We start from the raw sequence: 72,089 nt of genomic DNA, 5'->3' as shown, positions 1-72,089 counted from the left end.
TTCTTGAGCTTTATTTTCTGATTGTGTTGCCCCATCACCTATATGTGGTAGGCTGATGTCCTCCCGTATGTGAGAGGATATTGTCTTTTCACTAGTGCAAAATACTGTAACATTCAACTTCCTGTCAGGTGACAGGGATGTCTTCTTTTTCTCTACTAGTGAGATGACTTGGGCAAGTCCAAATAGAGTAGCCCTTACAGCTCAACCTGGGTTTTACGAAGGAGGTATTCTTCCTTGTAGCATTCCCCCCTCCGGCCATAGGTCTTACTGGACCAAGAATACTACACCAGTATATTGATGAACTTTGTTGTCATAAAAAGAGATGATGGTCACTGTTTTAGATGGCTTTAAAATGGGATTAGACCATTAGCTATGCTGGCTGGAGGATTTTGTGAGTTGGAATTCACAAGTCTTAAAGTCTTAGACAAATTCACAGAAATCTGTTAATAGTTGGAAAGCCAACAACCAATAGCGGCCTTGAGTTTTCTTCATTTTTTAAAAAAATTAATTTGCTTTTCTGGGGAACACAGGTCTCCAAGATCATATTACCAGATGGAAGAAAAATACTGTATGATCAGCGGTTTAGGCCTTACAGAAGCCACAAGTCCATACAAGGGATTCTGTAGTTATTTGCTCTCACATAACAGACAATGAAATATCACATCAGCTGCTCTTGTGCTTATCTTATCATTTTGCATTTTGAAAAGATAATGATGGTAAACACAGCAGTATTACAGGGCAGAATATAGTCACCAATTCCAACTGGGCTTTCTTTGTTTTTCCTTGAAGATGTTTCACTTCTCCTCCAAGAACAGTTCAGAATTGAAGAAGCTTCTTGGAGGAGAAGCGAAACATCTTCCAGGAACAACAAAGAAAGCCCACTTGCCTTTTGAAGAAGCACATTTGGGACAACCATGACCTGGGTGGCTGAGAATCTCCATAGACAAAAAGCAAATTATGTCTGCAGTGCCGCTAAGAAAAGCTACGGAAATCTCAACTCAAGGGAAACTTTTAGCTTCATTTGAAAACCAGGGCTGACAAATGGATCTCTGTTCTACCTTTGATTTGATTTGGGAAAAGCCAGTTTTAACTCTTGATGAAACGCCCCATCAGGAGACCAAACATCTCTTCCAAATGCTAATTCATCTTAATCACTACCAACTGGGAAAGCATTGAACAGTACAAAAATAGACGGGAATTGAAAAAACATAGTAGGCTTCATTCAACTCAAATGAAAGGAATTCTAATTTGAGAAATAAATGCATTTTCATATGTGCAAATCATGCACAAAACAAGTGGTTCAAATGTGCAAATCATGAATTGCAAAGACCATTAAAAAGATAAAGAAATATTGACCAAGAGACGGCTGGTGAGATACCCCCTGGCTATCTGCACTAACGTGCCAATTTTCCAGTCTACTAAACCTTCTTACTATTACTATTAAAGACACCCCTGTTCTAAATTGGTGGTATCATCCATATTTCTACAGAAGAACCTGTTGACCACAAATCCTGGAGTTTATTCAGCTGCAAGAGACTTTGTGGTACTTTTATTCTGATACATTGTAAGCTATCTTGAATTGTGTTCCTGCCTTTTACTTTTTTCCTTTTTGTCCTAAAGCCAGAGACTTTATAGTCTCTATAGAGCTATTTTTATAGAGCTATATAGAGCTATTTTTATAAATATGTCCTCATATTTTCTCCACAACAAGAACGCTGTGAGGTGGGTTGGGCTGAGAGCGACTGGCCCAAAGGCACCCATCCGGTTTTCATAGATAAGGCAAGACTAGAACTCACAGTCTCCTGAAAAATGGCCCAAAATCACCCAGTCAGCTTACATGCATAAAGTGGGGCTAGAACTTTCAATCTCCTGGTGATTCACTCAAAATCACCTGGCCAGCATTCGTGCCTACGTCGAATCTAAAATTTGTGTATTTAGATGCTCATACGTGAAAATGAAGGCAAGTGTCAGGTATATTCTGAACAGCAGTTCCAGTCTTAACCTCTTTTTCAAAAGGAAAAAACATCATTTGGTTGCTTATATCTATGTAGATAAATTAACTTAACTGCCGAATGTAAAGTACAAGTAGTCATTGACATACAACAGTTCATTTAGTGACTATTCAAAGTTACTATGGCACTGAAAAAACTGACTTATGACTCTTTTTCATACTTAACAATCTTTGTAGCATCCCTAGGACCATGTGATTTAAATTCAGGTGCTTGGTAATTGGTTCATATTTATGACGGTTGTGGTGTCCCACAGCCTTGTGATCACCTTTGGTGACCTTCTGACAAGCAAAGTCAATGGGGGAAACCAGATTCACTTAACAACCGTGTTACTAAATTATTAAAATACAGTGGTTCACTTACAGCTGTGGCATGAAAAGTCGTAAAATGGGGCAAAGCTCATTTAACAAATGTCTTACTTAACAAGAGAAATTTGGGGCTCAGTTGGTCATAAGTTGAGGACTACCTGTATAAATAGTGTGGGAAATAAGGGAGGTCAGGAGATTATCCTTGAATAAACGTCATAGGTGAGGATGCCTGAAGCATTTTCTTATTTCCCTTATTTCTTGGTTAAGCACAGCCTTCTGGGTTGAGGTGGAGATGTTCTGCTCCCATTTCTCTGATTGGAGGCCAATACACACAACATAGAAGAATTGCTTAGCTAAGAATTGCTTAGCAGGTGGCTCATTGCACATCAGCTGCTTGGCAAGGGGCTGTGGACTTGATAAGGATCAGAGGTTGGAAATCTAGGACTGGCACAAGAACAGAAGTCAAAGGTGCCAATTGTGAGACTCCCAATGATTCTAAAGCAAATTAATCCCCTCTTAAGAACGTTAGGTGAGTTTTTTTAAAAAGCTTTTATTGTTATGACAGACAAGAAAAGAAATAAAAAAAAGAAGTAAAAGAGAGCAACACACACACACACAGGTGTGTGTGTGTGTGTGTGTGTGTGTGTGTGTGTGTGTGTGTGTGTGTGTGAAGAATTGCCCAGATATAAAGATTAGATGTAAATTTACCAGATACTGAAAGAAAGAAAAAATCACCATTATTCTTTCAAGGAAAATTGAACCAAATGAAATATTAGTTTAGTGCTCTAAGGGCTAAGATGAAAATCAGAAAAAACAGTCATGATCCTCAGAATTAACAGACAAATGAATAAGAATATGATATACTTGTCTTGAGCAAGAAATTCTAACTAATCTGAAACTGTACCTCTATGGCCAAACACAATGTAATATTTTAAAAACTTATGTCAAAAGAAATTGTGACAGAAATCTTTGAAATTATAGTCCATATATGGTTTCCAGATTGCATTAAAGTTAGCATCAAACCTATTTTTAGATAAGAATTTACTTTTGACATGGATTCGTACTCCCAAAAATTAATGTGCCATCTTTTAATTATTCCTCATTAAAAAGTGGCACATTAATTTTGGGGAAATTATTTCACAAGAAGAGTTCTCCACTCCTCTACTCGTGTAGAATACTTTATGCCACCAGACTTGAAATTCTAGAACTAGAAAACCTTGAATTACGCCGTCTTCGGTCTGACCTAAGCATGGTATATAAAATCATACATTGCAATGTCCTACCTGTCAGTGAATACTTCAGCTTCAACCATAACAACACAAGAGCACACAATAGATACAAACTCAAAGTAAACCGCACCAAACTTGATTGCAGGAAATACGACTTCAGCAATAGAGTGGTCAATGTCTGGAATACTCTACCTGACTCTGTAGTTTCTTCCCCAAACCCCAAAAACTTTAACCTTAGACTGTCTACTATTGACCTCACCCCTTTCCTAAGAGGTCTGTAGGGGGCGTGCATAAGCGCACCAACGTGCCTACCGTCCCTGTCCTATTGTTTCTCCTATTCTTTTTATTTTTCATATATGTACCCATTTCATGTATTCACAACTATGTATTACTCTTATACTTATTATCTTGTAAACAATTGGCAAATCAAATAAATAAATAAATAAATAAATATGAATCAGTACTGATCAGCATGAGGTGTAGAATATCCTAAATCTATTATATATAAAAACAAGTCAGAATATTTAGTAGGAATGAAACAAGGCTTATTGTATTTAAATACTATAATATAGCATTTATTTAACCAAAAAATAGCCACCTATCAAGAATGAGAAGTAAATATTTAAATTTTGTTTGTTGCTCTGATGAATCATATTTCATACATATTTTGGCACTCAACACTGCAAGTATATTCCAACAAAAAATATTTTATCCATTTTTAATGTAATATTTATATTGAGTTTTATTTGTCTTCAGTGATATTCCTGTTGTTGTATATCAGTTGTATTGTTGATTTTTTTCTGCATCCATTCAAACATGCAGTCTTTCAGTTATTCAGCTTCTGAATCAAATTTAATCACCAATGTATATAGAAGCCCTAACATACGTTCTACGTTTTGTGTCATACACATTTCAAATTCAAATTCATAGCCAAACCTCTAAGTATACCACTTATTTCAAGATACTGAAACCAATTAGTTGTTTCTAACCATTTCAAGAAAAGAATCTAAAATATTTCATCTTTGTTTTATTAAAGGATAAATTTACACGAACCATTGTTTCTCCGCTGATTAAATTGTGTATATGTTAGTGGTGGGATTCAGTTTTTTAATACTGGTTCTGTGGGCGTGGCTTGGTGGCTGTGGCTTGGTGGGCATGGCAGAGGAAGGATACTGTAAAATCTCCATTCCCACCCCACCCCACTAACCTGCTTTCCAGCTCCTTTCTTCTGTGCAGGACAACAAAAGAAGACCCAGCTGATCAGCTGGGACTTGGGAGGCAGATGGGGGCGGGGCCAGTCAGAGGTGGTATTTTCCGGTTCTCCAAACTACTCAAAATTTCTGCTACCAGTTCTCCAGAACTGGTCACAACCTGCTGAATACCACCTCATATATGTTCACTTTCATGAAATGAAATATTTATATTGAAGCAAGAGGCAAGACACTAATTCTTTTTTTATATTTAGTCCATTGTTTATATATGTGATTTGTTTTTGAATGTATTTTTATGCCCCTAAAGTCTTCTATAAGAATCACAATAGAAATATTTATAAAATTCTTCTGGGAATCCTGCTCCTTCCATAGAAGTAAACCAACCAGAGGTGGTATTCAGCAGGTTCTGACCAGTTCTGGAGAACCGGTAGTGGACATTTTGAGTAGTTCTGAGAATACCAAATACCACCCCTGACTGGAGATTTTACAGTATCCTTCCCCTGCCACACCCACCAAGCCACCTCACAGAACCGGTAGTAAGAAAATTTGAATCCCACCACTGAAACCAACCATGCTGTGATTTTATCTAACTGGTGATCCATATCAAAGAAACCAGTTTAATAGTATGCAGCATCATATAATTTGGTACAGGCAAACCAATTTTAAATTTCGCCCTCAATCATTTGTTAGACTACATTATTTGCCTTTGCCATTCATCATCATTTTTTTCTTCATTTCTTTTTACAATTGTTTGGAATTATTTTTTTAAAAAAATGATTCCTTTGGAATTATTTAAAGAATTGATTCTGCCAATATTCTTCCCAGCCAAGATAGCTTTTTCTATTTTAAAATATCAGGCTTTATATTTTGCCATATCTGTGAATAATAATTTTGGAATAAGTTTTCAATGTGGATTCTATAATCTAATAAAATATTATAAAATTTGAGGGGGAAAAGTCTTCAGTGTTTGTTACCAGGCTAGGTAACATCTTCAGCGAAGTTTGGGAGATGTCAGTATCAGTGTTCTTCTGTTTATCGTGTGATTGGTAGCCAGAAGCCCTTATAAACAGAAGAACACCAACACTGACATCCCTTAAACTCCGCTGAAGATGTTACCTAGCTTGGTAACGAAACATTCAGAAACCAACCCACAAGCTTGAAGAACGAACCTTCACCCTCATCCTACACCCGAGCTACAGATATTTGCCACTATTGCTAAGTCTTCAATGTTTCAATTTCTCCAAGCACATGATTGATATTAACACAAATATTAAATCTTCTTGTTGTTTCAAATTCTGTTTGTCCCCTATCGATTAGATTCCATGTAAACAAGACCAATTGAGTCTTCTTCAACTGGTATCCTGTTACTACTACATACCCTATGCTGTTCTATAAGTTCCACTGTCAATTCTAATAAATTCTTCAGTTGAGTGCCCATGGGTTCATAATCAGCATATTAATTTTGATTTAGCCTCTTCATTTGCTGAAATTTTACTCTCTTGCCACATCTTTGTTAGTGGTCTTACTTCTAATCAAAACAGAGAAGGAAAGAATAATCTTATCTTATCCCTTCCAAAATGGCACTTTTTTGGGCAAAACCCCATTTTCTTCTTCTTTTTTGTTTACAAATACTCTTTTTCTCTGGAGAAAAATTTCAGCTTCAGTAAACTGCTTCAAGGTCATGAATATGAATATCAAAAGCTTTTTCCATATCAAGAAAAATTATAACCCCTTTCTTATTTATTTTTCTGATTAATGTTGTCTGAGACATTCAAAATAGATTTGTTATTGTCTTTCCTATGTTAGACAAATCCAGTTGGATCAGGGTGAAGAGATTAGTTAACCTCTTTGCAAGAATAGCCTTAAAAAGCTCCTAGCCTACATTCAAAATGCCTAGGAGACTCTTGATGAGTTGGGCCACTCCTCTCCTTATAAATCAAAGAAATGAATGTTTCTTGTCATGAAGAAAGAAATACTTGATTTCATTGTATAGTATCTCATTCATTACCTGACTTAATGGTTTTGTCAGCATTCCTTTGAAATTCTGCCTCTGGAGATTTATTCAGTCTAAACTTCTGCCTTCCTTTCTTTATTTCATCTTCTGTAAAGGTCTTGTTATTCATTTGTTATCTAGAAGACTTATTTGATTACCCATCTTTAGAAACACAACTCCAGGCACTTCACAACACTGATAAAAACAATAAAGTGAAAAATGTGGTGCCTCAACCATTCTTCTCCCAATATTCAACACCACCATCCCTGGGCTCCAACCTCACCTCTTCCTTTTTAAAAATCTAATTGTAGAAGCAGGATCATAAGAGCAAGTCTATATAGAGAAGATCAGAACTTACAGTATTATTTATATTTAGCTAGCAGGAGAGATACTTTGATCATGAAAGACATTTTTACCAGATGAAATTTTTCACAATGTAAGGCTCATCCACTGCATTCCGGTTGTACTTATCCCTCTGGGTTCCCCAGATGTAGGAAACTCAACTGCATAATTTATGGTAGTATAGCTTTGCTTTTAATTATGGCTTATTAAATGTTTGATTGCGAGCCGACCAGAGTCATTTAAGGGTGATGGGTGTTGTAGACATTTGATAAATAAATACACTTCAGCAGAATGAACAGAAGTGGATGGTCAATGACATTTTGAAGGAAGACCCTTCCTCACTTAGGGAACTTCCATCTATCAGAATGTGTACCATATCTTATCTGACCTGGTGGAATACACTCATTCTGGTACCACATTCGGGTGAGAAAATAATTCCCTGAGGATGGGCTCCAGCACGAGTCCGAAAACTCAGAAGACTAAATGTCTGGTCCCAATGACCGACCCAGATTGGATCCTGCAACATTATCCTGGGGCATGTATGTTTGCCTTCATTCATGAAAACCCTTTGCCCCATTAATGGTAATCACTGAAGAATTGACATAGCTGCATCTTGATTTGAGGAAGTGGGCACTGCTGTATATTCAGAATTTTCTCTATGAGTTCTCAAAAATAGCTGCTTGTGGTTTTCTTTCTGGTCTTTGTTGGAGATTGATGAACCACAACAGTTATGATATTTGTCACATAGTATGGAATGGAGTCAAGAATGAAGGGGAAGCCACTCAGCTTGCTGGCATCATATTCTGTATCACTGTTGTGTAGATAAATCATGAAAATTGTACCATCATCCCTAATGGATGATAATGCCAGTGTTGACGCAGTGGGATCAAAGAGGGTTCCAAAATCAGCTGCTATTCAGTCTTGTCTCTTAAAACAAGCAAAAAACAAAATTGTTGGCAGGGTAAATAACACCTGGCTTCAAATAAGAGGTTACAAAAGAGTAAATACATGTGTAAGACTCTTAATCAGGTGTATGTTAGGGCAAATTAAAATAAAAGAGCAGGGGAGGATGCCAAGGAAAAAAAAAACAAGAACGGGGTCATGATGCACATAATAATTTTAGAAATGTAAAAAAAAATCATTTCACAATTCATACCAAATGCAGGTTGTATAAATAGCATGAAAATGCTGGCCAGAAAACAAAAGCTCCATAGGCTCTGTCTTTTCTCAACTGCTTCACCTTCTGTAAACTCTATTGTCTTGTGGCTTCTTTTTCTTTTTTTCTTTTGATCTGCCCAAAGGCCATCTCTCAAAAGCAGCAATTTGTTTCTGAAAAGAGATCTCGGGATTCAAGCCTCACCTGTTAATCTGGTAATCAAGCACTGAAGTTTTGCTGCCTCCTGATTAGAAAACTGTGCATCAGCCATTGTTCCTTGGCTACCTGAACATACTAACCTGCTTCCAGTTACTGTTGAACATTTTCCTTGACTCTGTCCTATTTTCCAAGATTTGAGGTCCAATCTGCACATTGCATTTTCTGAGATGAGATTTTGGAAAAGCCTTTAAAAAAAAAAAAAAAGTTGCTTTTAGAAAGAAAGGTACAAACATTCTTAACACTTTTCAGACAACCGTAAGCTTAAAGCTACAATACATAATGGAGGCTCTAAATATGATAAGTGAATTCCTTTGAGTCAGGCTTAACTTCTGGTGACTACAGGACTACAATCTTACAGGATTTCTGATAGGTCGTTTTGTTCTGAGGTGTTTGTTTCAATTTCTAGCCTATTCTACAAATCTAATATTTTTTGAGAAATCTCAGCCAAGTACTGGCATGGCTTGACTCAGTATAGCTTCTGGGCCTATCTTAAGGACTGGAAGAGGCTACTATCAAATATGATGTTTTCTTTTAAATCTGATATTGACCACTACAATACTGTAAGCATTTTTCTGTAGTCTTCAAAATTTTGAAAATAATGTTTGATTGGCAATCTATTTCCCTGGGGATCCTGGTTGTATATTCCTGAAAGAATGATAATTCAATCCCCAGATCCTGATCCACTAGTATATGTAAGGTATACTAATATATCTGTCAACCTGGAAAATAATCTCAGCTGAAGCTTTTCGCTCTCTCATGCTTACTCCTCTTTCGTTTCTTCGTTGCCATTCGGGGGGAGGGATGGGGAAACTTAGGGATGTGGTGCCTCAGCTGCAGTCAAAACATCTAACAGCCAGTGTGTGAACCAAGGCCATGCTATCAGACACCTGTCGGAGCTGAGTGGGAAGTTGCAGATGGCATGGTTGGCCCATGTAATCTAATAAACACATAGAGGTGGGAAAATCCTATTCTTTTGACTATCTGTGAGCACGGGGACTATTTAGAGCTAGCTTCACCTTTCTAGGTGCTGAGATGATGTATTCAGTAAAGGGTTTTTTGAACCAGTGCACTGTGTCAGAGTCCCGACTTCCCTGGATTAATTACTCAGAACGATGACAATATCTGAGTATATCCTACAAAAGAGAAGCTATTTCAGATTCTGAATCATCTCCAGTTTCGGAGAGATGGATGCTCTACCAGATTCTGACCTTGAAAAGAATACTTTTCCTAAGCTTAAATAATGCATTCAGAGGCAATTTAAAACTTCCAACAGTGATTTGCTTTCTACTTCTGTGGATTAATTACAGATTAAAATATGGATTTAAAGATCAACTAGGGGTTTACCTGCATAGGGAAGTGAGCTTACTCTATTAATTTGGCAGGGGATTTGCTATAGGCGCTCAACTCTCTACTTAAAGCAAAATCGTAAAACAATGTGTGTTTCCAAATGTAGAGAGGAGGGAAAGAGAAAGGTCACAGCCAGATGGTCAGATTGAAATGCTTTCATCCACCCTGGGAGCCAGCTAAAAAGTACACTAGCATCTTAGTGCTGTTCTCATTGCCAAACTCTATTTTGCCAAGAAATTGTGCTACCGTGGTGCTTTAAGGAAAGACAAGTTAATGAAAGCGATTGACAGATTCCTTTGGCTTTCTTTCCCTCTTATCACTCCTGACAGGAAAACCAACCATCAATTGGCCTTTATAATGTGTGGCTTGGTTAGATGAGACGGCTTGTCCACTTATTAGAGGTTCAAGTGTCCAGAAACTTCCACAGAATCCAGCAGCTTGATAAAAAAACAGCATTGTGCTGTGCTGATACAAATTCCACTCCTTTGGTAAATCCATGCAACATCACGACACATTATTATGGAAACAGACATCCTTGGCATTCTGTGTCCGAAGACAAAATGGATGGGCAGGGCAGTGTGTTGAGGTATTCCCCTTTAGGAGAATGAGTGTATTTAGGCAAACGTAGTGAGAGTGGTATTGAATAACACACGACCAGCATACAGATAGTATGAATAGTAAAATGTAGGTTTTCCTTCCAGTAAACGGGTAAACAATGTCCAACAAACAGTCCAAATCATACACAGTTAAAGCAGTTAGTATCAGTCCAGGGATAATCCAAAAACAAAGTCCAGTATCATAAGTTCAGTAAACAGAGTTTGCTAACAGTTGCAAGACTCACAGCAATCCAAGCAGAACGAGGATCAGGCAAAACGGCAAAACAGGAAATGCAAGAAGAGTGAAACCAGGTTTCCGCAAACCTCAGACAATCACAATTACAGCATTCTCTTAAAGATACAACAGTCTTAAATGACTATCCTGGTTTATATATTTCCAACCCAACTGTTAGGTGACTATCATTCCTAACACAGTGATTGATAGCCAGAGGGTCATGCCTTGTGACAGCCTAAAATGGGCAGTAGAAGCTGCTGTGCAAATTCCAACCCTTGACCACCTCATCCATGAAGTGTGCTAGATTGGCCCAAAAAAACTGTTGAGAGAAGAGGGCAAATTCTATTTTCAAATTGGGACAGCTAAAGTCAATCTGTAGGTTGGGGCTGAGATGAAAGGAACTTCAGGAGGGCATGACATAAGAATGACCACTATAGCATATGTCAAATTTATGTTCATGCTACACTTAGGAGAGGAAGAGTTGAGTGTAGTGTCTTCAATGTTATGACACTATTTGAGAAAGAAAGAAATATTTAAAAGACACTCCATCAATTAAATGTTTAATCTGTTACACATCCACTTACCGTATTCACACAAGGTGAGTATGTATATGGGTATGTGCTTGTGATGGAATGTAGTCTGGATTCCCAGGAGGGAGAGGCTGGCAGAGGAGAAAGTGAAATTTAGATGATTAATTGAGAGGAAGAGGATCCAGATAGATTCTCTCTAGACATACTTAAACTGCAAGTAGTCCTCAACTTACAACCATTTGTTTAGTGAACATTCGAAGTTACAGTGGCACTGAAAAAAGTGACTTAGGATTTTCACACTTACAACTGTTGCAATATCCCTGTGCTCACATGATCAAAATTCAGACACTTGGCAATTGGTTTATATTTATGACAGTTGCATTGTCCCAGGCTTATATGATCACCTTTTGTGACCTTCTAACAAGCAAAGTCAATGGGGAAGACAGATTCACATAACAATTGTGTTACTAACTGAACAACAATGATTCACCTAATGTGACAAAAAAGACCCTTAAAGTGGGCAAAACTCATTTAACAACTGTCTTGCTAAACAACAAAAATTTTGGGCTCAGTTGTGGTCGTAAGTCAAAGACTATATTTAATGTTGCAAATAATTTGTTTTAGTTTGGCTAAAGGTGAGGAACAATAAAGGAAACTGCTTAAATGCAACCTTTATGTATTTGATTTGGAGCCTGATATTGTCTGTCTGTGTATGTGAGTGTGTGTGTGTGTGTGTGTGTGTAAGTGTGCATCACTCACACACACACTCTCACACACACAAAGAAATGCCTGAGTAAGACTAAAAGCTTTAAAGAGTCACAACTGAAAATGTAAATCAACTCCACTGGGGGAAAAAACCCACAGGGACAGATGATATAAAAGCCTTTCTTGCAAAGTCAACAAGACTGCAGTGTCTATCCAAAAGATCAATTACAATGGGAAATATTTTTACTGACCCAAGTAGGTTCCCCTGATTAATCAGTGAGCAATTTATATATTTATATGCAGTCACATCTAAGCTTGTGGGTACATAATCTATAATGAAAGTTGGCTGAATGTAGTCCCTGACTTAAGACCACAAGTGAGCCCAAAATTTCAATGGCTAAGCAAGGCAGTTGTTAACTGAGCGGTGCCCCCATTTTTTTGCCATAGTTATTAAGTGAGTCACTACAGTTGTTAAGCGAATCAGGTGGTTGTTAAGTGAATCGGGCTTCCCCCATTGTCTTTGCTTGTCAGACACTTCCTGGGAAGGTTGCAAATGAAAATCCCAGAAGCCCCGGATGCTACAACCGTCAGAAATGCTGCTTGCCAAGCACCTGTAGTTTGATCACATGACTGTGGGGATGATAAGACAGTCCTTAGGGACTAGTCATAAGTCACTTTTTTTCCAGTGCCATTATAACTTTGAACAGTTATTAAATGAATGGTTGTAAGGCAAGGACTGCCTGTAATTGCTCCAGTCCTGGGAATAAAGGTTCTGTCTAACTACAGCATAATCATATCTAGTGGTTTTCATATCTTACTGGCCCTCATTAGTTTAACAATCAGCTACCTCAGGGAGGGGGGTTTGAGGGAAAATATGCCCTTCACCAGTGGTGGGATTCAAATTTTTTTACTATTGGTTCTGTGGGCATGGCTTGGTGGGCGTAGCTTGGTAGGCATGGCAGGGGAAGGACACTGCAAAATCTCCATTCCTTCCTCACTCCACTAACCTGCTTTCCAGCTCCGTTCTCCTGTGCAGGGCAACAAAAGAAAAGCCAGCCGATCAGCTGGGACTCGGGAGGCAGAGAATAGATGAGGGCAGAGTCAGTCAGAGGTGGTATTTGTGGGTTCTCTGAACTACTCAAAATTTCCTTTACCAGTTTCTCCAGAACTGGTCAGAACCTGCTGAAGACCACCTCTGCCCTTCACATCTTGAGATGTGGCTGCTGAATTTCACCGCAGATCTCTGCATGCTGCATTCAGCCCAATCCTCACCCTTCCTATACACTGTAGCTCTAAATTTTTGATCCACCACAGATCAGAACAGTGCCCTTTGCGCAACTGATCAAGGGCAGCTGGTCTCTGGCACCAGCAACAAGGTTTTACTTCAGCTTTCTGGCCCCAGTTATTAATCAGACCAGGAGCTTGTCATTAGGAAATAGACAGATGGTTCTCCCTCTCTTTCACACAGATACACAATGCAGAGGCACCAAGCAGATGAAATGCAATTCAATTAGCTTGAATGATAGAGTGGGAGAAATCCATAAAATCCTATATTTTAGGATAACTCTCTTGCTTCTAGATTTTATATCTGGAATACAAAAAGATTAGATACACGTGCACAGTCAGAAAGATTGCATGTACTATGCATCAGATTGCTTGTTTACCAGTAATTTATTAAATCATTTCCTTGGGTGGGGGGGGGGAAACTTTCTGAAATAAAAATAAATACAGCCTTAAAAAAAAGTAGCAAGTGTAGAAAGATGTTAATCAATAAAGAAACCAGCTGCACCAAAAATGGGAAGAAGGAGGGAAAGGGAGGATAAATGTCTGAAATTAGTTTATTCTGTACTATGGCACGATTAATTTTAAATCCCAGATTTTGAGCATAGCAATTGTTATCCTAAATAAAACAGATCTTCAGAAAGATCCAAAGGTAACCAGGGACAACATATGGACAATAACATGTGCCATTGAGGTTTCTCCCAAAGAATATTTGATATAGATAATAATGTATTTACGAGAAAAATCCAGCTAAACATAAGTATCGTAAAATCCCATGAAATCGAAAAGACCACAATATGCTCCCAAGGTGATTTCATAGATAGAATGCTGAATACATAAACATTAAGATCCAGCCAGTAATAAGTACTTGAAAGCAATGGCATATGATTCGATCTTATTAGATCTTATTGAAAATAGATGCAACTGTGTAACTGAAATGCAATTAAAATGAAAGAAGAGATCAATGGCACAACATTTTAGGCTATGATGTATGCATTATTCAGCATGCATTTCTGTATACTGCACTATTTGGCAGAAATATTTTTTATTTCCAGATGGAAAGAGCTTAGTTGCTACCAGCCAAAAGACACTACTAATCCACTCTTTCTGTAGCAGCAAGAAAGAAAAGAAAAAAATGCAAGTCCAAGATAGTAAAAAACAAAATATTTTTTTATTTCTTTATTTTTATCCTACCTTTATGGAGGCGTAGTGGTCCAGTGGTTAGAATGCAACAGTGCAGACTAGTTCTGCTGACTGCTAGCAGTTCAATTCTCACTGACTCAAGGTTGACTCCGTGGTCAGTAAATTGAGGACCCAGATTCCAAGGAAAATATGTTGATTTTGTAAACTGCTTAGAGATGGCTGTGAAGCACTGTAAAGTGATACATAGGTCGAAGTGCTATTGCTATTTGTCATTTTTAATTTCAATAATTCAAGGTGATGAAAATAGCTAAATTCTTTCTTCCTCCAATTTTCCCCACAACAGCCCTATGAGGTGGGTTGGGCTGAGAGAGAGTTACTGTCCCAAGGTCACCCAGCCAACTTTCATGCTTAAGATGGAACAAGAACTCATGGTTTCCTGGTTTCTAGCCCAGTGCCTTAACCATAAACTAAACTAGCTAGGGGAGCTGATATCTGGACATTGCGGAGAATTAAGTGAATGTCTGCAATCAAAACCTCATCTAGAAGGACTACCTACTTCTCCTAGATATTGGACATAGAGAAGGAACTCCTAACATGTTAAAACATGGCAAGGTTCAGATGTTCTGGAAAATATCTGGTTGGGCAACTACCCACTAATGTTTAGATGGACAGGGAACTATTTACCCTATTTTCACTAGCTCTATAAAAACAAGCTAGACAGAGAAGAAAAGCAAGAAGTGCTGGGCCTTAGAATCCATAGGTCAACTGGATTCAGCTTGTTTGGCAAAGTGTAATCTCCACCCCACGGCTGAAGTTCTTGCAACATATCAATAGAACATTTTTTTCCTTTGAGATGCCTAGAAGAAAGTAGGCAATCAGAATGTCTTACAAAAAGTGGACTTTTGTATATATTCTCTCCTATAATGCCTCACTTTTTAAACTATTGCAAACTTTAGTTTACACAATTATCTGAGTGTATGTGTCTTAACAATAATAATTTTGTGTCATCAAATCAGTCCTGACTGCTGATAACTACCTGGACAAGTCCCTGTAGTTTTTTCTAGCGATGTTTTTACAGGTGGTTTGCCATTGCCTTCTTCTTGGAGCTGAGCAAAAGAGATTGGCTCAAAGTCACTCAACTGCTTTGTGCCTTAGGCGGGATTTCTGCTTTCTAGCATTGTCTCCTTAACCACAAATTAAGCTATCTTAGCTATCATCATCAAAATTTAAAAATCCAGTTTCCAAATAATCTGCCAGATTTCTCAAAGATCTGAAAGCTACTTTGGGAGATTCAAACAGTTAAGCAGCCAAAGCTTTGGGTTTTGGTCCTAGTATTACAGGAAGCCGTTCTTGAGGTTTTTTTTAAACCACAAGACCAAAAATGATTTTAAGGTCTCATCTGACAGATATTAATGGTCCAAATTTACCTTGGACAGCCTCAAATGCTCAGCATACCTGGGGAAGACTTCTTGCCATTTGCAGATGGATGGATTGCGATTAGAGGCTCTCTTTGTCAACTTTTTTTCTCACACTCTTGCACGTAGGCACACCTGGGGCAAAATGTTCATCTGCTCAACCCTCAATCAGATTTCTGACAGATGTGTCTTTGTTCTTTATCTCCTTGAGAGTGAATAATGAACCAAAAATGTAGACCTTACAATATTCTACCCAAGAGCTCTGCACATTGGCCGGTCTCAGAAAATGGAATAATGTCCACCTAACCTCAGCTGAGAAAGAAGAAACTGGAATCTGAAGAAAGAAAGATATTGGTGTGGGGGGAGGGGGAGTGGAGCTGTAAGACCAGGTGATTTTATTTAAGCCCCAGGGGAATCCTTTTCTTGGAGTGTGAAAAACAGCAAGGGCAGTTGGGAATTATAAGCTACTTCTGTTGAGCCTTGAATGACTTCATCAGATATTAAGTCATTACCCATTTCCTGCAAACTCTATGGTTTGGATCCAGGGGGAATATTGCACATTTAGACAAATTCTTCCAATTTCTCTGTTCCTCATTCTACATGATTCTAGATTCATTGTCAAGAGATTGTACTGAAATCCACCAAACTTAATTTACATGATCTTCTGCAGATCCTCACTCCCCAAAACAAGTTTCAATCCTTCACTGTAAATCCGTGACATCTGATATGAATGTGGTATCTTGATAAAATCTGGAAATGCCTAAATGAGTATTTCTCAATCGTGGCAAATTTAAGATGTTTGGACTTCAACTACCAACTCCTCCTGGCTGGAGAATCCTAGGAGTTGAAGTCCTTAAAGTTGCCAAGATTGAGAAATACTGGTCTAAATGCATTCTACTTTCAATCTCAAATACATGTATAGGGCTAATTTGACCCTTAGAAAACATTCTCCGATCTTGAATGGGGTCGGGGAAAAAGTCTCTAAATGTTGTCGGGAAATAGCAATAGCACTTAGACTTATATACCGCTTTATAGTGCTTTATAGTCCTCTCTGAGCTGTTTACAGAGTCAACCTATTGCCCCCAACAATCTGTGTCCTCATTTTACCGACCTCAGAAGGATGGAAGGCTAAGTCAACCTTGATCCAGTGAGAATCGAACTGCTGGCAATCAGTAGAGTTAGCCTGCCATACTGCATTCTAATTGCTGCACCAACACAGCTCAATGCTATGTTGTTGATAAGGTTGGTTAATATTTTGCAGTTCACATTTTAAAAGACAGTGTTTGAATTACAAAAACACATTCCAATTAGGATTAAGGCCCCATCCAAACATAGATACATGCAGTAAAGTGAGGCAGTCGTCCTCCTTTAGGGAGGACAGTCCTTCTTTTGTAAGTTCTGTCCTCTCTCGAAAAGTGTCCTCCTACATGCCCTCCTTTTTGATATTTGAAGAATAATCTGTCAATCTCCGTATTTGGTTGATGCCGATCCGATCCGTTGTGCGTGATGTGACGTATTTGTATTTGACATGGCGATTCGTCAAGGCTCGGTACAGTGCGGCGAGATGCGATTATGAGGTGCATGTGCTCCACACAGGAGAATTGTTTTGAGAGAGTGTGCTGTGCGCAAGAGTGTGCTGTGCGCAAAAGTGCACCACATGCAAGAGTGTGCCATGCACAAGAGTGCACGGCATGCAAGAATGTGCCATGTGCAAGAATGTGCCACATGCAAGAGTGTGCCACACACAAGAGTGCGCCCACGCACAAGTGGCTTTGGTTTTTTTTCTTCAATTTATTTGTGTCCTCCTTCTCATTGTAAAAAAGTTGGTCACCTTAATGCAGACAAAGGGGGATCTTCTCTAAAATCCATGCACGTGTCTCTGTGTAATTTTCATAACATGAGCTGAAGAACTCCCTTTTTACACTATTCAAATACTTGAAAGCATGTAGACAAGAGATAAAGTTCCAGTTGTTGCTCTGATAGTTATACCCAACCTGGTGTCTTCAGTATGTATTCGGAATACAATTCCCAGTATTCTTCAGTAAAGAAGATCTTGATGGTTGCACTCACAATGTGTCTACAGCATAGTAACATGTGGCAATGCAACTTAGCTGTAAAGCAGTGCAAATACACACAATCTTCAAGAATGCTGGTTTCCTGCAAAAGTCATAACCTCTCTGACTGCAAATGAATCATGGAAAAAGAATGGGCCGTCTTCTTCAGTCCAACCCAAACTCTCTTCTCTGCCTGATCCATCCTGACCTTCATACATTGCTATGAAGGTCTGAAAGATTTTCAGTCCTCTGCAGCAATTCTGCAGAGTAACACTGATTTGTGCTCCAGCTGATAGCTTTTTTTGATAACATCAGAACATTTCAGTGCATTTGAGGTTTTCAGCCATTAACTCAAGTTCTACCAGCTCTTAAAAATAGAATTTTTTAAAATTTCAGTGCTACAATGGGGGTAATTAGGCTAATTATGACATGTTCTAAGGATTGAATTGGTCCTGCTGTGAAATATGACTCCAAGGGTTGGCTCTATCTATATCTTTACCTCCAGCTAGTCTTTCCCAGCTATCATTACTTTAATCAGTTAGGTTTTCCTCTTCTTGCTTGGATATGTTTATCACTTCTCTTACATCAAGTTGTCTATGTGTGCAAACTAAAAGCACAACATGTTTCCTTCTTGCCAATCAAGCAATTGTGTCTCAGGCAAAAGGGCTATAATGGTATGAAACTTGTGTGCATATGTGTTCCTCTTTTCTTCCTCTCCAACACTATATTTTTCACCCATTCCCAAATCCTATGCTTTTTTGCAATGTTGCAAGAAATACATGCAGCTCTGAGTATAGATCTATTTTCTTTTATCAGGAGCTTGATTGCATTCTAATCCCAACGTTACTTTTTCTAAAAGGCAACTGGAGTTTCTTGGGTTTTTTTCTTTGAAAACATTTTGCTTCTCATGCAAGAAGCATTTTCAAAGGAAAAAAAACAAGACAGTGCAATTACCTTTTGCCCCTTTGGGGCAAGCATGACCTAGATGATTGAGAAGTGGGGAGCTATGGTTCCTTTATGACTTGTGGACTTCAACTCCCAGAATTACTCAGCCAGCATGGCTCAGTCATAAAAGGGCCATAGTTCCCCATCCCTGCCATAGACAGATATCCAACCAGCAAATAATAAAAGAGGAAAGGGAGGGAGGAAGAGTGAAAGAGACAAAAGTTGAGTTGTGGGACAGAAATCTTGCCGAAGATTATATATTTAATTTGTTGTGAAGTTCTATTTATTTAAGCACTAAGCCCAGCATTGGCTACATCTGCAAGTATAAGTATAACCACATGTGTGTGGTTGCCTACAAAGAAAAACAAGACAAAATAATTGATGGAGCAAAAGTTGAAAGTTATAACATAATGGAAGCCTTGGAAGTCTTTTTTTCAAGTTGTGTGAAGGTCACCTTCAAGAGTCATTTCATCCTTCCAACAGAAATCCAGGAGCCAGAAGAATACTTTTGATACACGCAGAGTATGCTTAGTCACAGTATTAATAGGCAAATGTGTCCATCCGTCCGTCCATCCATCCATCCATCTTTCACTATGACTGAAAAGAGATAGATCACATCCATTTTGAAAACAGACCGATCATATTCATATTGATATGGATGTTGCTAGTTAATAGAGATACTGTCTGACCTATTATCAGTTGCTTAATGATTGTTTGAAAATACAGTGAGCCTGGATGGGTGCTTTACAGCCTGAAACTTTCTGGGTGTTGTAAACTGTCATAGCATCTCCCCCTCTCGTGCACCATTTCAGGCACTTGGCAACTGGTTCACCTTTATGACCAGTTGCAGCATCCCTCAATCACACAACCACAATTTTGCCACTTTCCAGCAAAAAATGCCCATTTGGAAGAATGGATTCATACTTAGGAGTGCGGCATTCACTGAACAATTACAATGATTTGCTAAATCACCACTGCAAAAATCTTGTAAAATTGGGTCCAGTCATGGGGGCCTTGGCATACAACTGTAATGACTTACAACCATAAATCTAGTTCCAATTGCAGTCATAAAATCAAAGATTACCTGTAATCCAGCAAGAATATCTGACAGTTCATCAATACTTTAATACTCCTTTTACCCCATCACGTACACAAAGGCAGTCAGTTACATGTGGTCACTACAAGAGCTGTGCAAGAGCAACTAAGATGTTTAATGGCCTGGAGACTGAAAACATGTAAGCATACAGCTGCAGGAATAGAATGTTTATTCATTATATATTTATTTATTTTATTTATATTGCTGCCTATTCACCCATGGCAACTCGAGGCGGCTTACACAATGTAAAACCATGTTTAAAACAAAAAATAAAATAAAAATAAAATAAAAATAAAAAATAACAAAAAGAATCAAATAAATTAGTAAAGTACAATAGAACAAAATTTGGAAAAAATTAAAAAAAAATTAAAAACCAACTCCCACCCCTCCTGCCCTGACAGCAACAGATCACACCAGCCATTTGATGGGCTCCATCCCCCTCTGGCAAAACCAGGTCTTTCAGAAGAGTGCTAGAGTTGGGACCATTCTAATCTCTGGGGGAATGACATTGCTAGTCTAGAGAAAAAAAAGGAGTAGAGGTGACATGATAGCAATATTCCAATATTTGAAGGGTTGCCACAAAGAGGGGGTCAACTTATTTTCCAAAGCATCAGAAGGTAAGACAAGAAACAACGGATGGAAACTAATCAAAGAGAGAAGCAACCTGGAATTAAGGAGAGACTCCCTAACAGTGAGAACCAAAGAAACAGCGTGCCTTCAGAAGTTGTAGGTGCTTCATCCCTGGAGGTTTTTAAGAAAAGACTAGACAGCCATCTGAAATGGTATGGGACTGGGGCTACAACCCTGGGCCGCTGCCCACTTCCTGCCATGGCCTGTTTGAAACTGGGCAGTGAGAGAAATGGGCAAGCATGCACATGTGAAGCTCCACTTGTATGATCAGAGGGTGCTTGCGCTCGTGTGTGAAGCTCCATTTGCACAAGTGGAATTGCACAAGTGCAGCAGCTTCACGTGCGAACACAAGTGCCCTCTGCTTGTGTAAGTGGAGCTTTGCAGGCGAGCACAAGTGCCTGCCGTTCAAGAGATTGGAGCTTCATGCGCGAGCACAAGCACCCTCCGCTGATGCGCAAAGCTCCATCCATGCAAGTGGAGGGCACATGCGTGCTGCTCACACAAATGGAGCTGTGCATGTGTGTATGAACATGCCACTCACATGCCCCCCGCTGCACTGGACTGGGATGCCAAGCTGGAAAGGTTGGGGACCACAGGTATAGAGTCTTCTGTTTAAGCAAGGGCTTGGACTAGCAGACTTCCAAGGTCTATTCTGACTGATTGAACTTGATAAGGTTGTGGAGCACTGTCCTATATTATTCTGTCTCCATGATTTTCTTCTTACATGTGAAATGGGCTGTCATGATCTGATCCTTGTCCTGTATTGCTTTACAAGTTTGCCTTCAGAAGTTGTGATTGTTTCATCACTGGAGGTTCAGTGTGCATGGCACTTGATAATGCAGTCCAAAGCTGTTTTCAGGGAAATTAAGGCAGATGAAATCAGGGACAGAGTGAGAATCCACATTCAACTTTACTGTATGAGATTTTTACCCTGCCCTTCTTCAGAATCGCAACTCACTATATCTCCTTTTAATCAACACAAGAATATTCTAGCTTCAAAGAGGAAGACTGATCCAATTTAAAACTATGACCCTGACGGCTAAATAGGGATTTTATTCTCAATCCATCCAGTCTTAGTCTATGCTAACCTCTTCTGGGTTATCCATACTTTGATCCAGTTTTCATAGGACATTGTTTCCAAAGTTTGATCTGGGGAAATCTCGATGTGTCTGACCATTTAGGAGAAGTTTTGTAATGTTTAGGAAATAAATATTCCAGCAAAATGAATATTAGAATATACAAAGTGAATATTAGAATTGCTTTCCTTGTGTCAGAATAGAGGGGATTTTTATGCAACTAAAATAGAAGTGCACAGATACACAAATTACTTTAAATCATCAAATCTGTCAAAACTTATACCTTCTCATATATTTCAATCGTTTTTAAAAATTCAAAATTGACTTATTTCTGGGATCCCAGAAGCATCTAAGAGGGGTCCCCAGTGTGCTGTGGTACCATCAAGTGCTACATGGCTTATATAGTAGTTCTCAAAAGCTTTCAAAGACAAACTAGCATCTGCATAAACTTTAAAAAAAAAACGGCTCATGTGTTGCAGAGGCAGAATTGTAAGGAGTTGTTCAAATGCTTCACAGAAAAGGGAGGTTTAAGGAAAGATAGCAAGGCAGATTTTAAGAGGTCCAGGCAAGGGAGACAGTGAGGGAACAAGATGGAACTGATGACATTTGCTCGGGTAACTTAGAATATGAGAAGCAAAGGTCATGCAATCACAAAGAACTATTGGGATAAGAAGGATAGAGGTATATGAGGGCACAAAAACAACTGGATATCAATGAAATACAGGGCTACGCTTTAGATTTTTTTAAAGTTGGATCCAGCCAATCTCAACAGTACAAGCTCTCTGTTCCTTTCTTGAAAAAGAGAAAAAGAGCTTTTTAGAAAGATGAAATAGGCCATTTTTTTCTAAGTGTGCAGGTAGTCCTCAACTTACAACCATTCATTCTGTGACTCTTTGTCACTGAACCATTCATTCAGTGACTACAGCACTGAAAAAAGTGACTTATGACTGGTCCTCACACTTATGACCGTCACAGCATCTGGTATCATGATCAGAATTTGGGCATTGGGAAACCAGCATGTATTTACAATGGCTGCTCTGTCCCTCAGTCATGCAATTGCCATTTGGGAAGAACTATGACAACTGCCATAACAACTGTACGATTCACTTAACAATCACCTTGTTTAGCAACAGAAATTCTGGTCCAGCTGAGGTTGTATGCTGTACTCAGGGTTTCTCTCAGACAAATTTTTATTTATTTGCAACCTTAGTTTCAATGGGTAAAATAACTATGTAATAACTCTGTAGGTTTACTGTTCTGTGAATGTACAAAATGACTTGCTACTTGCCCACCATTGCATAAATTTTTTATTCGAATTTTTACTGATTACCAAACCAAGCAGCAGCAGCACTGTAATAGAATTATATGATGATTTTCAAAATTAAGCACTGGATTATCATGTTGCAGTGAAAATGAATAATCAGAGTGCAAATTGGCCAAAAAGCCACATTTTAATGGATCTTCTGCCTGCAATCCAATAATTTATGATATTTATTGTGATAATTTTCATACTCTAGTATCACCTAAAATGTTCCTGCCCTAATTTGTAACAGATTTATCTCAAGTAGAAGACTAAGACAAAATTAACAACTTTATTTTAAAAATGCTACCCCGCCATCATGATTTTCATTGGAATTCTGCCTATAATTCCCTGTGTATGTGGAACAGGACTCAGAGCAAATTATTTCCCTGAATGGGGTCAGTAGCTTCTCTGCTTCCCTCTGATAATTTTTCTCTCTTCTGAAGGAAATCAATTTGGTTTCCCTCCTTCCTGTTGCATTCTTCTCCCCTCAGGGTGCTGAATGTGGCTTTGGCTGGTTTCTTTGCCCTGAAGGATTAACAATTCATCTTGAAAGACTGTTGGCTGGAAAGTCTTTGAAGGCCTCACTCTTGAGGAAGAAGCCAATCCTATTGATGGGTCTGGCCACACCCTGGGCTTCCAGATAAATAAGCACAATATCCCTCACTTAATGCAAGCCACACTTTCTAGGCGCATACCCTTGTGCCTGCAACAGGAGCTGGGTAAAAGTCATTCCTTGGGGGCTTGAAGGCTTTCTGTTGCTAATGCCATCTTCCCAAAAAAGGGAGAGAAGCTTAGGAGGAGAAATCAAGACATGCCAGGTAAATCAGGTGAGTTCCTGTAGAGGAGGAATATAAAGCACATTCTCCACCACAAAGCTTGCTCTCTGCTGTAGGGAGATGATATATCTGGACAAATCCATTTTCTGGATACAGTGGAGAACCCTTTGAAGTGAAGGAAAGTAGTATAAAAAAATCAGAATTGTGAAGTTGTGAGGAGCCGTCCAGTCTAATCGTTACTCAGGTCAGTGCAGGAATCTGAATTAATGCATCCTGGAATGATGGCTGATCGGATGAAGGGAAGTCCTCACCATTTCTCTGAATAATTAATCCCACTGCCAAACTGCTCTTATTGTTAGATTTGTTTCTTAGTTGGAACATTTAATGTGAGAAGAGAACCAGTTCTTTTTACGCATATTGTGTTCTTTTTCATTGTTTATTTTATGGGTCTATTATTTTGATTCTGTTCTGTTTACACTCTTTTCATTGTCTTCCTTTTCATTATTGTAAACTGCCTAGAGTAGCCCCACAGCAAGATAAGTCAGCAACTAAACTTAACAAGGAAATAAATAAATATTATTCCCCCACCCCCCATGCCTGTATTCTTAAGAATTGGGGCAGCTTTCTGTAGAGGAAACTTCATCATTTCAACAGCATGACAAAATAATAACAATAACTTTCCCAAATTATCTTCTGTAGCTCTTGAAGAGGAACGTGTATATGTCATGTATTGTGTCTTCAAATCAATGTTGATCCCTGGTGACTACCCAGGGCAGTCCTTGCAGTTTTCTTGTTTTTTTACAGAAGTGGTTTGCTCTTTCCTTCTTCCTAGAGCTGAAAGAGATTAATTAGCCCAAAGTCATCCAACTGGCTTTGTACATAAGGCAGAAGTAGAACTTATGGTCTTCCCGTTTCTAGCCTGGTGCCTTAACCAAACTGGTAGAGAAGCTTTATTAGAAAGAAAGAAATAAAAATAGCCATCTTTTTTTTTTCACTAAAAGATAATTGTATTGATGTATTGTATATGTGCATTTGTATTTATATTCAGTGTGTCCATAAACATTTTGTATAGTTGCATAGTTGTACATGTTCATATATGTGCAGTCACACTTATCTTTGTGTGCTCATGTACATACATTTTGTTGTGTTTTTCATTGACGTATTCTTAGATGCCTTGCATATTTGCATATATATATTTATATTTTAGTGTTGTTTTGCACTTCTGGTTGGATGCTAACTGCATTTCGCTGCCTGTATCCATGGCAATGACAATAAAGTTGAATCTAATCTAATCTAATTCAGCTGAATAAGAATGGAAAATGAAAAAGAGGTTGAAAATCATTCTCATTGAAGCTATAAATAAATGTATTATGGTTAAATTGTCAGCTATAGAAATGTGGAGCATTTCAGATATGGAGAAGAAGGAATGGTGAATGCACTATTTTCTGAATGCTTTTTTTTCAATACTTAGTAGAAAACAATTGAAGATGTAGATTGGAGATAGTAGAGCTGTTTGGTTTGAGGAATATATAACTGCATAGAAGGATAATATCATTGGAAGAACTGGCAAGGAAGCTTGTGAGTCCAACAAAATCATTCAAGAACATAGATGTTAAGAAACAAAGACTAGGAGCTGATAGGAGGGAAGTTCAAAAGTAATGTTAGAAAGTATTACTTCACAAAAAATAATAAATTATTATTTATTAAATTTATCAGCTGCCCCTGTTTACCACAGAGTAACTGGTAATGGAAGTTTGGAAACAACTTTCAGTGGAGGTAGTGGTCAGTCATCATGGTAACTGATGCTTGGGATACACATGTGTCTATCATCCAACAAAAATTAAAACTAAAAAAATAACAACATAAATAAAATTATCTAAATTATCTAAAATATAAATACATAAATTAAAAAGAAAACAAAAAAAGCAAACAAACTCAAAGGGCAGACTCAGTGGACCCCTGGGTTTTTTTCTGCTGTCTGGTTTCCTATGTTTCTATGTTTGTGAGAGCTCAGGGTGAGGAATCAAGGAAAGAAAAACATATTTTATTCTGAGTCCTAACAAATTCTCAATACCTTATTTGTGACAGTTCTAAAATCAAATGAAAATGATGTTGGGAAGACTTTTGCTCTGATCCTATCTCATTCGCTCTCTGATTTATGGGGTTTATCCTCAGGCCAACATGCAGAAAATTGCAGCCTTAATGAGGTCAGCCATGACAGCGGTAGACAGAAATAAGTGTGTGTGTGTGTGTGTGTGTGTGTGTGTGTGTGTGTGTGTAGTCTTTAGTGCTAACTGGGACTCACAAGAGTGAAAATTAATAAGGCTGTTGTTATATTAGCAAAGCTAGAGATTGATTTTAAGTGATTCACTGGCAGGAGAATCAATGGAGAACCAGATGGGAAATGGCAGAGAGAATATTGATTGTCCAATAGGCAGTCACTCCCATTAAGTGCTAAAAAAGACAGCTTTCTGAACCCTAGCATTCCATTCCTACAGGTTCCAAAAGATTATTAAAACAAATGAAGGATGTTCACCTGAAAAGAAATAGGCTACAGTAAGCCAGAACATTGTGGAATTTTAAACTTAATTTGAGTGTCCTCCAAAACCGATTTAAAATGGAGACAAAAACCCTCAAATCACAATAGCATAATATTTGTGGCCAAAGGTCACAAAGCAATCAGGGCTTTTCACAGATGCTCATTTGCAAGTTTAAAATATATTTATATATATATAAGATCATCATATTAGGTCCAGTTAGCTTTGGCTGTTCAGAATTGCAATCCCATTTTGTGCCTTAGCTTCAGCCTGGCACGTGGCTTAATGCACTTTGTGTTCTACCCTCTACATTTAGTAGTTCCAGTCTTACCCTGAGGCTTGAAGTAATGTTGGTTTCTAGATAGGTTTGACTTCTGTCCTCCTAGAAATTAGGGTTAGAATCATAATAAGCCACAATAAAATTCTGCAAACTTTGAGACACTGAAAGAAAGTAGGCTCTCACTCTGTTAAAAAAAAAAACAACTGTCTTCAATTTGAGATCCTGTAGGAAAGCAAAGTATCTTCTAAGACTAGAAGTATTTTACAAGCTAGGAAAATACACCTTTCAAAGGAATATGTTCAATGACTAAAATGTTGAACAAATTTCTATCATTCAGCTTCCCACCATTCCTTTGAAAAATCAAGCATTGAAGTAAATGAACTTTTTTTTTTGCATTTATGCCCATATATAAACTGATTGTATGCATTGTCTCCTCTTTCCACTTCTAGGTTGACAAAAACTTATAAGGAACTCCTGTACCGTAGTCTCTCCTGTTAACACTTCCTGAGGATTGGCTTGTTTTGCACAGCATCCAGGCTGGGCCATCAATTCCCTCTAGTTGACCTCACCTTGGCCAAGGCAACACCCCATACCTCAGAGATGGGGGTAGCCAAAGTCATCCGGCACTTCAGTGGGGGCAGTGGGGAAGGAGAACTCCAAGAAGACGAGTCCGTGGAATCCCCCAAGAACTGCCACAATGGCAAACTTGTCACCATCCAGCCACGCAGCCGTTTTGTGAAGAAGGATGGCCACTGCAACGTGCAGTTTGTCAACATGAGTGAAAAGGGTCAGCGATATCTCACCGATATCTTCACCACCTGTGTGGATATCCGCTGGCGCTGGATGTTCCTCATCTTCTGCCTTTCTTTTGTGCTCTCCTGGCTTCTCTTTGGCCTCACCTTCTGGCTCATTTCTGCACTTCATGGTGATCTTGCACCTGACCAACCTCCCAACTCAAGGCCTTGCTTCTCCGAGGTCACCAGTTTCATGGCTGCCTTCCTCTTCTCCTTGGAGACCCAGACGTCCATTGGATATGGCTTCCGTAGTGTGACAGAGGAATGCCCCTCGGCTGTCCTGGCTGTGGTCTTGCAGTGCATTCTGGGATGCATCATTGATGCCTTCATCATTGGAGCCATTATGTCCAAGATAGCCAAGCCAAAGAAACGCAACGAGACCCTTGTTTTTAGTGAGACTGCTGTGGTGGCCATGCGAGATGGAAAGCTATGCCTTATGTGGCGTGTGGCTAACCTGCGGAAGAGTCACCTGGTAGAGGCCCATGTCCGTGCACAGCTGTTGCAGGTAAGGAGAATATTGGTGAGAAACCTATCAGTAACAGAGAAGAAGGCAGTAAGACATCTGGGAAAATTTTAAGATATAATCTTCTGTGATACCTGGATACATATATAGGAAAGGATGAAAAGAATCTAGATTGGGAAGAGAGTGAGAGAGCAAGTTAGAGAAAATTTGGAGGAGACAAAGTTGGCTGGAAAACTAAGAGCAGCGGCTACAGGAATACTAATATTGGATGGATGGATGGATGGATGGATGGATGGATGCATGGATGGATAGATGGGTTTAAGAAGTGAGAAAGTGAATTATGATGGATCTGGAAGGAATGATGAATACAAGGTTGGTTTCTGAGTGGCATAGAGCATGTTCATAATATGCTGCTTAAGTTCTACATGCCATGTAACAATCATGCAATGAAAACTTGGGTTGATCTAGGCTGTACACTGAGAGAGCCAACAACTTCAATTACATTTTTTCCAATCATCAGAAATGGCAGTTGGCTCCACAAGATGGATTTTATGCCTTGTCCTATAACCTTTCCACCTTCCTTTGTTTCCTTTTCACACAGCCTCGTGTGACCCCCGAAGGCGAATACATTCCCCTGGATCACATTGATGTTAATGTGGGCTTTGATAGTGGCACTGATCGCATTTTTCTGGTCTCCCCTGTGACCATTGTGCATGTGATTGATGCAGAAAGCCCTCTGTACGAGTATGGTCCTATGGAGCTGGCCAACGCTGACTTTGAACTGGTGGTCATTTTGGAAGGTATGGTAGAAGCTACTGCCATGACCACTCAATGCCGTAGTTCCTATCTGCCAAGTGAACTGCTCTGGGGACACCGTTTTGAGCCTGTACTCTTTGAACGGCGTGGGCATTATGAGGTTGATTACCAGCACTTCCATCGTACATATGAGGTGCCTGGAACCCCAGCATGCAGTGCCAAGGAACTCAGCCAACATAAATACAGGGTCTCCCCTGTGGGAACCACTGCTGCTCGTTCTTCCTTCTGCTATGAGAATGAAGTGGCACTTACAACCTGTCATGAGGAAGAGGAGGAAGACGAAAGCCAGGGAAAACAGAGGGTGAGTGTGGAGAATGAAACAACCACTACCACGTGACGTGATCCATGTCCCTCAACTGAGGAGAGCTGAGGAAAGAAGGGGTAGCACCCACACCAGACTTCACATAGTTGGGCTGTTAAAACAATTGGCCAAAGGACCACATTTTCATACTTTGACTGACTGTCCCTCCCCCCCCCCCCCAAATCAAGCATCTCAGTTTGGTCGTTGCTAGAAGAAATACTATGGAACAAATGGAAGACTTTTCTAGATCATTTGTCTCTGAGGACAGTTAAGGAGTTATTGATATAAAGTATGTCAATGTGAGGGGAAAGGGAAAGTTTAAGCACAGGGAAACTTGCAAGAAAGAATACCTATTTCATGGGCTTCAAAACTGCCCATGAATAACCTGATGTTTGTGAGAATACAAATTAAGTTAATAGTAGTTAGATAGAAGTCTGATGATACAATGTTTATTGTAAAGAGATTGAAAGCTCTGTAAGAAGATGCTTTATGATGCTCTACTAATGGCGATCCCATTGTAGTTGTCTCATTTATGAAGCTCCAGGAAGCAAATGGAGAAGAAGCATTCTGTAAATAGTGAAAATGATGGTTAGATGAAATTCTACAGAACTGGAATATGTCTGGTCTATAATGAAAATGCAACAGAGGGAGGCAGTTCTGCAGAGTTTAAAAACGTGCATTTCTTTTCAAGGCCATTGAGATAGATACGATCACAGGGCAATAACCTAATCATGCACCCCAGGAATAACCCTTTCTCAAGATCCGATGTGGAAACCTTTTCTAATAGTCCTGCAAAAGTAACTGGAAATTCTTAACAAGACATATGCTGGGGAGTTTATTATTGTGGTCTAGTAATATTTGGAATAAAGGAGTCTTTATAAGAATGAATAATGTAGTGTACTGTATAACATAAATGTGGAACTACAAAAAAAAGTGTTTGCATTAAAAATGCAATGTATCTTGTGATAGCCATATGAGTTTTTCACGCTTGTGGAATACATACTTATAAACTTTCATATTTACATAGATATGAAAGGCTGCCTATTCTAAAAATTAATTTTTGAAAGGCAAACAAAGAGAACTATAGATTTAGAGTTAAATATGTTCTGTTCTGCTCTCTTCCCCCTGTTGTACATGCGTGATAACAAAAATGGTCAATATTTCGTCTGCTGCTAATGTACTCCATTGATTTCAGTGACAGATTAAAGCTTGTTAAATAGTTGTGGCCCCTGGATCAGAACTTTTAAACTCCTATTTTGCTGAGCTCGGTACCTCTATCCACCCACTTGCTCTATAGCTAACTTTGAGGAACAGCCAGAAAAGAAGGGTAGATTGGGGAGGAAGGAAAGAAAGAAAGATTATCCTAGCATCACATTAAAAATCTCAATCGTCTGCTCCACAAAGCTTGATGCATATCGGAGCTGTGAAAAATCCTGACACAAACAGCTGCTACCCAAGCTGGTGGATGGTAGCAACATAGGCTGAAGGTCAAAGAGGTGATAGCGGAGATTGGATTTGCCACTGGGAGCTCAGATTAATATGACACAGTTCCATCGCTAATCTCGTTTTATGCGAGTAACATGGGCGGGTAGAGGCAAACACATTGGGCTGTACCCTCTTCACAGTTTTCATTCCTCTCCTATCACCCTGGACCTCAAAGCACTGGCACCCAATCTTCATTTGGGTGCCAATAATGTGACAGAATGTCAAGAGCTCCTTGTCACCAACATAAGCAGATGACAAATTCATGTGATAAAGCATTCTCCTTAAACTTAAAATATCCTCTCATGGGTCTCTAATCTCCTGACCAAGGGCATATTTTAGATTGAAATGTGAAGGTTACCCCCAGATTGGGGCAGAGGTCAAATACTCATTTTATCATGATTCTTTACTGATTGACCTATGGTCTACCTAAGGATACTTCCATACTGGTGATGTCCTCTATCCTGACCAGCCAACCTTGGTTTAAGATTTCATCCCAATTCTGTGTCTAGAAACAAAATAATAACTATCTGTACTTCATTCACCTTTAACATCACAGCTTATTCCCTTTCTTCTTCCATAGGTAGGAATATTTGGTGCATCTTGACAGGCATATTTTTGAGATACAATTATAGAAATATAATTTATCAGTCATCATTATCATAAGCACCAGCATCTTATCACATGTTTATGTGTGGGGGGAAGGATCCTACCTGTATTTTTTTTCTGAGCTTCAGATTTGGGCTACCTCTTATACCAATAACTGACTATGAATTATGTTATTTAACACAATTCTTATTATATCTAGAACATATATTTTCTTTAAGTTCAAGGCTCATAGATATGTGAAAATCTTCCCTCATTCCCTCATACCTTTTATTATCGCATCAACCTTGGGTGAAGATTGGCTGAAAGAAACCAAGTAGTTCTTTAACAATCCTTAAAAACCAAGTAGAGATTGGAACCTAAGTCTTTTCATTCCTATTGTGATATGATCCATGCACTAGTATCTGTTCTAAGTTTCTTAAGGAAATTTTTGTCCCAATTCTTTATCCTTCATGATACAAAGAGGGTTCTGGTCTATTTTTTTTTTTTTTTTTGCTTAAAGCCAAGTCTCCCCCTAATTTGTGACAACTCTAAAACCAGTCCATAGTCTAAAAACTACTTAAATATCACAAATGAAAATGCACAAGACTAAGTTAATCTTTGAATAAAAGAAGATTTGTATTGGACAAATGAGAGCCATCCTCTTGAGATTCACATATAGGAGATTACCTCAGAAACTATCTCATCCCAATTATATCATCCCATCCCACTCAGTCAGGCAGAGAGGATTTGTAGTGAATCCCTTTAGTTACATTATTTTTAATGGTAGGATCCAGGATGAAAGTCTTCCTTGCTATGGCCCTATCCTTTGGAACACCTTATTTCCAGAAGTGAGATGTGCCCCCATTTTTCTTGCCTTCAGATAGAGTGCTGAGGCCAAGTTCTGCCAATTGGCATAATGTCAGGTGCAATAAATCGGGAGCCTAGAGTTCAAAAGCACTGTGAGTTTATTTCATGTCATCTCTATCCAAGAATCTGATCTACTAATGGTCAATGCAAATTGGCAGCAGATAAGAGTCAACAGATTTCAAGGTGGGTGAGGCAGGTAGTATAGAAATGTGATGAATGATTGATTGATTGATTGAATGAATTGAATGAAATAAAGATGGAGCCAGGAAACAAAAAGGTGCCCACTAAAGAGAAGAAGCTCAATTGAGGAAGAAAGATGCCTAGGGGTTAATTGGGAAGAAGTAGAAGAGAACACAGCAACCACTAAAACCAACCAGAAAGCAACGAGTTAATCCTATGGATTCCCAGCCTTTTACTTACTTTGGGGACCCAGAGAAAAAAAAGTAGAAATACTAACATTTCCACTCAAACCCTAGTACATGAACAGCTAACTTCTTGCACCTCTGCCACTCATGTTCTCCAAGCTGACAAAATGTATTGATCAGGGCTGACAAGGGCTGACAAAATGTATTGATCAGGTCCTCATCCTGCTCAAATGCCTTGCGTTCTCCTGGAAACCCCAAGGGAAGGTAAAGTTTTGAAAGGAGCTATTCTTCTCCTCTTTTAATTCTTTCATATAAACTGAATTTGAAGATTGTTTGTAAAAGAACTGAGCAGAGATACAGATGCTTAAGGAAAAGGATACAGCAAAGTGTATCACATCTCCAAAGAATTATTTTAACAAGCTTCATAAACTCATGAAAAGAGTTAAGATTCACTGGAAATGGGCTATAGTAACATGGTCCATCTCTGTTCTGTATTAGCGCTAAATCTATCACTGGCCAACTTGCTTGGCCAATGGCCAACTGATGAGCATCCATAGAATAGTTTGACATAGGTGATTCAGAAGTGACCCATCCTCCTGCCCTGCCTCAGGCTCAAAAGTCAACACTCATACATTTTGCTATCTGAAAGAGCCTTTTTTTTTTCTCAGCTCTGTCAGTCCCCCCAATAACAGCACTGCAGTTTATTGTCACCTCATCCATTCGTTTAAGAGATTCTGGCAGAAGAAATGGAAGCTTCAAGCGAGATGATCAAATTCCACTCTCTACTGTCTATCACTTGAATTGCAAGCTTGCAACAGCACTGCATTGGGTTTTTTTTTTAATGCGAGAGTCTCATCCAGCTAACTCAGTCCTGTGTCACTTTAACAAGTAAGAAACATTGTACACTAGACATCCAATAATTTTTGTAGAGTTGATCAATTATTTCCAACATTTATGATCCAACAGATATTTCACCCAGACTGTAAGTCAGCAACTGTTTCTTTACATTTCTTTACATTTATCTCAGCAATAAAGAAATTTATGAAATATTATTCTGAGTTACAGCTGCATATACCCCTGTATTTAATGCAACCAAGTTTTATAATTCATGAGGAACATTACATGCATTTCTGTGCTGCATGCGTTCAAAGCGCCATCAGATAGCAAAGAGTTTCAAAATTCTATATTTCGCTGTCTTTTAGTGATTGGATTTTTGCAGATAGAAATAGAGATGCTTTTTTAAAAAGGATGCACTGTAATGTAGAGTTCCCTATTCTAGATGCATTGGACAGCAGCTCCCAGGGATGTACAAACATACACTTTTGAGGGGGGGGGAGCATGCATCAGATTAGTGGGAGGCTATTCTAATACATCAGGTAAGATTAAGAGTGACTGCTAAAGCCTTACCTGGCAAATTGTTTTCTATGTAATTCTAAACAGGGCTGCTCTGAAGGATTGCATACAAATCCTTATTTGGAAGAGATTGTAAACCAATAAACAATTCTCCCTATCTGGCATTCATCTTCTTCTAAGTAGCAATTAAGTACATAAGTAAGATAACAGATAATTTTCTGCTACAAAGCTTTACAAAGATCACTGCACCTACTAATTAGTAAGGGGTCCTTAAGTGAATTACCAGGTAAGGATACAAGAAAGACAAGCAACTGTCTAGATCTCTCTGCTACTCCCTTTCTTGTCTGCTTCTGAGGCCAGCAAAATAACTTTCTGCCAACACAGCCAGGTGGTTGTATTAAAGGGCAACAGAAAAGAGGCCAGCTGCGATGCCCTGCCTTGAAAATCAAGCCCTTCTCTGCTTTAGTTACAAGGCCAGCAAATGGAGCCATCTTTGCTTTTAACACGGAACAAGACAAAGAAATTTCTGGCTTTGCTTCTCCAATTGCTCTCCCTTATAGGTGCATGTGGGGAGGGGGCAAAGTGGGACAAGTGGAGGAAACCATCTGGAATGGCAGTTTCGCCAACAACCAAATTATCCCATTATCAGATGACAGGAGCAGAAAGGCTCTGTGACTTTCACCTGTCAAATGAGCTATTTTGGAACATGGATCCAGCACTCTTCTAAAATAAAATATAACCCATGTCCCAAAAGAGCCCATGTCACAAATAACAAGACTGATGAGTAGTGCAAGTTAACACAAGGGAGGGAGCAGCAATCTTTGTCCTTGACTGATTCTGCAAGGGAACAGCAGTTCTAGTTCTAGCAGCCACAACCAGCAACATCCAGAAAGAACCTGAGAAGTAGACAAAATCTGGCATTCCTTCCCCAACAAGCAATAGACCTTTCTGACAGAAACAGCAACAATCTTACATAGGTAATCCTGACTAAAATATGGTAATTAGGGCCATGAATTCTGTCACTGCACAACATTCATAAAGCATGATGTCATATGACCATGCTGGCTTCTGATGGCAGTTATGGCAGTTCCAGTTGTCATTGTGTTGGAAGAATTATCCTTCTCGGTTCAGTTCCAAGTGGGGAAAAAGACACTGGAAACATGGAGGCTGTTTGGAAAGATGGTTTAATGGTGGACAGGACCACATGGCTTGGAGCTCCAAAATGAAAAGGATGATCGCATGTTGCAAGATGTTGGGTGAAGGAAAAGAAGGGCCAAGATGCTGAGAGACCCTTATATACCCTCTATTGGGTCCCACCTTAGTGTTTCCTGTTCCTGTGCAAGAAATGTATCCCATTGGCTGTCAGACTCCCGGAGGTGGGGGTCTTAGTTAACTTTGTAGATTTTGTCTGGACCAGTGGTTGCCAACCGGTGGGCCGCAGCCCACTGGTGGGCCGCAGAGAAATCTCACCCCCAGAGCACCCCCCCAAAGCAATTAATCCAGGCTGCGCAGAAACACAAGGCTGCGCCACCCACATGGCCCGTGGGAACCCTCCCTGCCAACTCACTCCTTACCCAGCAAACTTGCTATTTTTCCTTTTTCCGACCATCCGGTGTTCTGCTGTGCCGGGAGATTTAGATTAGCTAGTAAGCAGGAAATTGTTGGGTTTCTTGCTTTCTAGCTAGTCTTTAGATCTTCAGCTCTGCTTTTAAACACAGCCGAACCTTCCTTAGGACTGAAGGTTCTCACGGCAAGCAAATTTGAGAGAGTGAGCTACTCGATGGCAGATAGATAGGTCACTGAATGATTCTGTGAGCAACTCAATCTGCCTGCCTGCTTTGCCTGATTTTGGATAAAAGTTGCTCTTGTTTTAATAAAAAATTCAATATTTATATAAATATTTATAATATTTACATACAAGCCATGCCCAGCCAGTCACATGACCACAAAACCACACCCACAAATTAGGTCACGCCCGCAGAACCAGTTAGTGGTCCCTGGGATTTAAAATTATGAGTTGGGTGGTCCCTGAGGTCCAAAAGGTTGTCGACCCCTGGTCTGGACCACATGGCTTCACCTGAGTTCCAGGCTTGGTTGAGCCTTGCTGGATGATGATGCATTGAAAGGGATTTTGGCAATTTCTATAGCTTTACCTGGAGATCTTTGTTATGTAAAGTATTCTGGCCCAGGCCTTAATGGCCCACCCATTAACAAAGGTGGGGGTGAGCTTCTGCTTCTGAGGTGAGTTTCTGCTTCTGTGTTTCTACTCTTTTAGGGGAAATATTCTGCCTTTTTATTATTTCCTAGGATATTTCATTTTTCTAGGAGGGATGGGTGCTAACTTCCTACAATGGTTAGCCAAATCCCATGTGATTGCAATATCATGTGATTCCTGTTTGCAATTTCCTGCTGGTTTCACCACTGACCTTACTTGTCAGAAACAAGCAATGACGGTCACAAACGGCAATCCCATGACATTGTGATGTTCTAATTGCAAGGTATTTGCCAAGTGCCTGAATCGTTCTTACCTGACTGGGGGATGTTGTGAAGGCCAAACGTTCAAGGGAAAGTTGCAAGTCTCAACATTTGCTATCATAATTGCAAACAATTGTTGAACAAATGGTGCTCATGGGGATAAAATCAGCAACACTTAGCTGGAGGTGCCTGTTTCTCCCAGTTGAAACTCATCTTTGTGCTTGGGTTCAGTTTGGTAAACATGGGTCTAGTGTTAGCATTCAACCTGGGTTTCCAAATGATGTGCTTGATAGTATCCACAACAGTGTGTCAAGAAAAAAGGAAATATGGGGTTTTAACACCAGAATAGCAAGAGATGATTTAAGGCACCTCAGCGGCAGGATGGAGGGAATAAACGATATAAAGCAGCAGGATAAAGGGAAAACCCTCACTGATGTGGCAACTAAATGTAGTAGTGGCCATGGAGACAACCACCCTATGATTCTGGCAGGCCTATGGAATTTGGGCTGCAAAAGTCTAGCTGACGACAAGGTGGCAGCAAAGAGACAACACAAAACTCAAACGTTTGTCAACCTGAGCAACCTGAAGACTTGTGGACTTCAATTCCCAGAATTCCCCAGCCAGCATATTCTGGGAGCTGCAGGGGAAACACGTCTCACTTGCCCAGGCTGAAAAACCTTGTCCTCTGCCGCATCTCCTGATGAGCAGGATTTTTTTATTTTTTATTTATTTTTGCAGTCCTTATACAGTAGCCGGTCTCGATTGGGTTGCTTACGCTTCCCTCATCTTGATTGACAGTTATGCAATGAGGGCGGGGCTCGAAGGGTGACGTTTAAGACGTTCGGAATGCATAAACGTACAAATAGAAGAGGATGAGATTTGAATATAATTTGTTTTTCCTGGGACAGAGACAAAATACCCCGCCCATTTATGAGAATGGCAAGTTAGAATAATTGGAAATGAACTACAGGAGCAAAAATAGGAGCTGCTGCTGTTTGGATCGAAATCGCTGAATCCTTTTTGGGACATCAGACAAAGGAAATATGATCCTTCCCCAAGTCATTTGAATAAAAACTCTAAAGGACTCTATACGATTTCTATATCTTCGTTGAAATGTGCACAGAATGAACCGGCTCAAAGTACGCCGAGTACAAGGCCACAAAAATGAGTGGGCTAGTGTAAGATTTCATTGAACAATTCACCTGTCAATATCATGCCGAGGATGCCTATTGGTTGCTACAATAGTGTACGAGTGTATATGTAATTTATAAGAATTTCCTCTCTATTGGCTGCTTCTCCTGGCTATTAGGTGGCTATTCTCGAGGTTTTTCTTTCCTATTGGCTACGCTTTTCATGAGAGGCGGAACGTTCCTTTCAGTTTAGAACCCGGCTGCTGTAGAAGGGCATTCCTGTTGCAGCACCGAAGAAAGGAGGCAAGGAGAAACTGGGGTTCCCTTTGGCCCTGTTTGGGGACACTCTGGTCGTCATGGAGGACGGTATCTATGGTAGGGCTCCCTAAAATTCTTCTATTGGGAACTTAGAGGGAAGATAAGAGGGGCAGATAGTGCCATTACGAGACCCGCCCAATAACTACAATAGGAAAAAGAGTGGGTGGACTGAGCCATTCAGTACCAGTTGCGTAGGGGGCGGGGCCGATCCTTACAAAGAGGGGTGAGGCTGGAGTAAACCATGCGAAATAGAAGGGGAATGCCGGGTTGGCCCGTTCCATAATAAGGAAAGGGGGAAATCTGGATTTTATTCATTTAATGATAAGGCGTGCGACGCGTTCCATCCACTAAGATATACCATTACATGAATCGGGCAGGGAGTAGGGTGGGATTTTTAGGCTCTACCATGACAAGAGGGAGGGTGGAATGCACCATTGTCTGTGACTTCCAATTAGATAAAATGGGATGGGGGTCTGTTTAAGTGGTTCTCGAAAGAGATGGAGGAGGGTGAGAATTGGCAACCTACTAAAGGAATTGATGAGACGGCTCTAAAAAGCACCGTTATAATTTAAATAGGAGGCTGTACCATTCCTCGGAGGGAAGGGGCAGTTTGTGGTTGGATCCAACCATGCTGCGAGGGGAAAGGGGCGAGAATTATGTAAATACTGTAAATCATAGACTCTCATCCTGTTTATTTTTAACATGTTACCCCTGCTACTAATATTACATCTTATTTATTAATATTATTTTAATAATAATTTTCTTATTTAAATATATGTGAGCTGCCAAGGAATGGTTTAAAAAGTCTTAGTTAAAAACGGTGTTGGGCATAATTCGTTATAATAATCGTTTTTACTAAGGTGAATTGGCTGTTCAGAATTGCTCAGACTGTGAGATCAGTAGCATATACATTTAATAAATATAATATATATTAATATGTATTAGTATAGATTAGTATATATTAATATTATAATACTTATTAATATCTATATATATTCATATTTCAGGTTTTCATTGCCTCTGGGCTCTTTCATTTTCAATAAAATAATTAAGCAACTCCCATTTCTTCTTTGAAACTGAATTAAAGTTTTTGTAACTCAAAAAGATTTTGGCTATTGTGTCCTTCCCCTAATTGCTTTTACAAACAAACATGAATTATTCAGAGGACTGCATGTGCATATGCCCACACCTGCAGGCTGTCTTCATTATAAGTTCTTGTGGGAGTGCCTCTGAGCTGAAAGCTGGACATCTTAGACCTAGAGGAAGTGGCTTTTGCAAAGGTTTTTATTATTATTATTTTATATATCTTGCTTTCCTTTGCAACATACCTGATTCTCTACTCATCTCATTTCCTGCTTGTAACAACCCTGTGAAGTAGATTATGCCAGTGTTAATGACTCAGGCACTATCCAGAGATCAACATTTGGACCTGTGAACTTCAGTTTTTTTGACAGTTTGGTTCCTCTTACGCACACATTGTAAATGAATCTTGAATAACCACTTTAAAGCTTGCATCTGCTAACAAGATTGGAATTGTTTTAAGACGGTCACAAGTCCTAGCGAGAAGGAGGAGTTCGATGTAAATAATATGGACGATGAAAGAATGATAATAAGCATTTATATAACATTGAAGATTGGCATTGCATGGACTTGTCTTGCCCAAAGAGAGGATAGATTCCAACTGAATGCTAGGAAAAATTCCTTATAGCGATTCGATAGTGAAATCAATTGTCAAACAAGACAAGGGGTTTCCCATCGCTGGATGTGTTCAGACAGTGACTTAATAGCCATCTGTAAGGGGTGCTTTTGTTTGGATGTGGGTATAGACTAATGTTTGTCAACCTCAGCAGCTTTAAGATGTATGGACTTCTCCCTTGCTGGAATTCTGAGAGATAAACTGACAATAGTAAAGTTGCTGAGATAAAGAAACACTTAACATAAAAAGCTGAAAAGATAATTTTAAGGACACAGGTGAGATCATTATATAAGCAAATAAGGTTGAAACATTCCTTAAGCTTTGGGAAGCAAGACAGTATTGGCAAGAGATTCAGGCAGGTTTGATACACTAGGATATAAGAGGGGAAAAAGATAAAACACAGCAAGATGCAAGATTCTATTCTTAAGTCTATCTCAATAAAATATAGTTCTAGGTTTCCTGTTTAATCTGTTTTTTTTCTTTTTCTATTAATAATTTAATTGAAGTTTTTAATAAGCATAGTAAAAACCAATATAAACCAAATTAGAAGGAAAAGAAAAACTCAGAAGGTGCAGGAAAAATAAAAATAAAAAGACAACAAAGACACTATCATTAACTATCACATGCTAATATACTAACTTTCTTTTAAAGTTACAAATAAAAACAAAAGCTCACACCCTAACTTTTATTAATATGCAATCAAGAATTCTTCATCTTTTCAATCTTAGTTCAGCAAAAAAAAAAAAAAAAAAAGTCCACTAGGACTCAGTAAAAATATCAAAGAGTTTATCCCTGGTCAAATAATCAACTTTATCTTCCTTCTTTTTTGCTCTCTGCAATCTTGACCTTTAAATCATTCTTACGGCATCTTAGATTTGATTATCACTTTTTGATATTTAAAAGTTTTCATAGTTTCCATTAGCCTACTTTGAAAATCCCATAAAGAGAATTCCAAGGATTTCTTGCCACAACTGTTCCAATTTCAGGTCCTTTTTAAAAATTTGTCTTAGATATTCCCATTTTGTTAATACCAGTTTTCTTATTTTCCATGACTTCAAACTCTGTAATGCATATGTTAAGTAAAGGGCTTTTAGAAAGTTTTTCTCATCATCTAAAAGTTTCTCCATTAAAATTTGTATCTTTTCTGAGGTATTAGTTATTAATATTTCAGTTCATGCTTCAAAAATCTTTAAGATTTAAGTAATTTCTTCCTGGACTTTTATTTATTTACATTTATATGGCCTCTCATCTCATAAAAGTGACTCTGGCAGACTTACAGCCTCTAGTTTTTATTTGCAACCTTCATCAAGCCTCAGCTCCTAATATGGGTTTAATTTTGTATCAGTCATTTCCTATGAGTATATTATTTAATTTATAGACTTGTTTTCAAATCTTACAGCAAAAATAAACTCTATGGTCTCCTATCTATTTAAAACTTTGTTTGCTTTTTGCCAATTGTATATTATTTTAAATTCTCTGCTTAAAATTTCTTAAATCCAAAGAAGGTAAAACTCACCAGGTGTCAAATTAGAAATCAAGATTGCCATTTAGAAGGTCTCCAATATCCATAAAATGGTGAAATGAATGTAATTCCAAAGTGAGTTTGTTTGGCTTAATGTCTTTAGGAAAAATTCTGCTGCTACTTGAGAGTGCTCAAACTCAATGAGAGACCACTATTTTATGGTCTCCTCATAAAGAATTCTTGTGGCCAAACTCTGAAGCTCTTGTTCTTCGGTGAGATTCGAAGAACTAGTCTACCCATTCTTTACGTCCTTGTTCATGAACTTCAGTCAGCCATGACTAAAGAAATCCTGTGGAATCTGATTCTGATCTGGTCTACCTTGATCAGATATATTACTTAAGACATAATATATATATTGATTGTTGTTCAACCATAATAGATCCTGCCCATTACGGTCATAAGTTGTGACAGTCATAAACCAGTCATCATGTGACCGGACCAATTTTATAACTTTTTTTTATTGCTGAAAACCAGAAGTAAATGTTGATTATCAACAAAATATCATAAATCGCAATGGGAGGGGGAGAACCAGCCACTGGAAATGGGTCATAAGTACCTTTTGGGGGGAGGTCCATTGGGACTTTGAATAATTGCTAAGCAACTGCTCAAAAATCAAGAACCACCTGTATATTCCCTTTTGATTATGTGACACTGTCACAAATTACTGAGATGGAGGCATAAATTTGGATTTGGACTCATTGGAAAAGACACCTCTGGTTTCTCTAATGATTCAAAGTGACAAGAAGGGTATGTTTTCTTCAGTCTGCTTCCTCCCTTCCATTGCAGTGCCTCCAGATCTGACACCAGAAGAGAGGCTAGAGTTGGAGAACATCCGGCGACGGAAGCAGGAGCTCTTGGTGGAAATCCAACGCTTGAGAGATGAACTCAGTGAAGCCATGAATGAAGTGGAGGGGCTGGAGGCCAATGAGGGAAGGTGAGGGATTCCTTCTCCCTAGAAAAGAATATCTAAGGCAGGGGTTTCCCTTGACAATTTCACAACTCTCAAAATTCCCTACCCAGCTATGCTGGCGGGGGAATTTTGGGAGTTGCCAAGATTGGGAACCACTGGTCTAAAGTCTGCTTTCCTCTGAAGACATTAAGGTTTCAGCACAGGCTTTTCTGAGACTGTTCCAGTCTTCTCTGAACATATGAGTCTCTGAGTCATCTCAGGATATGCCTGTTCTAATTATCTGCTGTTTCCTTGACTTCTGATATTTTCTTTTAATATATAATACAAATAATGTGGCTTCCATTGATACTAGAGTATTTTTGAAATCTCTAAAATTTGTGTGCGTTTGAGGTCAGAATCTTTAATTTTTTTAAAGATGCTCTTCATTATTGAGCAACAGTTTTATATAAATGTCATTACAACCACAACTGGGACTAGCAACTCACTTGTTAAATGAAGTGGTTGCAAAGTGAAACCACAACTGTGCTTACAGTCTTACTTCAACTTTCCTTTGCTTTACAGACCTGCAAAGGTTGTGAATCTGATGATTGGACGTAAAACTACTTTTTCATCACTGTTGTAGCTGTATGAGACAGTTGTTAAGTGAGGACTATCTGTATCTTACGTATTCTGTTCTTCCTTTGGAGATACCCTGTTTCTCCAACAATACGGCCTCCCCCAATAGGAAGTCCCAGCATGTTTTATAGGCATGAAATTAAGCCCCTCCCCCCCAAATTAAGGCCTATATTAAAACATGCAAAATGGGGGGGAATGGTGGGGGGGCTTGCCGTTAGAAAGTACATTTGTTGCACACCCGGATATGGTGCTGCCTGCGTTGACCCCAGTATGAAGTGCCCCACCAACTCTGAGGTCAACATCCAAGCCATCGCTGCCCGCCCGCCCAAAGATGCAAGGGGGGGGGGGAATTAAGTCACCCCCAAAAAGACGGCCTAGCCATTTTTTCGGGGCTCAAAAAAAAAACAAACCCGGCCTTATTATATGAGAAACACGGTAGAAGGAATGTCCTTGTAGAAGAAATGATTTTATAAAGATAGTGCCTATTACTATTTGTGTGAGCACAGATGAAACTCAGTAAGTATACTACTTTCTTCAGCTGTATGATGTGTAGTTATGCAGTTTTAATTGGTGGAAGTTAATCAGTCAAATGAAAATATGAGTCAATGACAAAAAGTTGTTTTGTAGGTTGCAGCCTTAATTGTAGGAAATATTAGTCTGAACTTCTTCCTTTGCCTTGGGGGAATCATTTTTTTTTTTTTTTTGTAAAGGCAGCTTTCTCTGTTCTGGATTTGGGAACTGAATTAAGTATATTCTTCATGGCTACTTGTATTATATTATGAGAACAAAGGGGTATTGTGAGATAGCATCATTCTTGAGAGACAGAAAATAAATGATTCCCAGAAAGGAGCTATTTATTTTAAATAGCAGCACAAAGCCTTTGTTGCTCTGCACTCTGATAGCCCTGCCATGCCCACCTAACCTTCACTTTCTTCTTCCTTCCACTGTTGATAAGGTGGGTTAGCCTTGCTCTGTGGGAGGCAGCTTCTGGCTGTGCGAGGCCGCCTTCCCAAGGTCAGATATACCCTTCTCTAAATTTGGAGTGTCTGTCTTGCGAATGCTTCAGAAAACCTGAGTTGGGGCTGAAATAGAGGCCCAGTAGTGGCTGACTGGGGCTACTGAAGGCCCCAGGCCCCTGCTTTGTTTGCCCTTGCGCCACCACTGCCACCACCTCTGAGAAGTGTCATTGTGCAGGATGGCCAAAAGAGCAGAGATGGAGGGAGAAGACAGGCAATTGGGGAAACTTTGAGGGGAGGCAACCCCTTACCTCCCAAGGCTCAGGGCTGGGAGAGACTAATCTAGGAATGGTTTGAATCAAGTGGGTCCTTGCCTAATGATCGGCAGGATTTTATTAAAGATGGCAACGGAGCCTGCTGGTCATGTATTGCCATGCTTAATTAGTGTGTGGCTTAGTGATGGAAATTGTGGTCCCAATTACTATAATTTACCGAGGTCTACCTGTGGATGCATTCAAAAACCTAAATGAGCTTAAAATGTTGCAGTTCCTTTCTCTAAGAGTCAAAGCTATGATTCTTTGTCTTGGACAGTAAAACTCTACAAAGAAACCGGAAGATGGGGATGGGACGTAAGAAGTTCAACATGGATCCCAAAAAAGTAAGTGGGTGAAGGGTCTGCATGTTATGATATCAAAAGATTTGTCCAAGGAATTGCCGATACAGGAATTGCTGGGAATGAAGATTCATGATTCTTCTCCACCCACCCACCCCGCCCCCAATCCTCCAGGACTGGTTAGGTTTACAGAATCACATGATTGAGGGGCAGGAAACCCAGTTGAGAAACCCAGAAAGCCAGTTTGGTCTAATGATTAGGCATCAGGTTAGAAAGCAGGAGACTGAGTTCAAGTCCTGCCTTAGCCATGAAAACCAGCTGCAAGATTTTGGGCCATTCATTCTCTCAAGCCAAACCACTCTCCAGGTTTTTTGTTGTGGGGAAAATAGGAGAAGGAAGGTATTTGTAAAAAATCAAGATACACATACACACACACACGCACACACAAATAACAAAGTAACTTTTCTGCGATATCTGAGATAAAGATAATTTGAGGGTGGGAACATATTTGTGTCTGTTCTACATTTTTTCACTTCATTGCCTTTTCCAGGGAATACAATTCCTGGTAGAAAATGAACTTCTGCGCTCCACACCTGAGGATATTGCTCGCTTCCTCTACAAAGGGGAAGGCCTCAACAAGACAGCCATTGGGGACTACCTTGGTGAGAGGTGAGCAAGAACGGCCATGAGAGAAGCCAATGAGACAAAGATTGCAGCCATTGATAATACCATGCAGATTAAACTACAGTACAGAGCTTCCTGGGACACTGGAAAAGAGCACAGATTCTGAAGTGTGGTAGATTAAATTTATTCAGAAAGGAGGGGGGTTGCCAATAAGAGAAGACCAAAATTGGTTGTTTTGTAATGAATTCTAAGCAGATTTAAGAGGTCACGAGGAAAGAAAATAGGGTAAACATTTTAGTGAGTGGGATGATAGGAATAATTGTGCCTTCAAAGGGACAGGATTAATACAAACTCTCTTAATCTTTTATTCAGGGAGGAGTTTAATATTGGTGTGCTTCATGCCTTTGTTGATTTGCATGAATTTACTGACCTCAATCTAGTGCAAGCTCTCAGGTGAGTGGAAATCTTCAGTCATCTACTGTATTTGAATCCTCATTAGCTACAGTCGTTTTCCAACAGTTTGACTGCAGTACCTCTCATTCCTATCCTTGGGGGTGGGGTGGAGGGAATAAGAGCAAGAATTTACTGTTTCTCCTGCTAAAGGGGAAGCAGAGCTTGCCTGAAGTCACCACTTCTGTTCCTGCCTCACCCAACTCACCCTGTAGATGAATGGGCATCAATTCCCACAGCCCTTCCTTTAATTTTGTAAGAGGAAAAATGCCATCCTTTGGCATTTGTCTCATTTATTATACTTCTCTATAGCAAATATATAGGATAGTCTATAATCTATACTATGATTTATGTATGACACTATACCCCGTTTCTTAACTTTGTCATGATATGTTTCTATATAGATGGGCAGAGGATCCTTTGGCTTTCCATATTTTGTTATACTTTATCTCCCAACTGCATACTGGTTGTTGTAGGTAATGAATCTCAGGTACAAAGGCTAATTATAGTTTATGAGACCAAACTCTATAAGAACAAATGCATAGAAAGTCAGAATTAAGAAGAAAACACAGACAGCCAATGCTGTCTCCTAGTTAGTTGCTGCAAGAAGATCACACAGATTGACTACAAACAGTGAAACAACAATGTAGCAACAAAGAGCATTGGAATTTCTGCAAGAAATAACCACTTGCCTGTAAGCCAGAATTATTGGGATCCCAAAATATACAAAGTAATAGAAAATTACTAGAAGCTTAAAGTGCTCTGGGAGTTTGGCGTTCAAACAATCACCTGCCATGTAATTCTCCAAATTTAATACGTAGTTAGAAAACAAAAAAGTCTGGGTAGTGAGCAGTGAAATAGCTGAAAGGAACAGAATAGAAAAGAAAGAATTGGAGAAAGACATAAAATTCTAAGACTTGCAAGTAGAAGTAGAACAGCTGTGGCAAAAAGAAAATAAAGATAGTACCCATAGTGATCGGCTCCTTGGGTGGAATCCCAAAACATCTGAAGCAGCACTTCAACCCCATAGGTGTTGACAAAATCACTATCAGTCAGTTGAAAAAGGCAGCTTTACTTGGAACAGCTTTTTATCCTGCAACAATAGCTTTGATGCCATCAGACTCTCACAGATCCTTGGGAACATCTGGCTGACTTTAACGAACCACAATAATATATTAAATGTATATGTCACCTGACAGCTTACAGTTGTCAAAACATACAAAAACAAAGAACAGTAGAAAACCAAACATACAAAAAGAGAGGGAGGGAGGGAGGGAAGGAAGGAACGAAGAAGTGAATTTCTTTGAATGAAGAATGCTGCACAGCATAAATTTGAATTTGTTTTCTAAACATGCAATATTTGTACTTCTAGATGGATTTAGAGATACTGGAGGGAAATTGAAGTGGTCTCTCATGCTGAGGAGCACTTCATCCTTTGCTAGATATAAGGAATGCTGAAAATAAAATGCAAAGAAATGAAAGGATAGAAACACTCAGAACGCCAAACATCCCAGCTATGGAATCAATTTGTATAATGAGATCTGTAGGATCTCTAGTTTTCAAAATAAAGAACATATCCAATACAGGTACTCCTTGACTTACAACCACAATTAAGCCCAAAATTTCTAAGAAAGACAAGTGATTGCCCCACTTTATAACCTTTCTTGCCAGAGTTGTTAAGTGAATCACTGTGGTTGTTAAATTAGTAACATGGTTGTTAAGTGAATCTGTCTTTCCCATTGACTTTGCTTGTCAGAAGGTTGCAAAAGGTGATATGTGGTTTTTTTTTTCCAGAGCCATTGTAACTTTGAGTGTTTACTAAATGAGTGGCTGTAAATTGAGGACTACCTGTATTTCAGATCAGACAAATGAGAACTTCTCCTGTTCATGGCTTCCCATTCCTCTTTGCAGGCAGTTCCTGTGGAGTTTTCGATTACCAGGAGAAGCCCAGAAAATCGATCGTATGATGGAAGCCTTTGCTCAGCGGTACTGTCTGTGCAACCCAGGGGTCTTTCAGTCTACAGGTACAGCATTTCTTGAGAAAGAGAACGGGGTCTCTTTAGTTAAACTCAGGCCTCCTCTGAGTTAATGAAGAATGTGGGCAGTACCAGGACATTCCTGCCATTTATTTCCCTGGGAGTTCACTGATACTTGCTTCCAGAGCATATCTTTCCTGCTTACAAGAATTAAAGGTTCATTAATGTCTATAAAAGTACAAAGCTTCAAGAGAATAATTTTTTCGATGTGAGAGCCAAAGTCCCTCCAAAAAAACCTTATTAAATTGTAAGAGAAGTTCAGAAACATTGGTTGATCCTCTACTTTGTCACACATTTTGCATGCTCTATCAAACACATGTTCTTTGAATTAAAAAACAATCGATTCAATAACTGGAAGAGATGAGATCTCATTGTCCTAATAAAGGAGAATATTTGTAGCTAAGGCTTGAAATGAGGAGTCCTTGGTGCTGTCTAAGCTTGGTTGTTTTCCTGCAGTCATTGCACTGATGATGTTGCCTGATGAAACCTCTGCAAGAAAATAACCAAGATCAGAGAGCACCAAGGAAACCTCACCTCATTGTCTGTTATTGCATCAGTATGGTGCATTGTACCTGGGTTCTGGTGGGAAAATAGGAGTTGGGAAAGGCTATATACCAGAGGTCTCCAAACTTGGCAACTTTAAGATGTAGCTGATTGGAGAATTCTGGAGGTTGAAGTCCACAAGTCTTATTACCAAGTTTGGGGACCCCTGCTATATACACTGCCTTGAACTTTAGATATCTCTTGTATGAAAGGGTAACTAAGCAATAAATGTTTATCTGAAAAGAGGGGTTTCAGGAAAGAAGAAAACCTTCACCTAGGCCTCAGTTGGCCAAATTCGTTCTGTAACCACAACTTGTTTACCCTGGAGTGGAGTGATCCTAAGTTTCAAGGGATCAATTTTACCCTGCAGAATCAGATTTCAGATTGCCTTAAATGGGGATCTTTGTTAGAATCGCAGCAAAGATGGTACTAGATCGTTCTGCATTGGGCCACAGCCTACTTTAATCTATTTCTAAGTATAGTTACAGTTATCCTTTGATTCACATACCTGTTTATCTGAATCGTAAGCTATTAAATATTCTAAAAACTACTTGTTAGAAATAGCTTGTGTAGAATAAGGTGAGAATAGGAGAGTAAATTACATACAGGTAATTCTCGTCTTACAGCATTTAGTGGCCATTCAAAGTTACAACAGAACTGAAAAAAGTGACATCTATTTTTCACATTTATGATTGTTGCAGTATCCCTATCGTTACATGATCAAAATTCAGCCACTTGGCAGTTGACTCCCATTTATGACGGTTGCAGTGTCCCAGAGTCATGTGATCACCTTTTGCAAACTTCTGTCAAGCAAAGTCAATGGGGAAGCTTAACAATCGTGTTACTACCTTAACAACTATGGCAAGAAAGGTGATAAAATAGGGCAAAATTCACAACAAATATCTCGCTTAGCAACAGAAAGTTTGGGCTCAGTTGTGGTTTTACGCCTATATATGTTCGAATCATTATGTTTGAATATTTCCTTCAAATATTCCTTAAAAATACTTAAACACATTAGAGAAAAGCTTTGCATCACATTCTTTCCCTGAAGCATGTAGGTTGCTTCATACAGGAAGTATTTCTAAAATATTTTCTCATGTAGCCTGTTAAGTAGTTCAGACCTGAAGCACAATTAGAACTGCTAACTATTTTTATTCTAAGGTTACATTAGCAGAACCTTGCAAGCCTGAAAATAATTTCTCCAGTCATTTACTTTTATTCTGCAGAAAACCAGGGTGAATCCCTCCTTATAGGTTTTCCATGTCCCCTTCGCTTTGATGGGGTGAGATAACTGTCTAGGCTGCGGCTCTTCCTTCTGTCTCCCAGGGTCATTGGCACATTCTATTATAGAGTAGTCTGAAATGGTCCTGTCTAAAGGCTCTATAATAAGGTACTCACAGCATTTCAGAGCAGCCCAAAAGATGAAACAAATGAGCTGAAGTTCCATAACTTACGTCCCCTCAAGTATTTTTCCTATAGTAATGATTTTAATCCTCTAGCAAGAACTTACAAGCAGAAAACCTGTACCTCACATCTACTCAGATGTGTAGAAGTAAGCTCTGAAATGCTTATTTAGTTCTTTGTTCCCCCAGATACATGTTATGTCCTCTCTTTCGCGGTCATCATGCTAAACACCAGCCTTCACAACCCCAATGTCCGAGACAAGCCCACGGTCGAGAGGTTCATCACTATGAACCGTGGTATCAATGATGGGGGCGACTTGCCGGAGGAGTTGCTGCGGGTGAGGAGTTAGCAAAGTGAATGCAAGGCTTGTTTTTTAGCTAGATGATTCTCTGGTTTAAAGGCTAGTGGGAGCCATACTGGGGAATTCTGCAGGGTTGAAGTTCACACATTTTAAAGTTGCCAAGGTTGGGAAGCCCTATTCTCATACCTTGTTTTAACATAATGCTATTACTGCGACTGCAGTTTCTTCTACATTTTAAATACTTTGCTTTCATTTGCAAGTGCGTTTTCTGAATTATTTTATCCACTCCATTGTATAGTTAACCAAGCATGGTCACTGTGCCATGGACATTCAAACATCTTTTTTCTTGCCAAATTGGAAAGGAATATAATCCTGCCTGTAATTCCTCTCCTTCCTCCCCTCCTGCTAGAATCTGTACGACAGCATCCGTAATGAGCCCTTCAAGATCCCAGAAGATGATGGGAACGACTTGACTCACACATTTTTTAACCCTGATCGCGAGGGCTGGCTCCTCAAGCTGGGTGAGAGGCGCGCCCCCTGTTTCCCCTTTAAACACTATGGCCTTTTCTCCCCTTCCCCGCTATCCTTCCCCCTGCCCTCTCCCACCACCCCTACCCCATGATCTTTGCACGCCTCTGCACTCTCCTCTCTTCCCCCCCCACCTGTTGTGTCATTTAAAGCATGACCTCTCTCTTCATCAGATCAAAGGGATCCTCCTGAAATCCACCCTGATGTCCCTCCCTTTCCCATTAACCAAAGATATATATCTGCCTATATATATATATAAATAAAAACCATGGGGATCCATTGAATTGCAGAGGTCTTCATTTTTCTCCCCGCCTCCCAGTTGAGGTGGATCTTCTCTGACAGATGATGAGAGGGGTCTGCTGGGATTTTTGTGAATTGCCTTTAAAAGCAGGCAAGTAACCAAAACCCCAGTGTCAGGCCACTGAAAGCCATATCTCTGGCGTCTGATGTTTCACCATTATTGATGGTACCTTTTCAAACCTATCGGATGCATTTATAAGTTGTGGGGAAGTTAAAACAAAACAATGGAATATTCCAGTCTTAAATCTGGATTCATAGTCAGATGATGCAGTCTTTGCTTTTCCACATTACTTAGGGCAATTAGCAGAACTACTACCAGTTTAACTTCTGTCATAAAACATTTTTATTAGTGTAGATAAAAATGCATATTGTAGAGTACTGGTAATTCTCTACTCTCGGGCTACATTGTAAACCAGAGACAAAGAATTCCTCCTTGCTTTATGATGACATTGTTAGCTTGAAGCAAAGTGGAATAGTACTCTTGATAAGAGTGAGGCACAAAATAGGTGAGCTTTAGGACCCTCAGGAAATCTTTCTCTCCCTCCAAAGTAAGCCAGGTGCAATATAAGGTCCAAAGCAGGCAAGGCCATGAGTGTAAAACTTCAGATCCAAACTAGAAGAAATCCAAAGCAACATCATAGAGTCAAAAATGGTATAATCCTTGGGATCAGCTGTTTTAAGTGATTGGATGGGACTCTGGTCACTGAGTCCTGGTTTCCTACCAGGAGATTGAGATAGAATAGTACAGGTAATCCTTGACTTACAACTATTTGTTTAATAATCGTTTGTAGTTACAACAGCACTGTAAAAAGTGACTTACAGATAGTCTTTGCATTTATGACTATTCCAGTGTCTCCTTAGTCATGTGTTGCCAGGGTCATGTGATCCAATTTTGGGTGCTTGGAAACCCACATGCATTTATCACGGTTGCAGCATTCCAAGTTCATGTGATTGCCTTTTGTGACCTTCCCAACCAGCTTCCCACAAGCAAAGTCAAGGGGAAGCCACATTCACTTAGTGACTGTATGATTCACTTAACAACTGTGGTAAAAATGGTCATAAACCTGTGCATTTAATGACAAGTTGGAAATCCAATTGTGGTTGTAAGTTGAGGACTACCTGTAACGGCTTTATTTTGCTCTTCTATCTTCTGGTTAGAACTTAAATCAGGGTATATGTTCCTGTTGGTTCTTTTGCTCTCATAGCAAATCTTGGCTTCAGAGCAGAAAGCAAGTTAAGGAGTAAAAGCATATAAATGGAGGCGATTTCACACTTGCTGGTAAAAATAAACCACTTTTAAGTTCTTGTGGCTGTTTCCTATCACATCACCTTTCCTGTGCTTTGGTCGAGCAACACTAGAATGTAGTGTTTGCTGTAGGTAAAATATTATTGCACGTCTTTTGTTGCCAAATTGAAATAGAGCAGGACAGAAGGACAGTAAAAAGAAAAGGAGGATTGTGTGGCCCAAACATTGTATGTTCAAGGTGGAGGAAACAAGGAAAAAAGCAATATTTGGGCAAAGGAGGAGTGAGAATAGAAGTTAGCCCAGTCATTTTCCTCAGAGAATTAAATGGACCATGAATTAATTTTGAAGAGCTGTGATTGGAATCTGAATTCTTGGCTTGATTAAGATTCAGCTTGCTGGACAAGCCAGAACTCTTGGTGATGTAATAATCTACCTGTAGAAATGAGTGATTAGCAAACTATTGTTGCAATCATTTTTGCCTCCCTGTGGAGGCCATTATGTAGCAAAGTTGGTTGCATCATGGTTTGTAAATGTCATCTAAATCTCTGGAGCATTGGTGTCCAACTTTGGCAATTTTAAGAGACCTGTGGACCTCAAAAGTTGCCAAGATTGGACACTCCTGTGCTAGAGAGAGAACCTGTCAAAGGTTTAAAAGGCCTTGTCATTTAGCAAAGAAATGTCTATCCCATTTATACCCATCCCCATAAAATTTAAAACCTTCCTCCCTCTTCCTGTCCCATTTTCCTATCCCATTGCCCCCAAATGCCTATGTCTGTGTTGGAGGATTTTTGATTTGACCATGTACTTCTACCTTATGTTGATGTAACTTGTTCTCCTTTCTCTCTCTTCTTCTCTCTCCTCTTCTCTCTCTTTTTCTTCTCTCTCTCTTTCTCACCCCCATTTTCTCTATCCTGACTCCCCTGGTCCCTGCCTTCTCTTCTCTCTCTCTGCTCCCTTCTTTCCCCACCACTGCTACCCTACCCCCCTCTCTCCTCCACCATCCCACGGTGCGGACTACATTTGTTCTACTGTCTGAATACTGCCCCCAAACCAGGAGGTAGGTGAGAGGAGGGGGCCTTTTGCTTTGCAGCTGAGAGGTGGTTTGCCTGGCGCATCTTGGACTGGAAGTGGGTCTGCGGTTGGGCTTTAGGGCATGCAGGGGTGGGGAATGTTGTAATATCAGTTGTGACGGGTTCAGTGGATCCAAGATGAATGTGGAGGAGATGTAAGGAACTAGCATTCTCTTCACCCTTAGAATATGGTACATGTCTTGATGCAGGGGCAAGCATCCATTTTCTGTTGAGTATTCTATCATTCTCTCAGTGATCATCTGTTTGGGACCATTTGCTAATTAGAGGGTGGGGCTGCAGCAAAATCGGTGGGTTGGGGCACCCATTCTCTCTTTCTCCCCCCCCCCTTTTTTTTTGACACTCCATTCTTCCCTTTCTGACACTTTCCCTTCTCTCTCAATCTGTTTCCCCCTCCCCATTGCAGCAAACCACCAGGTAATAGACACAGCTGTTGACAGAAGTCTGAATTGATCATGCTTATAGCTTTAGGGCAGGGCTGCATACAATGAAGCTGTGGTGCCACTGGAAGGGAAGGACCAAACATTAATGGATTGAGAGGCTGAGCATGTTTTGTGGGGTGATGACAAAATTTCATCTCCCAAGGCTTTGCAGTTAACTCTCATACTTTCAGTCCTGTTACCACCATATTCGAACAGTACAATTGTTGGTATTTTGGGGAGGTATGCAGATAGATTGTGAATTGTCCACAATCTGCATGTCATAAATATTCCATCTATCTTAATGGATTACTGTTTAGAAAACTGATATATCCTTTTTTCCCCTATTAAAGAAAGAGAGAGAAGGTGGCTGCCACAGAACATAGATTCTTGTACTTTTTAATACTCATGCAGATTTCAAGATGCAACCTGTTTGGCAGGGAGTATGTTATGGATGTCAGCCTTCAGGCTGTCCTTAGCTTCCCAGAAGTATCTGGCTTGCAATTGTCCAAAGCAGCAAAAGACTGGGCTACGTGGATTATGGATTTTTGATGTGTCTTCAAAGAATATTTTGGCATCTCATAGCTTTGTCCATTTCCATTTGAGAGGCTAAGTGCTCTTTGAAATTACCTTAATTGAGGACTGCAAAAAAAAGAAAGAGTTGAAATCCTTATCCAGTGATAAGCCAGATTTGCACCCATGCATATGTACAGATTAGCTTTGCCTCAAGCTGGGAATGACTGTTGGCTTTGCAACAAATTTGAACTTGTATCTTGTTTCAAGCCTAGAGCAATTGCTTGCTTTGCATGCTAAAAGCACTGCTTTTTCTTAAAAATGTAGGTTGAGTTCAAAAGAATCAAGTGCTTATGCAAAAGCTGTTTCCCTCTGGAGTTGAGAACTTTGTTTAGAGAGGCTAGAAATTTCTCCCAGACTCTTCACAGTGACCTTGTTTAAAGGAGATTTGCTTCTGAGACACAGCTATGCTTTGTTGGAGTAGCTTGTCTTAAGTCAGGAGTATATTTGTTTTTAGAGTATCAATTTATGCTCAGTGATAACCTTGATATTTAGTTGCTAAAACACACACCCAAATTGTCTCAAAGGTCCTTTTTTCAATAGGCAACTGGACTTTTTTGTTTTTCTTTGAAGAAGTTATCCCCAAAAGCCTGAGCCTGTGTTCAACAGTTAAGGGGGACACAGGGCAGAAAACTTCCTGCAGAAATCACAGCTCCAATTTCTCAATGACTCAGGTGACCCTGAGGACACAGATAAAACTCCAAGTGGTTTCAGTGACTCTAAAAAGAATGCAAATGACAAAAACTGTCTGCAAGGAATATCAATCTTTCCCTTCCAAACCATCCAGTCAGTGCTGAAGAAGCTTCTTGGATGAGAAGCAAAACATCTTCAAAGGAAAACAAGAAAGTTCGGTTGCCTTTTGAAAAAGCACCTTTGGGATAACCTTCACCTGGATGACTGACAATCTCCATAGGCACATGCTCAAATCAAAACTATCCCACTATTATGAGCTTCAGGACAGCCTTACAAATCTTGGCATTAAAAAGTTCTTGAATCATATCCATTCTCATGTTTAAAAATATAGGAGACAGTAATTGGAAGCCTTCAGTGCTCATAAAATAAATCCACTGTTGGAAAAGGTACTATTTTGCAAACTCCTAGAACCTTTTCCAGCTGTGTTTCATTACTTTGACTTAGTTTTGTGCTCTTTTTGTCTTGTTCTTTCTTCCTTTTCCCCCTCTTGTGTCTTATATTGTTTTTGAATTCTTTATTGCATTGGCTTTGTTCATAAGCATGGCTTCCTACCCCAAAATATGAAGATAGAGAAAGTTTAGCAACCAAAGTAGACATAGATGTAAAATGAGAACGGTTTCCCCTTCTTGTTTTCAGGAGGACGAGTGAAGACCTGGAAGCGACGCTGGTTCATCTTGACTGACAACTGCCTCTATTACTTTGAATACACCACAGTTAGTACAGTTTCCCTCTCCCACCCATCCTGCGCTCCTCCTAAGTGGGAATCTTAAAGAGTCCTAGAGTTTGCAGCTCAGTGAATCAAATGGGCCAGTTCAGCAAGGCAGCTTGCGAAAACAGGATGGTAGTCTAGGAACAGTGGCCCACTTGAAACAGAGAAGCTGCTCAATAAATATTACATTTACAACAAATAAATAGGCAGAAAGAGGGTAAGATGCAGCAAACTGTTGCCCTAAATTTTGCACAATTAACAGCTGGCTCATAACTGCTCCCTCTATGGTTTTTACGATTGTAACCAAAATCAACAATAACTCAAAAGCAGGAGCATCAGTGCTATTCCAAGTCCTACAACCAAGTGCTGTAATAGATGAATATATTATGAGAAGCTAGGCAGGGAATGCCACCTAGTCCGTCACGCTGGTGAAGAGCTGGCTTCTCTGGGTTAAGACTCTAATCTTCTTTATTAAATCTATATCATCTGAAGTCATCAGATATGATGATTGTAAGATCGAATCTGGTTCAGTCATCAGGACCAGAGATTTACTCTTCTGAGCTTTCAGCCTTTGCTGGAGCCCATCCTCAGGGAACTTCTTCGTATTGGTATACATGCTTTGGGCTATTCTGTGAGTAATATTTATGTGGTGCCTTCCTAATGGCTGATTGATGTGTTGATGGCTGGAGATTGGCTGAAGTGTCCTTGTGCTGACAGGCCCCCATGGAAGGGCCCTAAGCTGGTGGAAAATTAGCACTCCTGTTAACTGATAAGGGAACCATTTCCCAGACTTCAGTAATTTCCATTCAGCCAATGGGAACGCACCACACAAATGTGACTCAAAGAATAGCTCAAAGCACCTATTCCAGTGGAGAGAAGATCCCTGATGATGGGCTCCAGCATAAGTCCAAAAGCTCAGAAGGGTAAATCTCTGGTCCTGGTGACCATCCCAGATTTGACCTTGCAACATTATCCCGGGACATGTATATTTGCCTTCGTTGAGGTATGATTATCCTCACCCTTGATTTTATCTTCACAACTGCCTTAGGGAGCTTCGGCTGAGAAATAATAGCAATAGCACTTATACACTGCTTCACGGTGCTTCACAGCCCTCTCTAAGCAGTTTACAGAGTCAGCATATTGCCCCCAACAATCTGGGTCCTCATTTTACCAACATTGGAAGGCTGAGTCAATCTTGAGCCAGTTAAGATCGAACTCCTGGCAGTTGGCATGGTCAGCCTGCAGTACTGCATTCTAACCACAATGCCACCAGTGCTCACTAGAATCATCTAGTGAGGCGGGCGTGTGTCCAACACTAAAACTACTATATCACAGCAGTGTTCATTCCTCAAACTGTAGAAAAGGCCCTATCTTTCTCAAATGTGTGCCTTCCAGTCACATTGAGAATATCGCTCTGAGAATTTCCAGCTAGACATTAGTTTATGGTTAAAAATTTTAGGAGCTATAATCCCAAATTAGGGAGACTAATTAAACTTGGCTCTCCAAGGGATTTCCTGGAACAGATGCTTTCAATGCCCTACCTTTCCTTCCTACCTAGATTATTGGGCCTATTCTGTTTCATTCATATTTTTAAAATCCATTTTTAGGATAAAGAGCCAAGAGGCATCATCCCATTGGAAAACCTAAGCATTCGGGAAGTAGAAGACCCACGGAAACCAGTAAGTGATGCTACATTACGATTGCTTACAGCATTGCTAAAGTGGCTGCTTGCTGGATATGATTCGTGGTTGGCCACTCTTTGTTTGCATAAAAATTTATATTTCACTTTTCTTCTGTTTATCTACCTTTGACCAACTGTCCCCAACTAAAGCTCGTGCAGGCAGGCAAATAAAGCATACTTTGAAGACATTGGATGGTCAGAGTTAGCAAAAGCGTTTTTAAAAAAAATTCTAGGATAGATCATTTCCATACTTCATTTACCTCTGTTTCATATGTTTCACAACCAAGCTCAGAGAGCTTCAAGGACTCCACAGTTCAACCCTGAATTACAAGTATTCCCTTTTATTTCTCTTCTCAAAATATTATCTTTTATTTCCCTTCTTTGTACTCACAAACCTGCTGGAAGGCATTTTCATAAACCATTTGCAAAGGGCTGGCCTCTTAAAGGCTTTCTCTTCCTTTCATCACTCTTTTATTTTATTTTTGTAGAATTGTTTTGAGCTCTACATTCCCAATAACAAGGGCCAGCTAATCAAAGCCTGTAAGACTGAGGCGGATGGACGTGTGGTTGAGGGGAATCATATGGTCTACCGCATCTCGGCACCTACACAGGAAGAAAAAGACGAGTGGATTAAATCCATCAAGTGAGAATAAGAATTTATTTCTTTTTCAGGATTCTTGATTCCCAGCTCTTAGCTCCTCATAATCCACTTTAAATTCCAGGACTATTTAGCAGAAAGCAACTGATTTAACTTCTGTGGAGATTAACCAAAACTTTGGCACAGAATCGTCAGAACATGTTATAGTGACCATTCCATAAATCTTGAAACCTCCCTGAAATTTGGCATCCCTACTCTGACTTAATAAGATTTGGGAGATATTCTTTAATTTAAAAAAAAAATCTGTTCAATATTGGGAGACACAGACATTGTCTCAGGCAGGGGGGTGGGGTCCCCAACCTGTAAGCCCAGGCACACTACTGAGCTGTGAGACATTTGCAACCGGGTTGTCAAAATGACCAAAGAGCCTGCGCAGCCTCACTTGCACAAGCAACGAGTGAGCACATGCATGTGTGCTCCATTTGGGTGAGCGGTAGGTGCATGTGCACACCACTCACAAATGGAACACGGGCAAGTGCACTTGTGAGAAACCATTCCCCTTCTTTCCCCCCCCCCAAAAAAAAACCTCCAAAAACAACGGTCTACAAAACTGGAAACGTTGGGGAACTCTGGTCTTAGGGATATCTTTTTTCTTTTTCTTTTAACCCTGTCTGTTCTTCTCAGTTAATATCTGTCATGCAGAGATATTCTTAAATTAGAAAGGTTTCTTTTGTCCAAGAAGAAGAACTATGTTACCAGAAATGAAAAAGAAATGAAAAAGTTCAGAAATAGTTCAGAAATGAAAAAGAAACTGATAGAATATTCTTAATATAGTCCTTAGAGATTTTGGAGCTAGAGGAAGAAGAAGAGAAACTTGATTTGGTAATCTTAGAAGTGGTTCTGTTATATAAAGTATTGCTGGGAAGGCTCAGTTAAGGTCCCAAGTTTTAATCTTTCCACATGCGTTAAGAATGGGAACAGTCCAGAGAGGCTTTCATGCAGCTTAGTAAAGGCTAAATGTTTTACTCAACGTTCTGAATAGGACATAAATTCATAGTGCGGTTCTTGGAAAACCTAGAGCTAATAAGGCAAAAATTAATGTTGTAGTGCCACTTCTTTGCAGTAAGTGGGTAATGCAACATCTGCAATCAAATAGCCCATAAAGCCTAGATATGTCCAATTTGCTTCCTTCAAAAATAACTTAGCATGTAACCTACCGTATTAAAATATTTAGTCAAAACTTTCTCATCTTAATCTCTTGGTCTGAGGCTGCATTTCCTCATTGCAGTGCATATAGCAAGGTTGCCTAAAGAGCACGCCTTTTGTTGTGACTTAACATGTCAACAAGTATGTATAGACATGCCATTTACTTCTTTTCCTCTCTCCTGTTTTTTCTCTCTCCTCATTTCCTTGTTAAGCATATGTTTAGACCGCTGATTTGATTGAAGGGTTAGTTGGTATAACACAATGGGTGGAACTAATAGAGTTAAACTGAGCTAAAAAATATGGGAGCCCAACCACTATTTTAACATGTTCTGTGGAGCAAAGGGCATAATATAGCATAATTTTAGATTGTAGCTTGTCCTATGAACACAGAAGTTCTCTGACATCAGGCAAGGCCTGGAATGGGCTGTGTTATATAAAAGCAACCATTATAATAATGGCTAAGCAGGATTTGCAATTTGTACTTCCAGATCTACCCACCAGCTAAGCTGCTTGAGGCTTAAATGGGGATAGAGTCCTTTCCCCTCTTTTGTACCTGGCTCCTTAATGCTCCATATCACACTTTTTTCGCAGGGCTGCTGTAAGTGTGGATCCTTTTTACGAGATGTTGGCTGCCCGCAAGAAACGCATCTCAGTGAAGCAGAAACAGGAGCAGGCATGAGGTGGGGATTAGCTAGTTCCCATCCTTCCCCCTCTCTGTACATCTTCCTGTATCATCTCTCGGATCTTCTGACAAGCCCACCTGGGTTGAACTCCATGAAACCAACTATTCCTGTTGTGGGTCCACCACACTTCTTGGCCAGTCTAATGGCATGCCAGCATCCCACTGCCTCCACTCACTCATCTCTCCCCAAGAGCTTCCTCTAGCCCTGTAGGGGTTTGCCAGTGGGACTTGAGCTTGGGAACTGCCCAATGGTGCGGTAACTTCAGGGAATGTGCATCCTTTGTGTTTTGAGGCAGCTTCTCCAAACTGAATTAATCTTCAGCCTTCATCAGACAGAGTCAGGTGGTTTCAAAGCATCTCACTTAACCCCTCCACACCTTGACTAGGGGCAACCAACTTTGATCATGGTAAAAGAACATTTCCTATTTTGACTGGACTTCTTCGTTCTGCTTCCCAACATAACAGCTGGTCTGCATGTCTGAGAAGAAGAAAAATTGAAAAACCCCTTCAGGTTATTAGCAATTTAGAATGGGGAGAAGCCCTTGTTTTCACTCAATCGCTACAGAAAAACCGCACCTTGCTCGCCTAAGCCAAGCACATCAGGGAGTAAGCTAGCATGTCTTTCAAATTGCTAGTTTTCGGTGTTTCAGGATCACTCAAGTCATTTAATTTCCCCAAACTGCTTCTTGATGCAAATAATCACATGAGCATTTTTGACATGCTTTTCTCTGTAGGATGTCCCTTTGAGTTTGTTGCCAAACCAGCCATATTGTGCACCCAAGAAAACAGTATTCTGAGTCTGACACATTAATGTTTACATATACCCTATTCCCCATTATTTGGGCTTACAAAAGGAAGTAAACACACCAACAACCAGCTGGGGCCAAAGAGCCAGATAACTAAAGTATATGCACTGACATAATTTTGAACACTATTTGTAGCCTCCAGCAGGAATAACTGACACACATTTGTAACTGACAGCTTGTAATTCTTCATTGTTAGACTCAGAAACTGACACTCTCCTCAATTACTTGTAGAGACATTAGAACATTGACACTACCGCTAATTCTCCCCGCTCTTTCCTGCCTCAAGTGTAGCAGCAAATATATGTGGGGCTTCCTTCTGTAGTTAATTCAATATGTTTTTGATGGTCTTACAGAGGAATTCAAATGAGAACACTCCCACTGGCATGTCTCTGTATTGTCTTTTTCAGATTCAGATCTTTCTTAAAATTCTGGAAACAGTTTTCTTCAGTTATAATAAGTCATTATGCCATCAGGATGGTTAAAAAACTGTCTCTCCCATTTTTCCAGAACTGTTGATACTTGCACATTCAGGTTATTAGATCAGAGAACAATAAAGAAGAAAAAGAGAATGAGCTTATGAATTGGAAGAAAAATTAGTCTGTGTAATTCCCCCCCCTTTTTTTTGTGTATGTTAAGAAATGCAAAAATAAGATAGTCCTTGATTTATGACCAGTCTCTTAGCAACCAAAATAGAAACATCCTCTCCCCCCAAGTACTTACAACCCAGATTCAAAGTTCCAGATCTAGGGCCCAACCCCGCCCTGCAATGATTACATTTTGGGGTTTTGGCAATCATTTTGCATTATATGGGCATTTTCAGCTTTCCGTGGTTACATGACCAAGCTTTTTGCAAAAACAAACAAACAACACCCTGACATTTACTTAACCGGCAAAAGTGTACCCATTGCAAACATAGGCCCCGAAAATGTTGAAAATTCAGGTGGTTTGTGTGATGACCCATTTTAACAATTAGCAGAATGTATGACCATAATTCCAGGCTCAGTTATGTCAAGGTCAACCTGTAGTTGTTGTGTTACCCTTTCCCCCCCACCCTCTCCAAAACTTAAGAAGTTTGTTCTTCCCCATGATAGCCTCACCTCACTCCAAAGGCCGTCTCCTACTGCAGTGAGTGGGATATTGTACCACTCAGAGCTCTAAATCTAATCTTCCACCACTGCTTTTCCTCAGGTTGTCCCTTGGGTATAACCCTCGGAGCCTGAAGGCTTTATGAAACCCCGAGTTTGGCTTTCTAAACTGCCAAGCACTTTGTGGCACATCTCAGGCCTTTGTGACGGAATAGTGCAAAGTCCTCAGGAGCTGCAAAGGTCTCTGGCTTAATATTATAGTACCTCCTTCGTCCGTGTGCATTTCAGCCTGATCAGCATCCCCTGCCCCAAGAAAAGCTACATTGGCTGCAGCCAGTACAAATCCCATTGGATTTAAACTGAAAATATCTTCCCACCACCCAAGTTAGAAACGCTGTGGTCAGAATTAGGGGTTGTGTTTTATTCCATTTAGAAGAAAAGCATGAGGAAAAAGCAGCAAGTGAAAAGAAAGGGATTGATATTAATTTTCAGTCTTTGGTAAAAATAAATATAAGAAAATCCAGGATACTCTTTAAAGCAGCATTTTCCATCACAACCCATTAACAAGTTTGCTCAAAGCTGACCCATCTGCTTTATACCTGCTCAGACCCATTGTAGGAAGCCCCTTAATCCCTAATCCTAAAGGCTGGCTGGGGAATTCTGGGAGTTGAAGTCCACAGATCTTAAAAGTTGCCACGGTTGGACAGCTTTGCCCTAACTCATGACTCCTTTTCAATCTTAATTTAATTGCCTCCCCAAAGTGGCTAGCCTTTCCCTTTCTTAACTAAAGTTAAATTATATTTCAGATCCAAATGTGTAACATACATATTTTTATAAACAAGAGTTTCAGAAGAGGAAAATTAAAATTATTAATCTCATAGCTGGCAAAGAGGGAAATACTGCCTTTTTCCAGCTGTTTGTCATAACCAAATTATTTCTCCCAAGTTATGATTTGTGTAGAGATGAGAGGCAGGGGAAAGCTCCTTTTATTTGTTTGAAGGATCACTTTTTACCAAGACTTTCTTTTCAGCTGCTTAATAATGATCAATCCCCCCCCCCCATACACACACACACACACACACACACACACACACACTTTCCACACTCAGTATTGCCCTTGGTTCTTTGACCTGCCTTCTGATTTTATATCTCTGGAAAAGCATCTTTGTACATAGGGACTGATTATTACTTGTTCTTCAGCAATACAAATATTCCTTGTCTCCATTACTCTTCATTGTGGATTTTAATATCTGTCTTGTAGGAAGGAGGTATAACAATCTCCCCTCTCTCCTTGCTCCAGAAAACAAAAAGAGAAAGACGGGCATTTTTCACTGAAAGAAACTATATGATATTTCCTTTGACAGTGATGTTTTTGATTTATTTGTTTTTAAAGAAAATGTTAACTATTATTTAAAAATTTAATGTATACATCTCTGGATGATATGTAAACACCACAAACTTACCTATGTTTGGCTGATTCATTATTTTATTGTTATATTTATTAAGGACCTAAACTGGCCAAAGGGGAGAAACTGAAGTTGTGAATTCACGAACATTTGCTTTCTTTTAGGTATCCTTTTTTACTTAGGAAAAGGGAAAAGGAAACTCCACTTAAAAAACAGTGTCTGAAAAATGCCAGAAAAGGATAGAAATTGTTTAAATATAACCTTTTCCCTCTACCAAAGGCTTCCCAGAAGCCAGGTTAGATCGTAGCATTGGACTCAGGGTCACCAAGGAATCCTTGAGGCTATTAATATACTGCTGATCTTGCATATCCGTCTCACTGCCAAGGAACCAGATGTAATACAGTAAATACCATTGATAATAAGATTGTGAACACATGAGTGATCTACCTGAGGAACAAACCTGAGTCCCTTTTCTCCCAAAATAAATGCTTAGTTTTCTCCTGACGTCGAACATTTCCTGGCATTCTGCAAATGCTACTATGAGTGCTACTTATTATTATTTTTTATATCCCACCTTTATTATTTTTATAAGTAACTCCAGGTGACAAACATACTTCTCCCTCCTCCTACTTTCCTATTAATAACAGTTAATACTATTAATAACTTATATCCTACTCTGCTCTATGCCTGGGAGACATGATTACAGGAAATCTGATGTTTTATGTGTTATGTCAGCAAATATTCATTGAGTAATTTATCTGTTCGGTGGTCCCGCCCGATAAGAGATGTTATTTAATATTAATAGCTCTGATGAGATTACAGCTGTAATTTTATAAAATTTGCATAGGGAAGAAACAGAATTTGTTAAGTAAAAACTTTATTTCTGGATTAGACACCCATGTACTATAAGAGACATCTCCATAGCCAAAATATGCATGTTAGAACCAATTCCTTTTACAATGATACTTGGAGGATTTTTTTAAGCATTTAAAAACTTAAATCTGTCTCCTATTTGGGACACCTCTTAGTCTAAATGTATATTAAACATATTTAATTGATTTATTTGTTAGCAGTCAATAGCATGAAATTACATACAAAAGTTTACAGAATCCAGACATTGACTAAATCAGACTTCATTTCTGAAATCTAGAAGAATGGTCTCCAGATCAAGATTAAAAATGCGTATGTAAAATGGTTAACTTTTTATTAGTGCTTTTGTTCAAAATTCACAATGGATCATCAAGGAAAGGTGGCATCTTAGGTTTCTCACTATCCAGTCTCTCCAATTTAGCACCTTCCAGACAATTGGGGAATAGAACTACAACTCCCAGAATTCCAAGTAGACAATGCTCAGGATAACAATGTTAAGTCCACATCATTTTTAACTAGACAATGAGCTTACTCTCCTAAAAATAAGCTCTGTTTTGGGGGCATGTGGGATGTGCTACTATATATACTAGTAGCTAGGGTACTTATAAATAGAACAAAGACACGTGGAGAAGGATTGTAGTTTCTTTGACAAGTTTATTGCATCCAGTTGCTATAAGAAAATTCAAGACAATTAAAATTATGCATCCCATCCTTGAATAAAATAACTACATTATCTCAAAGTGAGGCAGAAAACCCGTTATTTGCAAGCAAAATCTACAAAATAGAATTCTAGGCTAAAAAGATTGTGCTTCTGCAGATCTGTATACAAATGCAATGGAAATTTGATGCTTATTCAGAATGTCTTGCTGCTCCCCCAAGCTTTTTTTAGATCCTCTCCATTTTAATCCAAAACAGATATAATACAGAGGATTGCTATGATCAATTTCTCATCAGTACAATTAATTTAGACTTCAGATTTAATGGTTTACTTTTTATTTCCCCTACCTTAAATAGTCATCTTTATTAAAATATCTGCCTCAAGGTAAGCTAGTACTGTAGCATTTGGAAGCTTTATTGGTTTTTTTTCCCCTTTAAACTAAAATTGTGCTCTGGCATCTTTATTGCTGCTGCTGCAAAACTAATAAACCAGATAATTGTATAACAGTTATATTTTACAGCATTTTCTAAGCAGGTTCAGGCACAGCAGTGCTGATCAAAATTGCAGTGCAGGGAGAATTCTGACATCACCTAGGAATATCCACAATGAATGCTGGATATATTTGTTTTTTTCTTTCAAGGGTTTAGATATTCCTCAATGAACCTTTGTCTTTGACCTCTCTCTATATAGTGCTGAAAACACACCACCACAGAAATGTTTCCCCCTCCCTCCGCATATCAAGCAGCTCTATATATTCAGCACAGATTTCTATTGGGTGATGACTTCTCCAGAAATTTTGAGCCTTGCGATCAGTTTGCACAAATGATGTTATATTCATTTGTGCAATAGGAATTATGCTATACTGACTCAACCTTTCCATTTTCATAGGCTTCCAGGGCTTCCATAGTCACTTTTAACATAGATTGAGTTAAACATCTAACACAACGATACACAACTGTTTTTGCTGTGATACAGCAGAATGCTGGCCAACGTGGTTTTTGCAATGATGCATAATAGCACTTTATGATACTTGCAAAATCTGACACAGGGCTTCCAGAGCTGGTTAATATATGGCCTCTAATTTTGGATCAGGCCAGGTCCAGATCTACATCCAGGTTGTATTAGTGGATTCACGGTTGGAACATTTTTTTTCAAGCATGGCTTTATTCAAGTTTAAAAGGTAGATATATACATACATACATATACATATATACACTATGTAAATACTATTTAAATTAATGGAGGGTGTGGGAAATGGAAAGAGGCAGAAAAACGGTGAACTCAGAAAAAATTAACTTAGATATTAAGAGATTAATATAGAAGTATGTGTTTCATACTCTTCCTCTAGACGACTGGGTTTTTGGCAATGATTTCCTGAGAACAAGGTAAAGGTCTACTAAACTGCTAGAAAATATCTGAACAGAAATGCTGTCATCATTCACTATTCTTGTGTGCAGAGCTTAAGTGGTAGATGATTGATGAATGAATCTGAAAATCTTTTGAGATTGTGATTGGTTATTATAGTGCTCATCTCACATAATGACTAGGAAGCTTACATAAATAAAATACATAATATAAAAAAATTAAAGCAGATAACAGTCGGGCATTATCCAACCAATTTACCTGGTACGGTATTGATCTATTTATCTAAAGAAAGAACATTCAGGAAAAAGATTCTGGGAAAAAATATTAACAAATTATTTTCCCCATTCCTCTTGTTGAATATCCAAAAAGTAGAAAACTAGTCAAAAAAAGGATTTTGACCTACCATAAATATTTTCCTAGTGGATCAGTGTTACACATCAAGGCCTTGAGAATGAAGTGTCCTATTGGCCATATTGTTATCATGAGGGATTTTATTTTTTGCTCCTGCTGCTACGTTAAGAAAATCCCAATACATGGGTTTATCATGTGTGGGAAATGTTTCTTAATTGAAAATTGCTCAGCTTCATAAAGCATATATTCCAAACTATACTTCACTGTATTTCTGAATCTTAAGATTTTCCTGCCATTAGATGCTGCATACATAACCACTTTCTTTTTGTTGCACATTTGCCAAACATGAAGGACCGCCATTCTTTTGTCAAGGAACACAGAAATTTTGATTTCCCAACCCTTTCTATTACTGTATGAAATAAATCTTAAGAGCCTCCTGTGCTTTGCCTTTAACCATTAGGTATCTTTCTCTCCGAGAGAATGTTATGTCCATGTTTCTTCGGTTGATTCTTAGTGGCAGGCATTATATGGTAGTTTGATCACTCCTCTATGAAGTTCTATAGTGTTTTCAGTCCAATTGATAAGATCACCGCCAATGGAGCTACTGCAGGTTGCCATCTTGTAAATTTCAGCAGGTGTCACAATATAGCTCCACATGTTGAAATCTGACATTTCCCCAATGAAAGCTTGAGTGGCATCAAAGCGGCCACCAAGAGTGTCCTGTAGAAGAAGAGTGCAATAAATATGTATTCAGAAGAGCCATGCACAATAGTGACAGCAAACAAAATTGAGAGGCCTATTTACCTGCTCCTGGCCTAGTATGAAAACACCGCCAGGTTTCACAGGATGCCAAGGAGCCAGATTCTCCCCACTCCCTCTTTGGACACCATCCTGGTAAGATTTCCAGGTGCCGTGCCGAGTTGACCACGTCACACAGATGTGGTGCCATTTGGCATCATTAACAGCCAATGGCAGGGTAGCAACCTGCAAAGCAAGGACAGAAGAGTTCAAATAAAAGTGAGAATGAGCAAACCTGGGAGTTATAAATATGGCAAGGTACCGAGTTCAACACTTTCAAATATATCTGCTGCACAAATGAACAATTATGAGACATTTCTCCTACCTTATCATTGATGAGCAACTCCATGGGGTTATTTCCCCATTGAATAAGCACTACTTCATTGGCTTGGTTGGGCACTGAGTAGGAGAAAGGTGTCCCTATCCCTGGGGATGAAGTTGACTTGAGCCAGAGACAGATGGAAAAGGCAAAGATTTCACGTTGTAGAGTGTGCTTGATCTTGATATACATGTAGTTTGTGCGAAGGGGGAAATCCACATGAAAACGTTCGGAATGCTTATCTGCCTTGTTCCCTGGAGGACAGAAGAAAGCAGAAACGTGGTACTGCACTGCAACACAGGGGAAATAGAGAGGAAGTGGATTATCTATATACTGCCAACTGATCTGACCTATTAAGAATTGATTCTCCAGGCTTACTGTGCTCTTTCCAATAATGGAATCCCATGACCACAATCAAACAGGCCAAAGTTCATGAACTTTACCAAATTTTCTTGCTTTGGTCATCTTGCCTCCATTTCATTATCTCTTGACACCTTTCTTGATTTAGATTTGGTGACGTAAGGGTCATAAAGGAGAGCTCTCTTATTCTTTATAAAGCACTATTGGCACATGAAAAATGGTAACATTCATCCATCTCATGTTGAGCTACCAAAACGCTGTCAGGCAGTTTCTATCACTATTCAAGCTCCTCTCTGCTCCACATCAGTCACATGTGGCTGGTTTTATGACTAAGCTATATTTTCAATCAACATTCCCCTTTTTTGTTTCATTCTGTCCATCGGTCTGTCTAACAAGATATTGCAATATTTCTCAAACTATCATTCTTTTTTAACCACCGAGGCCCATCTCTTTTCCTGCTGATTATGTGATCATAACAGTATTCAGATTCTTCAGAAATGCAGAAGCAAATAAAATATTATTAAATTATTAACACCAAGTATTTGAATCTACATTTCTCATCCATTGAAATATTCATTAACATATTTACATAAATCACTAATAGATTTTTTAATCAGGATTAATATAACCTATATACCTCTTGAAGTTCTGGGCTTAATATTTCTCATAATCCTTTGTCACTGGCTATGTTAATTGAGTCTGAGGAGAATTAAAATCTAAAATGGGTTAGAGTAGGTCTATTTATATTCAAATTTCAGCATGATTGAGAAAATGCTTTGAGCTAGTCACTGTCTCTCGGCTTTAGCTATCTCATAAAACCAGTTGTTAAGACAAGGAGAGTTTTTTGAGAGAAAATGAGATAGAAAAAGCAATATGCAAATGTTAAATCACTGAAGTTCTCCATTTGCCTCACATCTAATTATATCCTCCTGACAGCCTTCTCTGACCCATGCCCTATCCTACTAATCAAGCAGCATGGTCCAAAATCTAAAGTTTGGGAATTTGCGAATTGTAGTCTCTGATATCTGGAAGGCATCGCTAGGAAAAACAATTTCTCATTTCTCCACAAACCTGGCAATAGCCACCTAAACATCTGGTTTCTTCATTGTCCATTTACTTGTCATTAAACCCACCTTTTATTAATTCTTTTTATTTAGCAGTTTATTTAATTTACCTTCCTTCCATCTATCCATCCACTTTTACCCCATGAATGTGGACCAAAGTCTCCTTTCTCATTCTGGCAACACCACAATATCACAAGATTGTTTGGACTTGCAAGAGGATTGCAATACCACCTACCTGGAAGATCAGGTTTAGTCTCCATCGTGCGTCCATGTGAAACATGCCTCTGTCTCATCCCTTTTGATTTTGGTACACTGTGTGTCTGATGTTCTGAAGTGTTGGTTTTCTCATGGATCTGGTGCTCCAACAAGGTGATCTTTTCCTGAAGAGTATCCCACGTGGATGTAGAGAAGGTTGAACTATTCCAATTGTGCTGGAGAAGTCAGGGCAAATGCTCATGTTAATAAAACTCTGCCATTTCTCTAGACCTTTCTCCTAGACCACCTCTAATATGCAGCCTCTCTCCCTCCCTTAAAATTCCACCTTAAAACCATTATTAAGCATTTGGTCCAATTCCTGAGTTCCTATATGTTAGCCAAGCTGAATTTTAGATTGTATTTGCAAATAATTGTATGTTTTCTTCTTGCCTGAAATGAGATTCACACTAATGGTGCCATCATCTATTTATGTTTTTTGCCTCATTATTGCCACCATTTAACCCATTTGCAGTGCAGTTCTATGCATGTCTTCTTCAACGCAATGGGTCTTCCTTCCATGAAGTATGTAGAGGATGCCAAATTTAGCCACCTTCCTACACTAAATTTGTCATATAACAAAGAACCTCCTGAAGCTCCATGAAGATATTCTGCTAAATTCTGCTAAAAGTAGGGACTTTTGCTAGTTTTGCAATAGCCATTTTACATACAAAAAGACCATCTTGAATAAAACCATCTGAAACTTCAATGGAATCAGAATTGAAACCAAGCACCTTACACCCTGGGCATGTGTAGGCATATGTATGTGAGTATATGTGTGTGTTGCATCATGTTCCTTCATTTTTAGGTAAGCAAAGTTATGCCAATTGCAAAACAAGGAATAAAAAATTAAATTAAAATATTAATTGACTTAAGGAAAAAAAAGGAAATATAATGTCTATTTTATACAAATACCATTCACTATAGTTCTCCGTACCTTTTCCTCTGGAAAGCTATCCCTCCTTCCATCCCATCTGTGTTTTATTTTATTTCTTTTTTAAATCCCTCTGAGTCCACCTCCCTTTGCAAAGTGACTCCTGCCATTTTCTTCTTTGGGTAGTGATTTTCTCAATGAAGATTTGCTATTGATGGTGCAAGGGAGTTTAAATAATTACAAAGAAGGAGGAGGAGGAGGAGGAGGAGGAGGAGGAGGAGGAGGAGGAGGAGGAGGAGGAGGAGAAGGAGAAGGAGAAGGAGAAGGAGAAGAAGAAGAAGAAGAAGAAGAAGAAGAAGAAGAAGAAGAAGAAGAAGAAGAAGAAGAAGAAGAAGAAGAAGAAGAAGAAGAAGAAGAAGGGATTTGTTGTGAGTAGTTAATTCTGGTAGAAATCTGAGTGTGTGGGGAGGTATTTAGTTTTTAAAGGGAAGGTAACAGCATTCCTTAAAATTGTATGCTTTGATCATATAAAACAGAACAAGGAAGAGGAGATGATTAAATGAAGGATCGTACATGAAAACTGATGCAACAAGAATAAAAATGCTTACAATAATTGCTGGCTGATCAGCACTTTGGACAAATTAAAAAATGATGGTATGAAGATTGTAAATGTGAGGATGAGGATTGTTGGATAATAAGTAATTAAGAAATAGGTAGTTTTGAGAAGATAGGTTAAGTGCATTGAGGAGGATAAGTTAAAAACTAATACCTGTAAATATTCCAGTCTCTCCTTCAGGGACTTCAACATTCTCTCCATCTGATGTATTGCAGCAGATGCCTCATTGGGTGGATCTTCCACAGCATTAACTTGAGCAGATGTAGGTCCCTTGTGAGAAGAATCATGTGTGTTGTGCCCGACCTGTGGTTCGTGGTTCCCAGGTTGTGCAGTTTGATGATGCTCATTCTCTTGGGCATGGTGGCCTTCATGAAGATCTTGATGGCCAGCGTCACGGTGTCCCCTATGGCCATCTTCATGGTGAGACTGGTGGGCATCTTCATGATGTCCCCTTTGACCATTATCATGATGGTCCCGATGCCCACCTTCGTGATGGCCATGCTTATGGTTATGATTCTCTTCCTGATGATTTCCATGGTGCTCACTATGCCTCCGGGAATGGGTTTCACAGCGGCTCAGTTTGGCTGTCAGTTCTCTCACAGTCTCTCTCTGATCAAGGATCATTTCCTTTTGATGCACCACTGTCTCCCGCAGATGCAGGATGGTTTCCTTAGCTTCTTCTAGAGTCCCCACCCTATGGCCATTGCCTGCACCATTAGTTGCACCTCCATGTCGTTGATGGCCATTTGACTGGCAACCGTTATCTATATCCAATGGCATAGGACTGCAGATAAATTTGGGTAAGCCATGTTCAGAAGCTATCAGTAGTGGGGAAAAGGTGAGGCAAAGCAAAGTCCAGTGCATTGCAATCATCAGAGATGGGATGTTTGGTGGATGGGAAAAGGGTAGGAATGGGATGGAAATGGGCTAACAAATTCAGGATAAATTAGATAGCCACAGAAGTTGATGATAATTTCCAGAAAGGCCAAGTCTTTAGAGCTTGAAGAATCCTATTGTACAATAGATTTCAATCCTGTGTCCATCATCCAGATCTTCTCTTAGATGACCAAAAAAATTCCACCAGAAAGAAATTCAGCCTCTATTAAGAAGGATATGCAAAGGGCTTTGACAGAGGAGAAGATACTGTAGACGAAACTCTTCAAGTCATGTTTGGTTCACCAAGTTACCAAGTCTTCAATACCCACAATGGCTCGTTCCATTGTCTCAGAAACTGAAGCTTTTCCTCCTTCCCAAATATCAATTTCTTGCTTCTCAGCAGAGCCAAACTGCCAGCAGACATCCAGGCACTATAGTCAGGTGGGTTTTGTTCTTTTTCTGCCTTTCCTTCCTGTCTAATTTGCCAAATCCACTGGTGATGAGGAACAAGGCATCGTTTCCCTTGGCGACTGAGAAATTAATGGGCTTAAAGTGTTACAGCAAAGCTTTTGCCTTTACCACTGCCTGCCATCTCCTCTCTGTTGCTAAGGCTTCTAGCCTGGTAGCCTATATATAACCCCTCCTGAGAAGCTAAAGCTTCACTCAGAAGAATTAAGGTATCAGCCAAGAAGAAATAAGCTAAATCCAAGCTGTAAAATTATTCCTCATTTTCTCTTCTAATTACAATTATTTACCCAGAGTATATCACTCCCGGCTGGAATTAAGAGTATGTGGAACTCCCACAATAACAGGAAAGACTATTGTGTCAAGTAGATAAGACACACACACACACCTGTATAAAATAAATGTGCAGCTAGATGATCTGCAGACAGACCCCGTCTTTCCACTCAAGGGCCCTAATCAGATAATTTTAACTATATGAAAAACACAAAGCATTTTGAATCAAAATATAAACATTACATTCTCAATACTAAATTACTGATATATTTATCAATATGTATTCCACTGTCCCTTAGCAAATTCAGGACACTTCCAATATGATTTGTTTCCTTTGAAAGGAAGAGTTTTTAATAGTGTTTTTGGTAAACGACGAAAAATCCATATTTCAAGAGTCTGAGAAATAGGATACCTGGCCCACAGATGAGTCTGTGCTTGCCAATAATCCTGATGACCATTGCAATGTAGACTTAGAAACTCTTCTACCAAGTTCTGATTTCTTCTAAATGAGTCAGTTCATTCACCATATTGATAGTTTCATTTTTCCCTCTACAATTCCAAACTTTAGTAGAACAGATGATTGAATGCTAGAATTAATATAAGGCTGAAAGATTATTAATCCAAATGAGTTTAATTCTTTCTAAATATGGATGTAAGTTAGACTCATATGCTGGCTTGTTTATAATGTTATTTATTTGATTGTAGGGCAAGGTAGTCCAATATGGATTGGGATACCCATCCATGAACGATGGAAATGTAACCCTTCAACCAGCCTCCCAGTTTAAAACGAAAAGACTCCCAATCTAGATTAGGCCATTGGGCATTTATAATGAAGAAAATGAAATATGCGGATTGGAATAGGGCAACACTTAATATGTGTTTCTTTAGTT

At 39.4% G+C, this 72,089-nt stretch overlaps 3 protein-coding genes across 4 annotated transcripts in view; 2 read left to right on the top strand and 1 right to left on the bottom strand.

Moving 5' to 3' along the window:
- KCNJ14 (potassium inwardly rectifying channel subfamily J member 14) overlaps nt 1–30,878 on the top strand; it is a 36,409-nt gene extending 5,531 nt beyond the window's left edge. The window contains exons 2-3 of the mRNA XM_026677591.2: nt 26,866–27,715; nt 28,275–30,878. Coding sequence (XP_026533376.1) covers nt 27,017–27,715; nt 28,275–28,826 — 1,251 coding nt within the window. The 5' untranslated portion in view covers nt 26,866–27,016 and the 3' untranslated portion in view covers nt 28,827–30,878. The remainder of the gene's footprint in view (nt 1–26,865; nt 27,716–28,274) is intronic.
- A 6,404-nt stretch (nt 30,879–37,282) lies between these two features.
- Nucleotides 37,283–63,252, top strand: CYTH2 (cytohesin 2). Of its 2 annotated transcripts, XM_026677425.2 has the most exons (12): nt 37,283–37,425; nt 41,373–41,520; nt 43,659–43,725; nt 44,231–44,349; nt 44,677–44,757; nt 46,666–46,778; nt 48,926–49,074; nt 49,448–49,559; nt 54,522–54,598; nt 56,202–56,273; nt 56,764–56,918; nt 58,671–63,252. In XM_026677425.2, the coding sequence occupies exons 1-12, from the start codon at nt 37,407–37,409 to the stop codon at nt 58,756–58,758; spliced, it is 1,200 nt and encodes a 399-aa protein (XP_026533210.1). In that variant the 5' UTR covers nt 37,283–37,406; the 3' UTR covers nt 58,759–63,252. The 2 variants fall into 2 exon arrangements, with proteins under 2 accessions (XP_026533210.1, XP_026533209.2); XM_026677424.2 differs by lacking the exon at nt 56,764–56,918.
- A 1,221-nt stretch (nt 63,253–64,473) lies between these two features.
- On the bottom strand, nt 64,474–71,043 carry LOC113418520 (neuronal pentraxin-1-like). The gene is made up of 5 exons (XM_026677423.2): nt 69,739–71,043; nt 68,079–68,274; nt 66,426–66,673; nt 66,107–66,286; nt 64,474–66,022 (listed from the first exon to the last, which is right to left on the bottom strand). The coding sequence occupies exons 1-5, from the start codon at nt 70,456–70,458 to the stop codon at nt 65,813–65,815; spliced, it is 1,554 nt and encodes a 517-aa protein (XP_026533208.1). The 5' UTR covers nt 70,459–71,043; the 3' UTR covers nt 64,474–65,812.
- Nucleotides 71,044–72,089: the final 1,046 nt, after the last annotated feature.

Source organism: Notechis scutatus, chromosome Z (genome assembly GCF_049901735.1).
Source record: "Notechis scutatus isolate UNSWTSFEM ecotype Mainland chromosome Z, rNotScu1.2, whole genome shotgun sequence".
Taxonomy (NCBI): domain Eukaryota; kingdom Metazoa; phylum Chordata; class Lepidosauria; order Squamata; family Elapidae; genus Notechis; species Notechis scutatus.
The sequence above is the reverse complement of the archived record's forward strand: the minus strand, read 5'-3'. Positions and strand labels throughout refer to the sequence as shown.

Coding starts and splice junctions, on each gene's coding strand:
- CYTH2 (XM_026677424.2), top strand. Junction 46,779..48,925: donor AGGGGTCTTTCAGTCTACAG/GTACAGCATTTC, acceptor TTGTTCCCCCAG/ATACATGTTATGTCCTCTCT. Junction 49,560..54,521: donor GGGCTGGCTCCTCAAGCTGG/GTGAGAGGCGCG, acceptor TCTTGTTTTCAG/GAGGACGAGTGAAGACCTGG.
- LOC113418520 (XM_026677423.2), bottom strand. CDS start 70,458: ATGATTGCAATGCACTGGACTTTGCTTTGCCTCACCTTTTCCCCACTA. Junction 68,275..69,738: donor AGAGACTGGAATATTTACAG/GTATTAGTTTTT, acceptor TGACTTCTCCAG/CACAATTGGAATAGTTCAAC. Junction 66,023..66,106: donor TCATACTAGGCCAGGAGCAG/GTAAATAGGCCT, acceptor CTTCTTCTACAG/GACACTCTTGGTGGCCGCTT.